Source organism: Notothenia rossii (genome assembly GCF_949606895.1).
Source record: "Notothenia rossii genome assembly, chromosome: 11".
Lineage (NCBI taxonomy): Eukaryota > Metazoa > Chordata > Actinopteri > Perciformes > Nototheniidae > Notothenia > Notothenia rossii.
The window spans coordinates 7852536-7913483 of NC_136910.1; the positions used below are offsets into that span (position 1 = coordinate 7852536).

The window sequence follows — 60948 nt, forward strand, 5'->3', positions numbered from 1 at the left end:
TGAAAATATACATATTTGCATCAGTATATTTAACTTATTAACCAATTCAGACTCCCATCGTCACTGTGATATTACAAGGCAGACAGAGCGAACGGTTGGTTGCTAATAAATAGTTTTAGCGAAGTTTAAGTGCATGTGCTTTAAAGGTGCAAGTAGGCCGATTTTTTAACATTAAGAGATAAAGCTAGGCTAGCTCTTCTTTGAGTCTCTATGCCAGGGGTGTCCAACACGTTGATCGCGAGCTACCAGTAGCTCGCAAGCCCTCAATAAGTAGCTCGCCAAGCAAATCCAAAATGTAAAAATTACACACAGAAAAAAAAGAAATGTAATTTAAAAGAATCTACCCTATGCATAAACGAAAAATCTATCGTAGCGAACTCTATCTACTTACTACAACTCTATATTATATCTAACACCCCTCCTCCACCCACCCCCAACAATGAATATCGACCGATCACGTTCTTGCTTGATTTGCGGGACCAGCGTTACAGTCTGGAAGAAAAGCAATGTGGAGCGGCACCTCACCGCTTCATAAGGAGTTTGACCTTTCCTTCTGGCAGAATCTACACAACACATCAGCCCCATTGAACACAGCCTATGATGCCAGCCTATACAACACATGAGGGGCAGAGCTTTTCTCTGTGTGTGTTGCAACTTCTATATATATATATTGCACTTGACGCACACACACGCGTGGCGTAATTTCCACTGGGGACAGGGGGGACATGTCCCCCCGCTCTTTTCGAAATCCCGTTTGTGCCCCCCCACTTTACAAATATGTTTAATTTATTTATTTTAACGCAAGCCGTCATCGCCACGGAGGAGCACACAGCCTCTGTGAGCGAGCGACCGAGACAGAGAGAGAGAGTGAGCGAGAAAGCTAGGGAGAGCACACCTTTATCTATTTAAATAAAAAGAAAGAATGCTAACTAGGTAACATAGTGTTGAGAGCTGTATCCATAAATTCATGTTGTGCTCAAAGTGCACCAGATTGATGCTTTTCACTTCAACATTTAAAAATAAACCTTCCCGGGGCTGCATGCCCCCGGACCCCCCTAGAGCATGTGAGGTCCAGCCCCCAAATAAAGCAGGTTAAAATAATTAATTGCATACATTTTCTTTTAGTAAACACTGAAAACGGGTCCCACAGAACCAAACAGCACACAAAGGTTAAAGGTAAGCATATAATAATGTTAAAATGTGTTAAATATAGGAGTAAAAGTAGCTCACAACTTGTTTTCTTTTTTGAAAGTAGCTCACATCCTAAAAAAGGTTGGAGACCCCTGCTCTATGCTAAGCTAAGCTAACAGTCACTTGCTTTCACTGTACAGACATGAGGTATTGATCTTCGCAACTAACTCTCCTGAACAAAACGTTTTTTTTAAGCTGTTAGAGCAATTACACCTCCCACCTTGTAAGCTGAACAAACATGTCTTGTGCTGCTGTCATGTCACGCAACATGAACACTTCCCAAACGATCTAGCCTACCTGGCAGCCCCTGTCCTGCACAGTGCTTTACCCACACATAATGTTATGTTATGTCACACCCCCCCTCCCTCTCACTGTGTCTTCCATTTTGGATCATTGGGGTGCCAGTCGCCAACATGTTCCCCTTCCCAGCATCTCATCAGGGGCAACCCAGAGAGTATGTCCCTTTAATTAGACCGCCCGTGAAAATAATGGCGCATTAATGACATTTCTATGGGGGCCAATGAGCTGGAACAACAGAGGAAAGACTAAATCACAAATCAATTCCAAGAAATGTAATTAAGGCTTAATTAGCCTCCAGGGTGTCACTGGAAAGCCACAGAGGGGATGATGTGAAGGAACAGAGGAAGAGAGGGGAAGTGAAAGAGAAATTCAGAGAAAGTGAGATCTTCATGGGTCATGATAACAATGTCCGCTCTTTCACCGGCGGCATGTATAACAATCATAAAAGACCAAATCCATTTATTGTGTGTCATGCTTTCATAAAATGAATTTATTGAATGCTCTCAAGGCTTTGATTAAAGTCGTAAGAAATGTTAGCTTCTGTATGCTAAATGTGTGGTTCTTGGCTCGTGCCGGGCGGTTTTAAAGGGGAGGGCTGATTTAAAGGCAACACTTCCAGTGTGGAGCCACACAGCCAGCGCTGGGTAGAGAAGTGCTAATTCTCTATAAAAACAGCAGCATGTACGGTTAAGCCCAGCAACATTTTGGTGTTAAAGAAAAGAAGGAGGGGAAGAGAAAAAAAACAACAGAGGGGGAAAAAAGAAATGCATAAACCGCAGGGAGGCTTGGAGAGGACCGGCCTGCCTCGCTGGATGCCAGATCACACAAACACACGCTCCCGCGCCAATAAATGAGCTTCATAAACTGCAATTAAAACCCTGGGCACTAATTTAGTGGAAATGGCAGCCTGTAAAAAGCGGAGAGTGTTAAGAGAAAGGAGGAGAGGATGATGAAAAGGGGAGAAGTTATTGCACTTCAACAGAGGTGTTTTTTTCTTCTTCTTCTTCTTCTTTCTCTTTTTTCATCCCACGCATTAATGCAAAACATACCATACTTTTACTTTTTCCATGCTTGTACCACACACATGGAGACAGGGAGTTATTCACTTTAAAGCTGGGAAGCATAGATGTCACACACTGACACACACAAACACACACACACACACACATGTCTTGCAACAGCCATGCAGGAAGGCAGGTCTGTCATCTCAGAGGTGTTGGGGGCAGCGCTCGACACGGCTGATGGAAGACATCTGCCCGAGTTGCGTATCTATCAGGGTCAAAATACTATAGAAAGAGGTGTGAGCATTGTGATAAAACAGCCCACACACACACACACAAACACACACACATGCACACACAAACATACAGGGTGCAGGTAGAGAAAGATCCCATTCCATAAACACATCTTACTCGCCGCTGACAGCCCCGTCCAAACCATCAGGCGATGCACTTGATATGCTCGTGGGGTACGTGTGTATGTATCAGTAACAGTAAACACGCTGTAATTTAGGATGAGTGGTCATGTCAAGCGAAGCAGTGCAATTCGGTTACATGGTGTCGTAAAGGCCTCGGGTTGCTGCGGTGGAGTGAAATATCTGGTGGATATTGTGACTGCATGGTGCAGCCGCTGCGTGTGAATTCCTCGTAAACCAGCAGCAGCGATTCCTTTCGCACAGGATGGGTGGTTTCAACATCTCTTCCTGGTTAAGATTACTGCCGAGTATCGTCTGACCTTGAGCTGGCTCGTCTTCCTCCTGCTTTTAAGACTGAGCATAAGCTGGTGCTTTAAATGTTATTTGTGGAACTTGCACGGTCAACTTCTTTACATGTTAGGGGAAAAGACGAATACCACAGCAAAGAAACTCTGTCATATCTGTGACAGTGGAAAGGCAGTACAGTTAGCTTTTATAAAAGCCATGTGCTCAAGCTTAAGTAATCTCATAGCTGTGTTTTCTTTTTTTGACAATGTGAGCTCAAAACTCAGTGGTCTCATCTCAGCTTGCTCCATTTCCCTGCAAACAGCTAAGTAAGCAATGCCCTCTGCCATGAGGCCTTTTTTAATTGCTTATTGATTACTATGTCGTGCTGTGACAAAAACAGGGGAAGTAACGGTGGAAAACCTGGAAGTGATGAGGGAATTTAGGGGCATAATGCATGGCTGAGCAGGAGACTGTCTCAGAGGGGGGCAAGCACAAAGTATAACTTGCTGGATATTAATACCTTTTTTTTAATAATAAAGCTTCCCGCACTGGGTCACAGGGGGTTCCAGTTTAAAAAGTTTGAAACAGCCACCATCCGGGCAACAAGTTTGTCTCGATGTGTGAAAGAGAAAAACAACATGAGCTTGGCGACGGAAGTTTGAGGTTTAGGCTTTTATCACCAACCGAATCCTCTGCTCTATCTCTTTTGGGTTTCCTGTGTAAAGTCACCATCACACCAAAGTGCCCCTGAGGACTTTCTGCATGAGCAGTCACACACCGTTTAAGGAGTAAAAGAGTTCAACTTCCTTTTAAGTAAAAAAAAAAAACTATTTGGAAATGATATGTAATATATGAATTGAGCAGAACTCTTCTATGTATAAGCAACACTGAATAACTCTGTCTCTATTATGGCAAGTTTGTAAGATGGTGTTTTGAGATCAAAGGCGTTATTGAGTAGATCACAAAGTCTTCTAAAAAAGAAACAACTCTCAGTTTGGCGGTGCTATATCACTGATCATTATTGATGTGTTAAAGATATGAATAGGACAAATATTTAAAAACAAGTAGGTCGGTCTCTGGCTCACTGTCACTATGAGTCATTGCATGCAGGCACGCAAATAGGAAATGATACCCACACATGATGATCAGTCGGGATCAGATGTTGCTCATCTGCGACTCTCGCTGCTTTTCCCAGGGCTACAAGTAGACGCACAGAGACTGACCATAATCCTCAAATGTCTCCCCGTGATCCTCAAGGAACCTGCTGCTGATATGTTCCAAATGAGGCGCAGAAGGAAAACTCTTTCCCCTTGATCTCTCTGCAAAAAAAAGAACAAACCAGAGAAACTAAGTTAAGGGAACCGCAGAAATACGATGGTAATCTTGCAAAGCCATGTCTCTGGCTTAATATAGCAGCAAGTAAAAAACATGTTCAGTTGTGCAGCACATGGTCAACTTTGTGGGTCATTTTTTACATCACAGAATATTAAAGAGGCCCTATTATGCTTTTTGGAGTTTTCCCTTTCCTTTAAATTGTTATATTGGGTTGTGTGTGCATTTAGATTGTCTTAAAAAGGGGCACAAACTACAAATATGAAATCCGAAAATTAGCATAATAGGGCCTCTTTAACTTTGCTTCTAAGCTGTGGGTTTACTTATTGGAGTTTTCATATCAATTAAAATGTAGATGGCATTTTTTTATTAAAAAACAACAACAATCCCACAGATGCCTTATGTTTTGAGTGCTGTAGGAACTTCAGATCATGATGTTTCCTATTGCAGACCCACATATGTTCATGAAAGACCTTTTGGGACGCTGCTGTGGGCTGTGGCTGAGCAATAATCTAAATTAGCTTCTAAATGAAGACTTCCCCTGCGGACAGTCCATTTCCTAATAGTTTGATTGCTAAGATAACAGTACTTAAAAGTGGTCTACCCAGTGAGGCTACCGGCATAAAGTGAATGATGGCAATGAGTTTTACATTGGTGGAAAAATAAACCAGAGGTGGTGTTTAAAGGGTCTCACACAAAGGTTCTCTGTCAAACTCAGCTCATTTTTGCCTCTGCAAATCCATTCATGGCTAAGTAAGAGGAGACGAGCAAAAAGAGAAAGTATCATCAGGTTGGAGCAGTGTCATGTGTCAATGTTAATCCACAACAAGTCCAAGCCACTCATTATGCCAGAGCTTATTAGGGAGTGTATTTTAATGAGGGCTAACCTTTAGTGATGTTAAGAGGAGCCTGTACAAACAGTCAGGGATTATCACGCCCACCGCAGGGCACACGGGAGCAGGAGAAGCAGGCGTTGCATTCAGAGGTGGCCAGATGTGCTGGGAGCTCAGTGACGGGCACAGATTAAGGTCGCACTGTCCTGGTTGGATTAGCGCCAGGCCCGCTACATGATGCTAATGGCCTGGCAGTGCCCGGCAGAGTGAAGGCAAAGGTAGGGTGGCAGATGCCGACACAAGGCTTTTATGTTTCGTGCCCAGCTCCACTCTCCGCTCTCTGCTCCCTCTGCAAGTCAACTTCCCTCCACTCTGGCAGATGATGGTGGCAGCAGCTGGGGCCGTGAAGGAGGCCACCACCCAAAGGTCCTAACCTTTAGATAGTGGCTAGTGAATTAGCTCATCTGACTTTAAAAGTAGGTTTTATTGTCAGACAGATACTTTGCATTGGATTACCTTATACTAAACTTTAGATGTGTTACATGTCAGTGTGTCGGCACCCTTTAGAAGCAGGTAGGCCCTGGAGCTGGATTGGAGTGTATAACTGTACTGTATGTACTGTTTTTGTAAGCCTCTTTGTTTGTTTTTTTTCACCCAGAGCTGGACAGAGGAAAAGCAAAAAAGATATAAGAGAATGCAACACAGTGAAACATGTAACTCAACTCAAAACAATGCAATGCAACCCACATGCAACGCTTCCCTGTTCCTGTTGTTTGCCAGGAACACTTTTCGGATCAAAATTCTCATTGTTTCTCAGATGAAACTGAATTAATCGACGCTACTTATCAAAACAGATGTTTTTGTCCTTGTTTATAAAATATAACATATGTCTCCATGTTAAGTTCCCATAGCCCTCAATGACTTGAAATTGCTTCCTTTCTCTGACTGGCCGAGAGATATTCAGTTTATGATGTAAAAAAGTGAGAAACAAGTTGAAGCCAGGAAAGAAGTGTTTTTGATGGGTAAATTACTCATTTCAATCTGCCTATTCTTGAAGAATTCGGTGAAAGGACCAAAACCAACAATACATTGGTTTTTATTGGACCACAAATATGTTTTTATGAAATGGTTTTTTCCCAGCTAGGCACAGTTTTTTCAAGAAAACCTCACTCAGACTGGAGTAAACAGTGCATGTATTGGGGACTAGTGTTAGCTGTGGATAAATACACATCTTATGCTTTACTTCTTATAGCAACAGGATGATGGGAGTGGGAGCGAATCAGAAAAAAGTATTCTCTTCCTGAAGGAAAATGCTTGTGTCGTGTGGTTCTTTTGACAGCATATCACCAGGGATATCCTTTAAACGGTTAATCGATTATCACATTTCCTATCGATTACATATCTATCAATGAATAGTTTTGGCACCATATTATATCACACCAGAGAAGAGCAGAAAAACTGATACCAGACGAGGACAGTGAAGGCAGCAAAGCGGACAGTGAACCTTCCGGGCAGTCAGGCGGCAGGCAGCTCCTCTGGGGAATGGTTGGAAACGGGAACATGAGTCCACATTTCTAGACAGTGACTGGCCTAGTTTCTGGAATACAGTCCGTGCTCTCGTTCCCTTTCTGTTCAGTCTCGCTTGCCAAACAAATCATGCAACGTTAACATCAAAGTTTGCTCTCAAAGGTCACTGGATCTCTCATAAAGCAGCCGACCTCTGTGCAGCAGGAGGAGGGAGGTGAGCTGATGAAGGCAGCAGTTTTCGAGGCTGGATATCATTAGGTTTTTTTCTTTTCAAATTTCATTCTCTCTTCCGTCATCCCCTGACCTACCACCCCTCCATCTACTCATCTCATTATTTTTACATATCCCCCTCCTTTCCCATCTCTCTATCCCATTCCTCTCACATCCTCGCTTGTCCCCTGTTTTAAGGACACAGGCTTGTTGGAGTGGAAACTGGGTCTGACAGTGGAGTGTGACACGAGGTCTGCTTGGCCCAAAAACCTCCACCCGGAAACAGACCAGGCGGCTGCATTAGCTCTCTCTTTCTTTCTTCTCTCATTCCTTTATGTCATGTAGGCAGGACAAGAACAACCAGAGACTCTTCGAACAAAAGGGGCAAAGAAAGGAAGTGTGGAAGAGTTGTTCGGAGGGAAAGATAAATGAATGCGCAGCCGGTAATAGAGAGAAGAAGGGGCACAACATGAGAGAAAGAAAGAGAGTCTCTGGAGCGACTGTAATCCAATAACAGGTCTTGTGAAAAGACAGGCTGACCATAAAAACTCTGGCGAGGTTACGTGGGGACAGGCGGATATATATAGAGCATGTCCAGTTGGCAGCAGAGGATGATGGGACAGAGGAGGGCAAGAGAGCGGGTGGACAACAGGTTTGTTCATTTGTTAAACCCCTAAAGCCCCCCCTACTTCCAACATGTTCATCCCAATCTTTTGCTCCAGTAGAAAGCCACCTCCCCCGACTACTCTGTGATAAGATTTCCCTGGAGAGAGTTAGGTGGTACCACCCCCCACCCCCACCTCTTTCTGTCTTAACCTTCCTCCGTCAATCGGCGGCGGCGAGTCTCTCTCTTCTCCTCTCCTGCCATCATATCACTCATTCCCACGGCACTGACGTGTGAAGAGCACTGGGGGAGAAACCTCCACCGAGGGGCCTCTTAAGCATTCAAGGTCACCGCTTGACAGAGTGAACGCTGCAGCGCGTGGAGTGTTTCACAAGGCATGTGATGTTTTGTAATATTTGATGCGCTTCCCTGAAAATCTGATAGTGAGTACGTGTGTGTGTGTGTGTGTGTGTGTGTGTGTGTGTGTGTGTGTGTGTGTGTGTGTGTGTGTGTGTGTGTGTGTGTGTGTGTGTGTGTGTGTGTGTGTGTGTGTGTGTGTGTGTGTGTGTGTGTGTGTGTGTGTGTGTGTGTGTTCTTGTAAGTGTGTGGAGTTTGCGAAACAGGATGACCTGTGAACAGGGTGTGCCCTACAGCAATGAAAGTGTTTTCACTCGTCAAGATTATCCGTTCCAACGTCAACAGTCTTTCTCAAGAGCCGTGTTGATTCACATGGGTTTATTTCTCATTTTTTCAAATCAATCAAGAAATCTTTGTATCTCCGGAGTGAGGACCTCTCAGAAAGGAAACTGTCAGAAGCTGTCAGCTTCATAACGACATAATTCTGAGTCTACATAAACCCAAATGATTAGAAGATATTTCTCAACCATAGACAAGACAGTGATCTCAAAACAGGGGTGAGAACATGGGGAGTTTTGATAGCTGCGATGTTTTCCCCTTGTTCCCTTTTTCGCAAAAGAACACAGAAAAAGTGCCCTCTTGGATTCCCCTGTAGTCGATAAAACATGAAAAAGTGCCCTCTAGGATGCCCTTCCAGGAGGGAAAATGTGATAAAGTGCCATCCTGAGTGCCCTTCTACTGTAGAAAACATGATGCACTGCAGAATAGTCGCCCTATACGTGCTAGAAAACTAACTTGTATGACACCACATGCAGCTGGTGGCACCCTCGACCTTTAGACAGCCTTGATACACCACTGGTGTCCGCTAATAACCTTTACTGTGAAATCAGTTTTGAAGTGACTTCAACCAGTGGCGGAAAGTAAATTGACTTAGGTAGCCTACTGCACTTTTTGGACATATGTGTACTTGAGTATTTCCATTTATTACTCAATTAAATTTCACACACATGCTGATATGGTAATATGCAGTACTGTACTGTTACTATACACAGTATTTCAAGCATTATTGTTAAAATTCTCTTACATTTGAATGATATCAACAGGATAATAGAAAAAAATATATAATATATTACTGTAATAATATCCATTTTGCATGACCAGCATTTTCTCTTTTCATGCTTGAAGTAAATGTAGCTGATACTTCTTAAAATCAGGACTTTTACTTGTAATGGAGTATTTTAAGACTGCAGTTTTTTCCCTTTTACTCAAGTCCAGGTTCTGACTACTTCTTGCAACAATATGAATTTAAATCTCCTCTACTTCTGGCTCAACGTGCATCCTGACAGCCAGATATAATGTGATGCATTAAGAAACGAACTACTATCCATCAAAACGTGATCAAAAGTGATAGAGGACTCAGTTACACTTATTTCGACACACATTTAGAAAGACAGTGATTTACGATCTGCGGCCATCAGCCAAGCTATTGATCAGCTCTGAGGCTGCCAGCGCGCCTTCAGATCAATCACGGCCATTGATCAAATCTCCATGGGAAAAATGTGTGTGTGAATTGGGAAGTGTTTGCCAACTCTAACAAATATGAAATTACTGTAACGTTAAAATCAGAGGGACATTATCGATGATTTACAAGGTTGAGCAGCCAAGGCGGTAAAAGATTAACGTCATCCACAATTGCAGACCAAAGCTAGATAACTATGTGCAGTGCTGTTTACATGTTTTATAATAAAAAAGTCATTCAATTACATTCCCATTCCTCTTTCAGCCCAAAGCAATGTCATCCAAATATTTATTTTGAGATCTGCTCCGAGGGGAAGAAAGAAAGCGGTTCGACGTCCCCGACATGCCTTATGACAAACAGCAGTAACTTGAAGATTTTATTAGAATAACTGCAAAAAAACTAGTTTGATGTGCTTTGGCTGGAGCTCGTGAATACTGATGATTTTGCCTCCCACCCCAGGAGCAGAGATCAGAGCAGATAAATAGAGCAATAAACGAGTGGGAGAAGGAGAGAGCGGGGAGGAACATGGCCCGCAGAACTGCGTGTGTGTTTTAAGAATCTCTTTTCTCTCCACAGCTTCTCCACAGTCTGCCCAGGTAGAGCTGAAGGTGTTTGTCACAGACATGGCGATAAAAGAGGGGTGAATAAAGAGAAATGACAGTTCCAGCGGGGGGGATGAGAGAAAGAGAAGGGAGGTGGGGGGTAGGCCTACACATGATGGCCTGCTGGTGGAATGAAGCATGCCCCTGCTCCTCTTATCTATCTCGGTGAAGGGGAGGAGACGAAAGCAGAGTGAGTATCACACTGGGACCAAAACATAAAAATCAGATGGAGGGAATAGAAGAAGGAGCCGGGGGCACAAAAACAAAAAAAGGAATCACCAGACCCCTGGCCTCTTCTGCGAGAACAGACTGGAACATGAAGAGCCAGCCTTTAAGGTTTAAGAACAATGTTCTGCATTATTTTTGTAAACCGCAAAACTGCACTTGCCCTTCTGCACACACACACACACACACACACACACACACACACACACACACACACACACACACACACACACACACACACACACACACACACACACACACACACACACACACACACACACACACAAGCAGGCATTCTCGTACACATGTTCACACACACACACACACACACACACACACACACACACACACACACACACACACACACACACACACACACACACACACACACACACACAAGCAGGCATTCTCGTACACATGTTCACACACAAAGGTGCACGGACTGACTTTCTGAGAAAAAAAAGAAAGAAGGGGGCACATTACACATGAAAGGATGTGGGGGCATTGCAGCGCGGCTGTTCAGAGAGTGTGTCTTTTTATCAGGTGAAGGAGAAGCAGGGGGGGGGGGGGGGGGGGGCGGGGGAGGGGGGCGGTGTAAGATTTATCTGCTGCCGTAGGAAAACTTTGACCCCGGAGTTGTAAATCTGTCAAAGGAGTCTAGCCAGCTCAACAGGAAACACAAAGAGGAAAAGGGGGGTGAGATGTTGGTGGGGGGCACACACCCATAAGCTCAACCATTTCAAAAGAGGCACTTTTCAGTTGGGGAGTGGAGGGGGGGGGGGGCGTCCCTGCCATGTTTACAGTTGTGAAACTGATCCCTCACAGCCGGCGGATCCCCTTCCAGCCACTATACACCATTACTCCCCAAAAGTAAAAAATGACTATTAACCAAAAGCTAAAAAGTACACACTATCCAGGAAATGACAATGTAAATATTTGTACTCTCATTATTTATGATGCTGCTTCCAGAGATTGACTCGAGTTGGTTTCATTTTATAATGAAATGCTGCAAGAATTCAGGGAAAGCACGAGTAGTATTAAGACTATGTCTCCACAAATCCATGAGAATAAATCAAAAGGCATCTTCTCTTTCTCTCGGCTTCCCTCAACAATAACTGGGCATTCTCCACCACCACAAAAGGAACAATTCAAAGACACATTGTTTTTGAAAATACTGACGCAAGATGACCATTCCTTGAAGTCATGGTGAAGTATTTCTAACTTTCGGTCACCTTCTACTTTCTCTTGAATAACTCATTATGTGTTCATCAAACAACCCATGTTTTTATATACATGTTTCCAGATAATAATAAGTATAGAATTGCTTTTTGATTAGGGTTCTAAATGAAGAGTTGTTGAAATAATTCAGTCTGACCCAAAGTGGTGGATTGACAGCCATTGTTGTCATATATCTAACCAGACTCCTTTTAAACAGTGGCAACAATGCACCAAAGGGGAAAGAGATTCTATTATAATTTTCTTTTGTTTCATTGTAGACAGAAAACCTTGGGAAAACAATCGTTTACCTCTGATAGTTGATACTAACCCTGTTTGACATGTAAGTGGCATTTCAAACTTAAACTTAAATCATTGTGAACATTGCCTTACAGCAGTTAGAAAACCAGTTTGACAATGAAAGGAAAAACATAAAATTGTTAAAAATGTTGTTTGTACTGCATGTGAATATTCACAAACTCAAGACAAAGCTTTTGTTGCTCTGTAAATTTACTTTGCGCCAGCCAGACACTTCCGCCTCTGTAGGAAGTGCAGCAGACCTTCATCTCTTTTATCAAATCAAATCAATATTTATTATAGCCCAAATCTATGCAAGCAAGCTTTATACAAACCATGAAACAGGACATCGCTATACTTGCCCTACAGCAAGCACAAACAATGGTTTTGTGAAGAACTGATTGAGAACGGGTGAAATTGGAGCACAGTATCGTTAAAACAAACATGTTTTCTTCATTTTCATGATCAGAGTGAAATATTCTGACTTAAACTGCCAAGACTAATTAGTCAGGAAAACATGCATTTTTCTCTATTTTGATATATTCACCCAAACACAGTTTCCAAAAAGAAGTTTGGATCTACATTGGGATCCACATGGGATAAATGTGACCGGTCTGTCCTCCTGTACTGTGAGCCCACTCTGTGCCAGCGGGGCAAGGCAATTGGACACACTTAACGGCGACTAAAATCATCTATTACTGAGCCCTGGGAAACCCCAACACCTTGGCACATGGCGGCACGCTGACACAGGCTGCCCTGGAAACAGCTCAATTAGCCACCTGGCCGCTGCCTCCCCATCACAAGACTGAGGCTTAAGAAGAGCTTCCTTTGCAATGGATAGTGTTGTTATTTCCCTAATCATGCATACACTGTCTCTATGTGCTGGTGGAGGTAATGGGATCATCCAAGAGCTTTTAACCACCAGCAGCGACCACCTTGGCATTCAATCCTGAGAGAAAACTAGGAAGGCTTTGGAGTCCTCAACCAACGCAAAACCCTTCTCACAATGATAGCAAAGTGGAAGGAAATGTGTGTATCCGCTGTCTGATTCCGATCCAATACAGACTAAATGTGTTCTTTCGTGTCCCCGCTTCCTTCTTTACCAAGTTTCTTGAAAACTGGGCCACAACAAGTTATTGTATAATCCTTCTGACAAACAAACAACTGAAAAATAACCTCCTTTTTGAAGGTAACAATGCTAGAAAATGAGAATGCTGAGCTATATCAGCAAGGTTATTCACAAATAGCTTGGAGCGATTTGTGAATGCAATACCAATATGTGGGAGCGGATCTAGACTGCATGTAAACAGAGCTGGGAAGTCGCAGACAAAGAAACATCATGAACATGTGAGGTGTTGATCTTAGTTTGATTAAAATATATGCTAAGAAACCTGGAGCCAGTGTGTGGGAGGGTTAGTCTGTGTGGATCCATGTAGTGAGACAGAGGCCAAAAAAGGGCATAGTCAGTCTGTGCCCCACATGGACACATACATGCACACACATCTCTCACATTACTGTGGGTGAGGGATTTTTTCATGCTTTCGTTGAGTGAAAGAGAGAAAGAGAGGTGTGAAGTCCCAGTCACGCAATGCTGCTGCTCTGTGAGGTTTTTTTGGGTGGCACCAGTAATATGCCAAATTATGTACGTGTGTTGAGGTTAGCTAGTGAGCCTACAAAAAGTGACAAATCTGACATTGCACACAGGAAGTCATAGTTCCTGACACCGCCCTACCATGTTCACAAACAAATCTGCTGCCTAAAAAAACTGCTTTCCAAAAAGCAACCGTTGCTTGTCTGTGAATATCATTAGTTTGCAACAATGGACGACCTTGCTAGAAACTAGCCGACTGCACTGCCTCACACAAAGCCTGTTGGCAGCAGGTTTCTATATATATACGTGAGCTAGCATGCCTGAAGGCACATGTGCTCATGTGCTGGCATGGGGGAGGTACAGGGGGCATCAGAGGCCACGTTTGGGGAACTTGTTGTGGTAACAGATACATGTGTGGTTTCATAGAAGGGGAAGTGAAAGCTGAGGGCTGCAGCTGTCCATGTCTAGAAGGCCTCATCTATGCTAACAATAAGAGAAAGGAAGTGAAGAGTAGAAATTGGCCCTGTGCCGCAGTTATCTGAGTGTAACAATCTGCCATGCATGTGAGTCCAACTGTGCGTATTATTGTTGTCTGTGCCAGAAAGACACAACAGCCCCAACTTCCGTTTTTTCAGCCCTTTCCCTCTTCCTTGGTTACCGCTGGTGAGATAAACAAAATAAACACATTTAAACACAAGAACCTGTTTCAGTATATTCACCTTTACAAAACAGAGGTGATTCATTCTAGTTTTGTACGCTGACTAATTGTGCTGCCTCAACCAGGAAAGGGCAAAGTAACATTATATCGAAACTGGCACTGTGAAGCCTCACCTAGACTATTTCCTCCTTTGACTATGCGTCATCTGTGCCCACAATTTTTGCTTGGATTTTATAAGGTCACACTGACTGGCACTCGAAATCTGATGATTAAAATGGAATCATATTTCATACTAATGTAGTGAATTAATTTTCTTGTATTCAGTTATTGTCAAATATTTGGTATGGTGGCAGGTGGCGGTCACAACGGCCCAAAACACACTTTCAAAAATGAAGCAAATATAAAAACATACATACAGTTCAACATGTGCCAAAACGCATGCAAAGGAAGAAACCTCTTCACCAACCTGACAAAACATGCCCAGCATTTAGAAGATATTGACCAACTAGACGAAACATGGGCAGAATTTAATAAAAGCGCTGCAAATATAACACATTTTAAAAAAGCTGCAAGAAGCTCAAAATACACCAGAAACTGTGTATTCTTTCCTTAATATTCAAGGATCATTGGCCAACTTTCACTTCTACATGTTACTACATTACTAGCTTCGACTTGGAAATTGGAAGCTAATTAAGCTAGCTTTTAAATGTATTTAATAAGGATACATTTACTGATTTCTTAGCTAAATAGATTTGACTTAAGTTTACTCTTCAGTTTGCCATTGACCATGATGGAGCAGAAGCTGTTATTTTTGCCAAGTCATGAAAGGCTAAATTGATATGTGTAGTCGCTTGTTCCCTTGATTTCACAATGAATGAAGAAGTAAATAGGCAAATTTGAGCCATTATCATACTTTTGACATGAGGACAAGCCTCCCTTCTGGAAAAGTTTCCACAGGGAGTGTGAATCATGCGCTCACCTCTTCTAAACTATTGTTGAGGTGCTGTTGAGCAAAATACCACACTTGCTGCCATAAAGGAGCATGTCTTTGACTGATATAAGGACTGTAGTTCTACTGTGGCCTCTCCCAGCTGTTGAGGGGTGTGTGTGATTGTAGGACGACTAAAGAAAACACGTCAACTAGCATGCTCACATTTTTTAAATCAGCACAGAGTAATTGAGAGAACTGGAGGTGAAAGTTGTTTTTGGCCCGAACTCAAATACCCCAACACTCCACCTCCCCATGTTCCCCCTTACCCATCTCACAGACTCCCACTCTAAGCCCTGAGCTCCAGTATGAAATCAACATTGGGCCTGCAGGAAATGAGAGATCTCCACAGGAGATAGAGGAGGGAGGGAAGGTGGAGGAGGAGACAAAAGAATAACAGCGGAAAAGAACCATAGATTTGACTTTTGGCATCCCAGTGTCCACTCTTCATGTCATGGTCCTGCTCCCTTTTCCTATATCACCTCCTCTCCTTGTCTATCCATCTTTCTGTCTCCGTCTCCGTGAACATCTGCTTGCTGTGTGTGTTCGTGCATGCAGCTGTGTCTGCGACTATATAGTGAGCTCGAAGAACTGGCCTTATGAAAGGCTCCGGGCTTGTTGTTTTTTCCTGGCACAGTAATTCGCTGGCTAAGCCAAGAAAGTGGACAAGCAGCGAGCTATTTCAGCGGGGCCTTGTTTTTGTTGTTCCACGCTCAAAGACAACATGACCTCATGTGACCCCCGTCCACAGCTACACACGGCTGGAACACAGCAAAGTCTTCAAGGTGTGGGAGGCAGAGCCATGCAGTGCACCAAACGCAGATGAGTGTGCGCTTTGCTCAAAATGTTTTACTTGAAAACAGTGATTCAACACGAGAGGCCGCTTTAAGAGACGCCGTCTCAAATGTACCGCGCAGGGCCGAGGGGGTATTTTGGCTTTCAACATGTACACACAAGTGAGCATGCTGTTTCTGTGTGTGCAGACACAGATAAGCAAGACAGACACACATATTCTCTCCTACACACGAAAGGGGTGGGGTAGCTAGGGGCTCGGTTAATGGCTTTTAAATTTCCACTGAGTGAGTGACTTACAACTGTGGAGGAGCACAGCTGTTCCTGATTTGGGGAACAAAGAGGGGGGAACGGCAGCGATCTGAGAGACTGGACTGGGCTGCTCTCATTTAATGGGCTAACATCTCCCAGGAATGACTCAGATGTGTGTGTGGGAGCGAGTACGTTTAGATTTGTGTGTGCCTACACTGGCCTATAAGTATATGTGGTCATCCTTCATGTACTTTCTTTGCTGTCTCTTGTGTGCGGGTTGGTGCATGTGTGGGAGGGCAACAGGATATATGCGTCTGACTCTACGGCCATAGATTATATCCTTAGAGCTATAGCGACAGAGCTTGGGATAGCGAAGGTCAACTCACTTGGGAATAAAGCCGAGTTTTAGAGGAGGGGAGAGAGGAAGATGAGGCTCAGATGCAGGAGATTTAATGCTGGACAGGGAGATGAAGAGAGAGAGAGATGGGATTAAAGCCAGAGCTCATCTAAGCATGTCAATAAGAGTCGAACAATTCTAACATCAGCCAGGTGGAAAAAAAATCCAACTTGCTTTGATCAAAGACTTTCCATCTCAAGCAGACAACAACACAGCACGTCTGAACGCGGCCTCGCATGAAAATCCTGTTCTTCTACATGTCAAACTTTTTATAGTTGAGTTCCATCTCTTGAAATACTGCTTCCTGACACCCCCCCCCCCCCCCCCCCCCCCCCGCCACCCACACAATTTCCCCTCACACACACCCCACTCCCCTCCAAGCTGTGCTTTGTTTCCGGCCGCTGGTGAACGCAGCCCTTTTCCTCAGAGGCCCCCTCGCTGCACTGAAGCCTTGTAAAACATAGCAGGTCAGCGTCACATGACTGAGCTCTAGGACACTGAAGGCTGGGCCCGGCCCTCTGCCTCGCCGAGCAGGGGTTGGGTGTCAAAGTACACATGGGTGGGGCAGTGTGGAGGGAGACTGACAGCTATAGGAGAGAGAGAAATATGGCGATGGCAGAAATACAGGGAGGAGGGAAAGAAAGTAAGGGAGGGAGGGACGAATGTAAACCAATAATTCTCCAGAGAAGCTGAAACACTGAAAGAATATTATTTCCATCCATCCCTCCATCCCCAAAGAACACTTTCCCTAGCTCTCATCTATCACCCCCTCCCAAAAAGAGTGTAACTCTTTTTCTCTCACCTCAGGTCTGAGATGCTCAGTCACCCGCAGACTGACGTGAATGGGAGTCTCCACACGCCTCCCCTTCTTCCTCTTCTTTCTCCCCCCCCCCCCCCCCCCCCGGTTTCACTGAGTGATCTGAGCTGACATACATATGGAACACACTCATCCTGGTAGCATTCAAAAGAAAGGGGGGAGGGGAACATGCATAGAAGTACAGAGATGCACATGCTTTACATGCAGGGCTATACATCTCACATGCATTAAGCAGGATGTCATGGATTCCTTCACCAGGCAGTCGTTTCCTAACCTGCATATGTCTATTTTCCTTCTGTCATCTTTCCGTCTGTTCCTTTAATTGTAGTCTCGTCTCATCTTGTACGTCTTCTTACCCAGTCTCCCTCCCTCGCCCTCTTATTATTGCGCTAAGCACTTGGAGTGTGTCCCCAGAGGTCTCTCGCTTTATGTGAGGCCTGTCACACTAATAGATTTCACCTTCTCTCATTTTCTCTCTTGCTGTCATTCGCTCTCTCACCCTCTTTTCTCATCTGCTGCCCATTACAGGCAGGAGTGTCTGCTCGCCACAAGCTACATTAGCTGAATGCTCTGAGGGAAATACCTTTCTGTTGCTTTTTTCATTCATTCCAATGGCATTGATGTTCACGTTGATCTTTTTGTAAACTAAGCACACAGTTCTTAAGAGGATGTTGCCTCTGGTACAAAAGAGTGAGTGTACGACAAAACACGCTTTCTATTGTGGTCAGTAAATGTGACAGAAAAAAGAATCTACAACCTCCCATAGCTGTGCAGTGCTAACTCTATCATGCTAACATGTTTACAATGAAAACGCTATAATGTTGGCCATGTTCGTGAGCATAGTTTGGCATGTAAGCTTGCTAGCGTTAACTAATCAGCACTCAACACAAAGTGGTAGCCATAGTTTTGAAGATATAAAATCATAAACAGAATTACCGGTCAAAAATAATAACATGATAATGTTGCAAATGGAAAGTTAATGGATCCGTTGTTGCAATGAATTACAAGGAGGACAGGATTGTGTTTGATTAGCATTAATACCAATACATAATAAGCCTAATATGCTTTCACCATTGTAAAATTGGAGTCAATGTAGTTCTTTAAAACCATTTCCTGTTTTGCATTTGAAAGCAATCCAGCGAAATTGAATGGTAGCCAGTCCAGTGCAGTGGAGTTCCATCTTTATTAAAGTGCACGCCATTATGTATAATGTATGTATGCCATTATATATGCCAGTATGTACAGTATATGCTAATAGTTGTATGGGTGATTTGCATTTTGGTGCAAATAGGTTTTTAAGTATTGGGCGAATGCTGTGTTTTTCTGTGCAGTCACTAAGCATATGGATTCAAATGTTGTGGTTTCCAGTCAATGCAAATGCTCCCTATATGTTTAGGTATGCAGGAGTTTGTCAGAAAGCAGTCTCTGTTTGACAGCCTGACTTTGTGCATCCCTCAGATGTCATGTGTCCTCTATAAACTACCTCACCTATCCCTCTCCCTCCCCCGCCATCCTCTCCTCCTCCCACTTTGCTCCATCTTGCTCATCCCACATGTCACATCACATTTCGCAGGCAGCCGTAGGAAAAGGGCAGAGGCCTTTTGAATTGATGTGGGTCGCTTACAAGAGCATGGCCAGGACAAGGACAAGGCACACACACACACAAATATACACATAAAGGTGAACCAGGAGGTTAAGGTGACACTGTGCACACACACATTGTCCTCCACCTGTCACCTGCTTTCATCTGCAGCATGTCCGTGCACTCTCTGAACCACATTTCCAGCTTCGCAAACAAAATATTAGTTTAAGCATACATCTGTGGACATGAAATTCATTGCAAAGAACTCACACAAAGAATTCCTCCCCTTTGTCACACTTTACTGACAGAGCAATGGCAACAATACAGTGTTACGCCACATCTCACCACGGTAGTTTTGACTGCCAGACTGCTCTCTCCACTGTTACCCGACACTGACAGACAAACTGGGCAATGACGACACCTATTGGTGAAGTCGAGGCGTTGTTCTGCACTGGGAGCCGTTGCAGAGAATATATGAGATGAATAACCAGTGATATTGAGTGCATACATCATCCACTGACAGTAATTTCACAGAAGAAAATTGACATTAGCTCAAAAACATCTATCACAGGCCTGTGTGTTCGGCAGCACAGTGTGGAATGCACGGCGGATGAATCAGATGCAATGGAGCGGGAAGGAGGGCTACGTTATGATATTTTCTGTCTTTTACATTAGCACTCCACGGTTTGCAAACACATGCTTTCTTCCCTCTGCTGTCGTCTCACGTGCTCCTGTGTGACTCCCGTTACACCTGATTTATTCCCACTCCCCACAGGTTTTTATATGTCCAGTTAAGCAATGCTCTCCTCTTAATTGGTTAATATAGGGCACAGAGGTTTGGTGTGCAGGAAAATCCCAGGAGTGTCTAAGGCCTGCTTCATGCCCACTAGGCTGGAAGGAAGCCAGAATGTAGTCTCCACCAGTCCCCCCCCCCCCCCCCTCGTCTCCATTGGACTGGAGGAGATCCAATATGGATGCCTACTGTGAAACTTACACTGTTGTAAATGTAACCTGATGGGGAGGAACTTTTGCATCCATCAAACTTCATAACTTAATCAAATTGATGTTGGAAGGAATGTACATCTCATGGTCTTAAGACCCCAAACACAGAGAAAGCATTTGACATCAATAATGCATCAAAGCCTGATCCATGAGCTCGCAGAACAAATTCCAAGACAGAAATGGCAGCATCATATCAAACCGCCGGTCCTCTCTCGGTGCTTTGGGAAAAACGTGGAAGAAAAGAAAAAGAAAAGTGATTTTTAGAGACGGTGCCTTGAAGCTCGGTGATCCACAATGCTTCTGCATGCAGCCGTCTCCCTGAGGATAGAGAAAAACACATGATGGAGAGAGGGGAGGAGAGAGGGAGGAGGAGGGGGGGGGTGGGAGAAAGTGCACATAAGCCTACAGAGAGGAGGGGAGGTGAGAGGGAGAGTGATGCAGAAAGAGAATGGAGACAGGGTGTTCAGTCTTAATATAGATTTTTTTTGGTATAAAAGGTCAAATTGGTGAGAAGAGGGGAGTAGTATCGTCCCTTACTGGCCTTCATCTCCTCTTTCTCCTCTGCCTGAGTGATGGAAACATACCAGATAAGAAAAGCTATGCATTTGAAATCCTACTAAAAAAGGCTACATAAGTTTAATCAAGTATTGAATCCTTAAATGGTGGAACTACTAACAACTCATACATGTCTCAAACATAAGGGCTGCACTTTTGAATCCATTGTTTTAACTGTATAGGTACTAGGCTAATTTACAGATCCACATTTTAGTGTTTTTATAAGAAAATGCATGTAATAATCTAACCAAATATAGTTCAAATTAACTCCACCTTGTCCAACTACTACAAATACAACTGACACTCACACAATGCCATAATAACAACCCAAAAACATGGAGGAGCTATTTTTCTTACTCATACTTGTAATCTGAGTATTGGTGCATTGCAGTTTCACCACTGAAGTTAAAGTACCTGGGCCATGGTTTTAAATAGTCAACGTTTCTCATGAAACACCGATTGCCAATTGGTGCATCATAAATATGTTTGTATGACATACAGTATTCTAGACAAAGGATGTTATATCAAATAAGGTTGTTGGCTATGTGTATGTGTGATAGTGAAAGATTGAGTGGCAGATATAAAATATTTTATTCTTGTGAGCCTTCTCCTCACTATAAGCAATACAGCACACATGTACTTGAGCAAGGCACTGGAAACACAACTGCACCAGTGTTGTTGCTCAGTAGAAAAAGATCAGGCTTTATCCAGCCACATTCAGCTGAGAGAACATGGTATACTTATGTGGAGCAAGGTGTTGTATGGTGAGTCGACTTTCCCTACATATTGTCGCTGAAGGTTATATAAAAAGGTGCCTTGTTGCTCTTCACCATATTTGGGTATGAACATAGTGTGGTATTTAAATTTCTCCTTGTCATATCAGTTTGAACTCGCCAGCTGTGAAGGAACAGAGGCCAAGGTTCAACTGTGACAACCGCAAATGTCAAATGAGTGGTCCCCTGCTGTGACTGTCACCTTTGTTCATCGTTTAGGAAGCCGACCAACCAGTAGGAAGGGTTTGGAAGAGAAAGGGAAAGCAACGTAGAGGAGGAAATAACTGGTCTCACGAGGCTGGGTGGATGCACTATGAAAATGTGCTTTTGCGTAATAGGATATTGCATAATCTGTCCCATTTGACGTCACTCACTGATGCACATCAGAACTCCAACGTAATGCTGATGGTAAGCAGGCAACCAGGGGGAAGGATTTTGGGAGAGTCATACAAAAAGATGAGGGACAACATGGAGGCTTATGGTTCTGTCTCCAAGCAGAAGACGTGGAGTGACGGAAGTAGACAGCCAATGGGGTGTGGGCGCGGTGCAGTGGAGTGTGGGGGGGGGGGGGGGGGTAATGGGGGAGGGGGTGACGGGAGCTGTGGCGGGTGGAGTTGGTGTGTGTGACGGTGGGTGGGCAAGAGCGTGGTCGGTACTGGTATTTCTACCCTGTCACATCGCGTTAGTGTTCAACCGAGCACAACTGCTGAGCACACCACTCTGGACAGCTCTGCACACACGGGGTGAAACACACACACACACAGGTTTAAATTCACAAGGACTCACACTTGGGTGCGCGCACACACACACACACACACACACACACACACACACACACACACACACACACACACACACACACACACACACACACACACACTGTAACCTCCCATGAGGACCACAAGGACATCCAAAACAAGTGAGCACCGGTGGAGGTTTGACAGAAACAAGGGGAGAGTGCTCAACCTCCCAACTTTACTTCCATCCATCCTTCCATTTATCCAACATTACAGCACTGGATGCATGCCATCAGCCATCAGTGGGTACAATCATCACAGACAAATATGGATTTCCCTTTGCAATTCCCTGCACTCTAAATGGAAAGAGAATATATTGGATAAGGATAAATCAGAACCACATGAAGTCTGTCATTCCCAAAACATTGTGTATTCATGTTGGGAAAATATTGCAACCTGATGTGCTTGGCTCTGCGGTTCAGTAATAACGGATGTATCTTGTTTTGGAAAGAAGCTTTTCAAACCCAGATGTCCAGACTGCACAGAGCTACAAATAAACCATAACAATTTACTTTACCGCCGCCGAACTCATCGCCGCACTGGGGCGAAGAGAGCAGCCAAGAAGCATCATCGTCATCAAACAAAGCTATTGTGTCAGCGGGGGCAGAGCAGTCAGCTCATCCACTCTGTATCACTATATGCAACATGCTTAAGTGGGCCGAGCCCAGGGGCTTTTTGCACAATATCTTCCTCGAGAACATAAGAGAAGAAGGGGGGATGAAAGATAAAGTGAGTTTAGATGACGATGCCCCATTCATTTTACGCCCTCGTCCTCCCCCTCCAGGCACGGAATAAGGAAAGATGAGAAAAAGGAATAGAGAAAGCAAGAATATTTGACTGTAAAATGCTGCACTCACACTGTGCCCCCTGTGGCAAGGGAACGAGAGAGAGATGGGGGAGGGTAAAAATGGATGGATCGAGGAGGAGGGGGAGATAGAGTGAGGTGTGATGTGCGGTGACCCGAGCTTTTCGGTGACGCCATAAAGTTGAGGGCACGCTTCATCGGCTTTGAGCGAGGAGAGAGATGTAAGCGGTGTTTGGCCACCGGCTAGTGGCGGGCCAGAGGTCAGCAAATACACATAACGTATCGTCAGCACTATGGGTCACGCAGGTCACGGTTACATAACTGGGTCTTGATCACACAGCACACTTCTGTTTACATTCATATTCTGGTGTGTGTTATCACTATAAGAGTGCATTCACACCAAAGCAGGAATGTTAATGTAATTCTGTATTCTGTTTACACCAATGTTGTTGCGTGATTTCTTTTCATTGTGAGCCTATAGCTCATACAGACTGGGGAAACAGCTAGCTTGAAGCAATGGAGTTAACACAGGGTAACAGGGTTAGAAATGAAATGCACAAAATATAGTTCATTGCATTTTTTGGAAGTTATATGTGATTACCTGCAGGTACAAGCAGGCAGGCTACATATCAAGGTACAAGGGGAGTATCAGTAGTTCCAAAGCAAAACAAACAAACAGCAAGGTTATCCTAGCTGCTATGCTGCTTTGATGGTATGACAGAGAATGGATGGTGCTGGTATATGAACTGAGAGGCTGATAAGGGAATGAGACGCAGATGAGCAGGGCATATTCAGGGCTAATGAGGAAAGACAAGACAGCTGTGCAGATTGGTGGTGCAGTAGGAAAAAAAGGAGGGAAAGTACGATGGCACCTAGTGGATGGATGGAAAATGGCAGAAAAGAGGCTGGCAGACTTTGGTGTGGCCTGGCTCTGTCCAAAAGTAACACATCTGCCTGCTTTCACATCTAATACTAAACACTGATCAATAGAGTTATAGTGTGTTCAGCTAAGCTGATTGTAGCTTCATATTTAATGTTCCTTGGGACCCTGACCCAATTAAATGTAACCCATTATTAAGCTAATTTGTTTTTGGCGATATGCACCACTAAAGGACAGTAATCTACAATGAAAAAGACTGCAATTAAAAAAAATTATGCAGTAGAAACGAGGTCAGAACAAAACATTGACATAGATATGGTCACCTTTTTAAATGATGGATTGCATACATGTTAGCAAACAGTTGTTTGTGTACGCATCCGGCAGAAACATTGTAATTTATTTAGATGTTTCTGTTCACATGGAGAATGAAAATCTAAGGGAGATATCTCGCTCTTTAGCTGCTCAAAGCTTCACTGTGTTCACAAGATTATTACTAACTGTCTGCTGTTTGGTGCAGCTGATGGGTGCCTAAAGGTTGAAGGATAAATAATAAGATAAGATAAGGAGAAACTGGAAGATCGACACGAGCCTGCACCTCGTATTTGTGATTATGTGGGTAAAATGGACACAGTGTTCAGACCCCCATCACCCCAACCACAAACTGTTCTGTCTGCTGCCGTCTGGTAGGCGGTACCGCAGCATCCGGACTAAAACCACCAGACTCAGGGACAGTTTCATCCCACAGGCCATAAGACTATTAAACACCTGAACTTTTGAAACAACATCCATAACATTCATCTGGCTGCAATTTACAAATTATGTATCATATATATCATATTCCAATCTTATATTACTTTTTTGTTTTTATTGTGTTTATTGGAGGAGCCCGTGACCTAAGATTTCCATCGTCATAATTACACTGTAGCTATGTACGTATGACTAATAAAAGCCTTGAACCTTGAACCTTGAATAATGCAACTGTATTGCAGCATAATCTAATTTCAATGTTTCCAGGCAGCTGATGCTAAAAGTGGTGAAGAGGTTATTTCCAGGCAAGCATACTAATAATAAAACCTTTCTCAATAAGTATTTCAATCTTTCAAGGGAATTCATCTGGAAATCAGCTAACACTTTTATTGTTGTTGTATAATTTCCAGTTTTTTTTTTGAACTTTAAATATGAGTCTGCATTTACCTTGTATACTTCGACAGGAAATTGTATCTGTTATTTGAAATGATGAGTCACACATTCATATTTCCAGGAAACTGTCTTTGAAATGATGAAAACATCAAGAGAAAGTCAGTTGTGTTGCTCCTAACTTAATCTTGAATCATCTTTATTGAGTCACAAGATTATCCAGGCCAGTAAACAAGCAGATTTATTTGCTAAGAGTCTGGCACTGTGCCGCAAGTAAACCAAATCAAACAGTAATTCACGGGAGTGAGCTGCTAATGTTTGGAGCAAGAAAGCTAAAGTTGTCAGGTATCATCCCTGCATGACTTAGCAGAAAGTGAGATGTAGAGACTTTGTGGAGCTGTCAGTCAGCTAGGTGTGTACAGAGAGGGCCTCAAAGGCACAAAGTGGGGACACAGGTGGAGCACAGGGAGCCCCTGAAGTGTCTCATTGAAGGTGAAGGGGAAATTGAAAAAGGAGGAGGAGGAGGGATAGACGCAAATAAAGATGTTATCACTTCCATCTCCTCCTCCGAATTGGTGTGAAGGGAGTCGGTGAAAACAGATGGCCTACATTTTCTTTGAGATAGACTCCAGCAGCGAGGCCTCCCCTGATCCAGAAGACACAGATTGATGCATGTAAAAAGGAAAAAACACAAAGAGATTCTGATGGAGATGACATAGGAAGTCAGAAACAGGAATACTTCCAGTTTGACAGGGAAACGTGGCGACGCAGGCAGACAAAAGGAAACAGGGAAAGATTGACGGTAATCCTCTTCCTTCCTTTCCCTCTTGAGTAATTATATAAAACACATCTATAATTCTGTACCACGCACATCAAAGAGCCTGAACCGCTTTGCAATCTGCATATATGATGCGTCCAGGGAACAGCGGGAGGTGCGTGTTTCTGGGAGGACCTTTTGAGTCAAAAATAAGCTTCTTTGGAGAGTATTTAGATAGCTTTGTGTGTAGATGAGCCTCTTGGATCTGTCTTCAAACAACAATTGCATTTTTTCCTGACTACATTAATCATTAAAAACAAAGAACTTCAATTGTTTTTTTCAATTGGCTTGATAATGTACATTAAATAGAGTGGTGTCATGCAGAGGTCTTAAGAAAAAAGATCTGCCTCTGGTGAGTCAAACTTGGCAATGCTGTCAGTGAGATATTTTGGCTGTAAATGAAGTCATCTTACTGGAAATGAAAGCCTAATAGTTCAAATAATTCAGACATCATTTTCTGATCCACCGCCGCCACCTGCTGGAGACAAAATGCACCTCAGAGGAGAATGATGGGGGGTGCTGCTAATGCAAGATTATTTGCTTAATACTGTGTTATCTCAACATTTTCTTACAAAACATTTTCCAGTCAGATAATAGATAATCAGAGTGTAAGATGGATTGTCCTCATAATTTTGTACTGCAAAGGTTTAAGATATTTTAGTTAAATGTCTAAAAGCCTATGTTGTGGCTGAAACATTTCCATTGAAAGTGAAAACCACCTCATAGTGTGAAACTCTTTCCAAACAGCAAAGTGAAGCAAAGATAGGAAAACACATTTTTGACTGAAGGGGAACTTTAATATTCATGTATTGCAGGTGAAACGTGATAATATGAGGCAGGTTTGATTGAAGTCTTTTTCATCATAGGTAGGACAACATTTACAATGCAATGGAATTAACGTTGTGCAGAAGGAACAAAGCAACAATGCCATTCAGCTTGTTTCTGACATGAAGCAACAACAGTCTTATATAATAATAATAATAATAATAATAATCAGAAACAAGCTGTGTGAAAGTCACCATAGCCTACTTCATCACATGCATTGCACTCATATAGTACCAATAAACTATCCAGCCATGTGAAAAGTAAATTAGTGTAGGCCTATAAGGTGTAGCATTACAAGAAATATAACCCATGAATTATGGTCATGTTAAAGATACATGGGGTAATGTCAAACCTGAGCAACCACTGCTGCTAAACTTATAATTCCTTAACTGATATGTTAATGCCTCATTATATAATATAATGTGGTCACACCATCTAACCACACTTAAAGAGAAAGTTTCACATTTTGGGAAATAATCGAATTTGTTTTCTTCTTGAGATATATTAATATGACTCTCCAATGTAGCTTAGCTTTGCACAAAACCGAAAGGGCTAACAGCTAGCTGCAGATAGCAGAGATTGGCTAGAAACCGTAACATAGTTTTTACACACTTTTGTTTTTTTTCTGTGGGTAACACAAGTGAAAAGATAGCCTTTATGTATAAAGTGTTGATAGGTAGCTATCGATCAAATTAAAGTAGCTGTTTGTTGCCCTGTTTCCAGTGTTTCAGTCTAAGCTAAGCTACTAAGCTACTTGGCTACAGAGTGCCCTTGAGCCGCAGATAATTTAACCCATAAGAATCCGGACCCATTTCTACTTTTGGAAAAATGAAGGGGAACATAATGTAGACTAAATGGACCACCTAGAACACATTTCTGACAAGTTGAGAGGGGGGGGGGGGGGGGGGGGGCTTATGGATACAGAGTTGAAGAGGTGGGTTTTGAGGCGGGACTGTCACATGTGTTATTCTGGCACATGGACATCTTGGACATGTTGTTTTGGGAACACGAAATCAAATGACCTGGACCATGACCCACCAGACTGTTCAGGGTGTGTCACTTAGGGACTATAAGGAACTTTCCTGAACATTTAAAGGTCATGTGACACCTGTGTCCGTGGGTCCTTATGGGTTAAATCTAATATGTCAAAAAGATTTTTCACAATATTAAAGAAAATATAAAATGCTACCATGTTTAGCCTTCAATCATTGTGCGTTTAAATCTCTTTTCTCGAAAGTGTAGAGAGGTGGAAAGAAAGTCTTTAAACCTAACTGTACAAAAGCATACACAATGAGTTTGGATATCAAACATTATTTGTGTATTTAAATATCAGGCTTGTCAATACGGTATATTGTGACATCCTTAATCCATTTAAATTTTCCTTAGTGTACAGATTTTGACTTCAATCAAGGGTGTGTCTGATGGAAGTACAATCAGTTCTCTTTCAAACAAAGAGCAATCAGTGTTAAACAACTCAATCAAGTTTAATCCTGTTGTTTCCCCTCCTGAAGCATTTACGGTCTGTAATGATTCATGAGACCAAACAAGTCATCAAGTGTTCAACGTGCAATCAGTTCTCTCTCGTCTTTGCTCATTTCCTTCTCTTATGACTGTCTCCTAAACACTTTATCATGATGTCTCCTTCTACCATTAACAGTGAGATGCATACAGTATTACTTATATAATAATAACATTGAGTAAAAAACAAGTGATTGCACCATAACGAATCAAGTTTGTCTCACACCATGAATGCCTTGCTGCTCAAATATCTTCCACCCCTGGTTTTGTGTCCAATGCTGGAGCTTTTCCTACTCGTGTTGCTCCTCACCGTTCCTCCTTTATGCCTCATGCTGCCGCGCAGGCTCTCCGACACAGTCTTTTCTTCTTTCTCAAAGTTGTCAAGGTTCTGGTGCTCCGGGGTCGGGGGAGGCGGGCTTGAGCAGCAGAACCACTTGATGGAGCCGTAGAAAAGTTCCGCACAGCTGGAAATCGCCGATATCAACCCTATGGCAAAGTAGAAGCGGAGGAAGATGGTTTTCTCTGCAGGGCGGGAGGTGAAGCAGTCCACAGTGTAAGGGCAGGGGAAGCGGCTACATGGGAACTGGGCCTCCACCTTGAATCCATACAGCATCCACTGGCCCACGAGAAAGCCGATTTCTGCCAACATGCGGAAGGCCACGTTGATCATGTAAAGCCCCCTTAGACGGAGCTCTTCTCTGTAGACTTGGGTCTTATTTTGGCTGGTCCTCTTGTTGTTGTGATGCATGGCATACATGAGGAAAACCAGGGAAGGGGTGGCGATGAGGACGATGTGAAACACCCAGAATCTGTACTGGGAGATGGGGAAGGCCATGTCGTAACACACCTGTTTGCAGCCCGGTTGGAGCGTGTTGCAGGCAAACTCCTCTTGCTCGTCGTCAAACAGGTCACTGGCTACAGTTCCCAGGATCAGAATCCGAAAAACAAGCATCAACAAGAGCCAGAAACGTCCAAGCATCGGCGAGTGGACCTGGAGGCTATCAAAGAGACCACCGAGGAAGCCCCACTCCCCCATGATTGCAGCGCTGTCTCGGGTATGGCTTCTTGAAAGTCTGGAGGATTTATCCAACAGTCCTTCTCGGAGCAAAAGCTGTGTGGTTAAAGAAAGAAACTGAAGAGTATCTTATTACCTCCAATTTAAAGCTCATTATGAAACTAATCCAACCAATCTAAAGGTCGGTCTAGGGTGCAAAAAGCTGTGATAGGATTCAACGTTGAATAACCTGAAACCATAAAATAAACATGATTATACCTCTTGAAATGACAGCAATTTAGGCAGTTATTATAAGAAATAAAACAATAAAATAGGTTTCAGGTAAACTCTTTCGGTTTTTGTTTCACACCTTATCTTAAAGACATTGTACAAGAGTTGAAACCACATGACATCAGTGAAGTACAATTAGTACTTTCCACACATTTTACCTTTACTTTTAGACAACAGTTAAGACAAGTCGAACATTTTACCTTTACTTTTAGACAACAGTTAAGACAAGTCGAACATTTTACCCAGAAGAAGCATTAAGAACAAAGCTAATGGATGACAACGTATTAAGTCTAATGGATTTCATTAACCTAATGCAGAGATATGAGAAACCTACCCTTTCTGATAATCCTTTAAAATCCCATTTAGTTTTTTTCTTGATTGTCTTGTCCCACTTGGATATGTCCTCAGATAAAAAGGGATTTAAAAAAATTCAATTGGTGTCCAAACACGCGTTATGCTCTCGCGAACACAGGCACAAATTCCTCACTTGCCTCAAATGGCCTGTTGTTGGAGTATGCCGGTATAATAATTGAGAGGGCGGTTACAGTTAAGGAAATGCCTGCTACGTTCTAATCTGTGCCCATCAAGAAGTGATGTTTACCCAAGAAAGGAAAAGTCTTGATGAGCATTTCAAAGAGCTTCCTAAATGGCAGGAAGAACTGTACCAAGTTTCCCCGGACAAATTTGACAACATGAACTTGAAAAGCAACCTTTTGATTCATTTTACATGGACTTCATCCAGTTAGCAGTACATACACATGCCAATCTATATTGAGCTTAAAGATCAAGATTGAAACTCTAATGTATTAAATACAATTATTGTTTCCTATTGTTTGTATGACTTTATTTTACTAGATAAGAAAAAAATACAACTGTAAATGAAGTTTTTTTAAAAAGCTAATTCCTATAGATTTGGAAAGAATGGTTCCTACCTATCCAAATATTTCAATAACCTGAAACCTGTTGTTCTCTTTAAAGGACAGAGGTGCTAACAAAGGCCCAAGTGTATAACAGTGTAGCAAGATGTATGATTACCTAGAAGAGAACCATGACACACTGTTTTAGGCATTTGATAAACTAGAAGACTTAAGATGATGATTCAGCCTCTAGGGAGAAAGGCATAGGACGAGCATGATCATTTCTGACGTGGGCCTTAGCTAATCTGAACAAAACACTGTAAACTGATTTAAATCGGTACTCCTCCATCTTGTGTCGGTGTAACTCCCTCTCTTGTATATCAGCATGTGAAGGACACTGTGCAGGAACTAGTTGTACCAAATGCTTTGTGTCGACTACTTCCATTCTTGCAAGAATAATAAATATATGTATCCCATTTTGAGGCTCAGCCACTTCACTCTATGCATTACATTACATTAATACACACAATGTTTTTTATTTTATTACTGCCGATTTTTTTATTCCAAATTTTATTTCTATGTAAATACTGATATATTTGTTATTATCTGTTATATTTTTTTAACGTTATGTTTTTTTTGGTGTTTTTTTTAATAATGGCATTTTACTTTTATTTACATGCAACATGACATCAAGTCAAATTCCTCATACGCGTCAATCTACCTGGTAATAAACCTGTTTCTGATGCCGGTTAGAAGTGAGATTTTTCTAATACGGGGTATATGCAGGAATCCTGAAGTCAGATGTAATCCCTTTTTGAAGACCCTTTCCATACGTTTTAAGACCTCATCGTCACTTGGAGTTTTAACCGGTTACCTTGGCGACACACTTTACCTCACATTGACTATATACAGCAGGCCTATTCAACTGGCGGCCCGCGGGCCAGATGCGGCCCAGAACCAACTCCCGAGTGGCCCAGCCTCCCGTAGCCAAATTCCTACACTAGTACAGACCTTGAACGCAACACTCCGCTTTTCATAGAAACCACCAAACCACAACGTAGCACGTTTTTTGAAAGTGCATCTAGTGGTGCTAGTAACGGTGGTACTATGATAGCAACTCAAAAACATATCTGTCTCAACTCTGAAGCGTAAACAGAGACAAAACGGTCATTGATCTTGTGGAGCAGATCCAAGTCAAGCTGGACCTTTTCGCGACCGACTTGAGCACGGGTCGGATGCTGCATTTTCCGACGCTCCCCAAACACATCACATCTCCGGCACAAATCACGGATGTTATGAAAGATTTCATTGCGAGGTTGAAAGAGAACTTTGCCGGTCGATTGGATGGACTTGCTCTGCCCACAGAGGTGATGATGGGCTTTGCCAGAGACCCCTTCACTGTTGCAATAGAGGGGGACGTATCAACCAGAGCAAAGGAAGTGGTCCCCTGCATCGACAAGGGGAAATATACACTGGAACTTATTGACATGCAGCGCACTAACGGGCCAGCGAAGTTTTGGAGTGATGTCAAAAAACAGCAGTTCCCTAACGTTCAGAAAGTAGCGATCTGTGTGCTCAGTATGTTTGGATCAACATACACATGTGAATCAAGCTTTTCACACATTAACTCAATCAAAAGTAGCACTCGCTGCTCCCTGACTGACAGCACTCTTCAGCAATGTCTTAGGATTGCATTGACATCCTATGAGCCAAAAATCACTGCTCTTGTTCAAAACAAAAAATGTCCCTTCTCCCATTGAGTAAGTCAGCGATGACAAATCACAAATGAGGTGATAGTAAGCACCTAGTTTACTATAGTAGGCGTGTAGTATAGTATTCATTCATATAGTTAGCCGTATCTCTTGTTATGGGTTTGTGCACTGAAGGGTTTGACAGTTCTTTCTGTATTCATTTAAATGCACTTTGTAATGTGTCTGGGTCAAATGTGACCAAAACGTATGATTTTTTTGCTATTACTTGAAAAGTAAAAAAAAAGTATTGCTACAGTACTACCTCTTTGTGTTGCATTGGAACTCTTTAGCTGTGTTTTTTGTATGTGAGGACATTCATTAAGACTGCTATTATTGTATTCAGTAAATGCACTTTGGGATGTGCCTGGTTCAAAAAACATAACCTGAATATTTGACTTCTAAAGCAAACAAATGTAATGCTACAACAGTTCACTTTTTTTTCAGATTCTGTTAAATTAATGCTAATTTGTTGTGTTTTTATGCACTTTTTGACCTACCTTTTGTTAGATGAACAATGAATAAAAATTGCATGTTTTTCATCGCAGTAATATGTGTTGGTTTAAAATGTGTCACTACCCGCTTTTTACAGGCCGCTGAATGTCTGGCCCAGCCGAATTTTGTAGTTATAAAATCTGGCCCAACTGAATGTTTAGTTGAATAGCCCTGATATACAGTATTGATTGTCCTTCCTCCTTATCTTCCAACCATTTGGACGCAGATTTGCATTTCCCCATAACGATGTTGTTTAACAACCGGCGTAAACGGACCTTCGCGCGCTATCAAGCAGTGAGCGTGCGATGTCCTGTTCAGATGACGTCAAATCCAACGGGATGCCATAATTAAAGTACACAGAATCACACTACACACCTACGCAATGATTACATTCAGGCAGACTGTAGAATACAACCTCTTTGGACCATTTATATACTTATTGAAAACAAGCTACAAAATGTAATACCTTGGAAAATGCCGTTTAATAGCCTTCATTTTCGCTAAATTGATTTATGAACTTTGTGGGGTCAACACCATCCCACTAAATATACCCTTCTATCCTCCTTTCACTTCCTTATGACATTCCAACATAGAACACCTCATTTGTACAGACAAATGATAAGTCTGTTAGCCGCAAAGAAGAAACAACACCAAGCAAAATGAATAATCAATACAAACAACAAGTCAACTTTATTTTTCTAAATGTTAAAAGAACAGCCATTGAAATATTTACAGGACAAGACAACACACAAAGGACTGGATTACAAAATACATACAAAAATGCCATTAAAAAAAGACTTTCATACAAGTTAAATGCAGTCATACGAGTAAGCTTTTTTTTTGTTTCTTTTTAAAAACATTTTTTTGACAGGATGAACATTTTTTGCTACAATAAACGAGATATATGTTTTAGGGAATGCAGGAATGCAGGCCTTTTTAAGCTAAAAGCAATCCTTCAAGTGATAAAAGATATTGTCATATTAATCACACGGCATAAACAGTTTAACTAAGAACCTGTCTTTAATACAAAATCTAAAACTAACTTGAGTCCGAGTCCGAGTCCAGATTGTAGACCACAGCTTTGCGAGCACGTGCGGGCACCTCTCGCACTGCCGTGGCAACGGGAGCCACTGCTTCCTGGTCTGAAATATTGAAGCTCTCGTCCTCGTCCCACCTTTTGGTTTTCTGCAAGGAAAGACAAAATATTCAGCTTTAATTCAAATATACCATTCGGGTACCCAATCCCAACTCCACCAGTCTAACATTAAAGGGGCCCTATTATGCTCACTTTGTGGTTAATCTCTGTATTTAATGCCTCCGCTCTGACATGTCTTCATGCTTTTATGTTCAAAAAGCTCTTTATTTGTCTCATACTGCAGCAGCTCTTTTCACCCTCTGTCTAAAACCAGAGCCAAGTCTGCTCTGATTGGTTAGCTGGCCGGCTCTGTTGTGATTGGTTAGCGATGTACCGCGCCTTTGCCTATCACGTACAATGTGTTGGAGCACTAGCCAATAGAAGCTAAAGTATTACATAGTGATGTCACAATGTTACGGAAGAAGTAAAGGAGTCCACTGGAGAAAATGTTTAACTATTAAATAAAACAAATCAATGAATAGTTCGAAAAGTGTCAAAGAACACCTAAAAGAACTAATGAATGAATCCTCAGGACTTATGATCAATTAACCCCGAATGACCTTTCAGAGTAGGGACTTACCTTGCCGGCCGTTTTTTTAATCTTCAGACGTGACATGAGGTCGCCCGAGCTGTCGGAGGAGTCGGAGTCGTCGTCGCTAAGGACCTGTTTCCTCTTGACAACGGGCTTGGGTTTGGGCTTGGCCTTGGCCTTTGCAGCTTTGGCTTCAGCCTCCGAGTCACTGGAGTCAAACGACGGGAAGTTCTCGGCAGCGGCTGTCGATACCGGTTTGGATTTGGTGAGAGAATCCATGATGGATGGCTGCCTCACATCGAGCACTATATCAACAGAAGAAATAACATAGCAGGTCGGTTAAAAAGCATTTTACTTCTCTTTTAGGCATCATGCACTTTAAGGATCCAATCCATCCAAATGTGCATACCAGAAATATGACACATGAGGAAAACTAGTGTTGCATAACTAATTAGTACCATTTAATGAAAAATGTAATAATTATTTTATTGCCATTACACATTTGTACTTAACTTTTGTTTATACAAATATTATTATTCCATTTATTTTATACTTTGAATGCACTTTGACCTTTAACATTTTTGATTAAAATATTTTATTCTATTTTCTCGTAGCCTCGTATTGCACATTTTTCTTAAAATATTGTTTATTTTAACATTTTTTTCTATTTCAAAATGGAGTAACCGTCCACCAAACTCAACAAATGAAGTATTCGGATTCTGAAAACAGCGTGGATAAAACATTCAAAAGTTCACCATGAACCTGTCTTTAAATCTGTGGGACATAAACCACACTGAGCTGTTCCTAATTCGGCTGACTCCAAAATACCTGGAGACTTCTTTGCGGCCGGCTTCCTGGCAGCAGCAGGTTTCTTCGGGGCGGCTGCTTTGGGTTTAGGTTGAACTGGAGCTTTGGGAGCAGGCACCGCATCACCCGATTGAGCTGCAGAGCATCGCAAAGAGAAATAATTAAAACTCTGGACTGGGGCCCGACAGTTCTCCAGCTCACGTGTCGTTAATATACTCACGGCTCGACTTGGCCTGAGCTGCTTTAGCTGCCGGTTTGCTTATTGCCGTCTTCTTCCTGCATCGAAGGGATAAATCAGAGTTAAAGGTAAATATTGTGACTGAAACTCATACATCAAGTTATTTGTGGTTTATACTCACGCTTTTGGGGGAGGGACTGGAGAGTCCACTTCCCTGTCGGATATTGGCTCCGGGAGAAAGCTATCATCATCATCACTGACAACGGCTTTACGTTTAGGAGCACTCTCCTTTCCCACGTCATCAAACTCATCTTCACTGTCGGATATGCTGTACTTCACCGGAGCTTGACAAACAAAAAACAGAAAGGTTTGATTTAGCAATCCTGCTTTGTGAATTTAGGTTAGAAGAAACAACATAACAGTTTGAACTGAAACAGGACAGCTCATTAGTCTCAGGAAATGCCTTTGATTTAAATAGGATGGAAAAGTGACGCGCAGGGTAATCGCAGTAATATTTGACATTCACCTTTAGATGCGCGACTGACCCTGGGGGCGATCTCTTCCTCTGAATCCATTTCATCGTCGGACATATTGTCAAACATGTCGTCCGACGTCTCGTCCGAGTCCGACTCCTCGTCCGACTCCTCGTCCGACGCACGCTTCTTGGGCTTCTTCCCCACAGCCTTGAACTGAAGAGTGCTCTGCTTGCCGGTCTTTGAAGCACCTGAAGAAAAAGGTTTTTATATATATTTTTAATATAATAAATTGCAACTCTTCAAAAATAGTTTCAGATATTTAGGGGAAATCTAATAATTCACAGTCGATTGTTTTTGTTAATGCTCAGATATTCCAGCCTCCCCTCTTGCTAATCTATTGATTGTGGGCTATCCAAAGAAAATAAAACATATTCAAATACAGCATTGAAGTCTGTTCAGAGTATGTGCAGGAACCCTGAATTCAAATGTAATTCATTTTAAGACCTTTTTTAAGAGCCTTTCCACACATTTGAGACCTCATCGCCACTTGGAGTTTTAACCGGTTACCTTGACGACACACTTTACCTCATATATATATATATTGATTGTCTTTCGTCCTTATCTTCCAACCATTTGGACGCAGACTTGCATTTCCCCATAACGATGTTTTTTAACTACCGGCGTAAACGGACCTTCGCGCGCTATCAAGCAGTGAGCGTGCGATGTCCTGTTCAGATGACGTCAAATCCAACGGGATGCCATAAATAAACTCCACAGAATCACACTACACACCTACGCAATGATTACATTCAGGCCGACTGTAGAACACAACCTCTTTGGACCATTTATATACTTATTGAAAACAAGCTACAACATGTGATACCTTGGAAAATGCCGTTTGTCATTGTCTCGTAAAAAATGTAACTTGATATTATTATGCTAGCTCAAGGAGTATGGCACGTAATTACAGCCGTAAAATAGAGAGATTATCTGTATTTCACAGCACCTGCTTGTAAATCTAAAATCAAAAGCAGGTGATAAGATTGAAATGCATTAAACTAAAGATTTCCCTACATTTAAAAAAAACTTGAGGTCTGTGGAAATACAAATGCTGTTCTCCAGGGGAACCACTAGGTGTCACTAAACAGCCACTGTTACAACTTCAAAATCATACAGTATCCTTCAAAATGTTGTTTTGGTCATCAATTGTTTATTATAACAAGTTGCAAAGAGTTTAAATATAATTTTACTTTTACACAACAGTCTGACAGAAAAGTAACTTTGGGTAGGTATATCGGTCTGTTTTTCTCTGCTGTGTCTTCAATATCAGGGTTCAAACACGTTTTCACCAATGATTTTCAATTACTTTTCCATGACCTTTACCAAAAGACGTCATTTTCATTGCGAAACACAAAAACAACATCAGCTGTTAGCCCTCAGAGCTCACAGCTCCTCATATCTGTTCAGAAACTAGACAAAAGTTAAACAAGTCCAAACCACAGACTGTCTGTGTCATGGAGAATACAGTCGCTGCTTTATTTATGTCTGTAGGCCGTTGTTGTGAGTGTGGACGGTCGGAGCACATACTGCGTTAGCTTAGCCGATCTCCATTCAGAAGACACGCATTTTAAAAAAGGTTCTTCGCCTGCCGTCTGTCTGCAGACTAGTCAAAGCATTAATTCATGGTCTTTACTAACCGGTGTCAGTATGTTGTTACTTCGGCATCATTTTGAAACGTGTATTACAATTCAATCACGGTAAAATATGTTCATCTTGTTGTAGTTGCCAGCATACTCAGCCCGACTCAGCCCGGTTGTTGGCCCGGAAAGAACCTCGATTTTGGAGAGCCAGAAAAACTGTGAAAAAGTACCCGCTAGCCGGAACTACGCCGAGTGGAAACGCAACAAAAAACGGGCAGGGCACGCTTAAACCGCGCTGTAGTGGAAATGCGTCATAAAATCTCACCAGCAAAACACCTCGACAGTTAAATGCCATTTTACGTTTCATTACTATACAGTATTTATTATCATTATAGTATTACTATTTCGGCAATTAGATCAAATATAAATTATATTTGATGCAACTTTAGTTACATTTCCATGACTTTTCCAAAACCTTGGGGAAAATATTGTTTTCCAGAACTTTTCCAGGGCCTGGAATTAGCATTTAGAATTTCCATGACTTTTCCAGGTTTGGAATGACCGTAAGAACCCTGTAATATACAAACTGACTGAATTATAAAATAAAGTGATCAGTGCTACCTTTCTCACCCTTTTCCTTTGGCTGGGTTTTAGTTCTCCTCTTCACTGGTGCAGCCGAGCCGTTGTCCCCGCTTGGGTCTGTGTTCTCTGCATCTTCTCCAAACTCCATCTTCATCACGACGCCGCTCTGAGTTGGGAAGGTAAACGCTACCATCATTCAAAGACACACTTGTATCCTGTGATGTATTTTAAGTCAAAAATACATACTGTGTCTGAGACATGCGAGGAAAACATTTGAAAAGTACTGGAGGAACTGGAAATGTTATGTGAAACCAAACTGATGTCCCATCACCTACTTGCTGTGTTTTGAAAATGTGCTTTACTTAACCCTGTACTAAGACCAAACTTCATCTGTAAATGGAAGAATCATAGACCCAGGACAGAGAATTTAAAAAAGGTCAATCATGGACAAAGTGGCCTAAAGACCCTGATAGTGTGATGTAACCCTGCCTTTGTTAGCCCTACATGCCTAAATATGTATACACGTATGCACATACTGTTGGAGCATCTAAATAGCATGTGTCAAACTCAAGGCCCGGGGGCCAAATCAGGCCCTTGGTGGATTCAATTTCGGCCCACAGGATAATTTTGAATTACTATTAGATCTGGCCCGCCGGTATATTGCACGCACACCTTCACTCCATCCTGAGGGTCTCCTCAGCTCAGAGCCTTAGCCCAAACATTGATGACCTTGCACCCGAGATCAGATGCCAAGTATCTGAACTAGCATCACAGAGCAGCACACTGAGTTTAATGGATGTTTCCTTTTGCACTTTCTTTCTTGAGACAACAGGGCATGTTTGGTCTTTTCTTTGAGGGAAATTGTTTTTTTGAAGCTGTTGGGCCTGTGGATAAATGTAATGATAAGAAATGACTCTGCAGATAGAGCCATAAGAAATTAATGCAACTGATTATTTAATGTTGTTTTTATAAGCAATAGTTTAAGCTTCGTTAGTTCCAGGTTTAATATGTGCAATAAGTTCATTTCAATACGTTTTGCAATAAACATTGAACCAGTCAGGCCCTCGACTATTACCCATTTTTATGATTTTGGTCCACTGTGTATTTGAGTTTGACACCCCTGGTTTAAGGAGATAAATGTGTATAGTATACGATTGTAATGTGTTTGCAAGTACGTATTGTATTATGTATAATATTTTCGATGACATAGTAAGCTTTCCTTTTTACCCAGGATGACCCTGTCTGCTTTCATATTGTTTGTCTGTTCATTATTGTAAAAAAAAAAAAAAAAAAAAACACACACCTTGACTTTTTTGCGCCCTTTCCTCAGAACGGCCTTCTTGTTAGCGTCAGCCTTCATGGCGCTGGTGATGCGCGGGACGACGCGGCGGCCCTGCGGCGTGGGCAGCGTCTCCTGCTTCACCTTCACCACCTTCGTTCTTCCACCCCCCTTTTTAACAATGGGCATGTCAGCATCCTCCTTCTCCTTCTTCTCAACCCTCTGAACAAAAAAAACATAATCAGTGGTTTAATCTGGACAGGAATGATTGACAGAGACTAGAATCAATGTTTAATATGCAAATGTATGAACATGTTTTGGCAATATGTCAAAAAGGCAAGTATTTGACCATATTTGACAGAGGAGGTGCGTCTGGACGTATAGAGTCCCTCCCTTTCCGGTGGAGCTCCATGGGACCTTATTTCGGAAAAATTATGTATTTAAAATCAATAGAGAGAAAAGTTATCTTTCGATCCCGTTTCAATTGTGCCACGAATCACACATATGATGTTTGTCAATTTAAAAGATAATTTTGCAAGTAAAAAAAAAATGTTTTGCCGTGAAACTGTGAAGTAAGACTTTTTTTGTGTGAAACCGCTGAATGAACTACATGTATGGTCTCGAGCAACAACACGCGTCACCAAGATGGCCGTCACTACTGTCTTGTCAAAAAAGGGATTGACTACCCTCACTATCACCACAATGAAACACATCCAGAAGAACGTCATGCAAAGCTGCCTGCCTTTGATTCTCCCTGAACTGCCTGATCTTTTTAATGTTCAATGTTAACCATTTGTGCAGATAGCATGAAGTAGAAAAGATCGCCGATGCTAATGTAGCGTTTGCATGTCTTCCCCGGGCTTAAACGGAGTATTATAGAATGATCACACCGGTGACGGTACTCTTCAAAGGGTTCACGAAATATGACTACTACTCTTACTTTAAGATGTTGGGTTACTTAATGTTACTTCATGTTAAGGCTAATAAAAATGACAAGGCTGTAATGCTAACTAACGTGCTTGCTACTAGCTAGGTAGCTAACTTGATCCAGCCACTCCTGGTCCTTTCATCAGACGGGAAGCGAAAGAACGACCAAGACCCATTGCTGGTATGATAACAACCTGGTACTAAGCACACAGGCCTCTTGTTAAAGTTATCTTAGCCGTCTCTTATATTCAGTGGAGGAAAACAATGATGACATCACTTACGCGACTCTTTTCATGGTCTTATATTTCAACAGTTTTCTTTTTTACATGGAAATGATTTTTTTAAGATTGACAAACATCATATGTGTAATTCATGGCACAATTCAAACGGGATCGAAAGATACGTTTTCTCTCCCCATTGACTTCAATACATAATTTTCCCGAAATAAGGTCCCATGGTGGTCACCGGAAATGTAGGGACTTCGCCTCTCTGCTAAAAAAAAAAGTGTATACGAGCCGTTACCTCCAGTTCCTCGCAGAAAGCAGCCAGGTCTTCGTTCCACAGGTCTGATGGACTCTTTTTCTTCAGGGTGTTCAGCTCTGTCAACTATAAGACAGCAAGTTCAGAAATGAACAACAGTCACACATTTAAGTGAAAGAAATCAGCAAAACACAGCACAGAATATCACACCTTGTTGTCCCTCTGTTTGCAAAGCTCATCTTTCTTCTCTTTGCTCAGGTACCACATGGGCATGCTCAGCAGGTAGTTGAAGTCCGGCCCGCTGGCGTCCACCACCTCCACTCCTTCCTCGGGCGTCTCTTCCTCCACAATATCAACATTCTGATAACATGAAAAAATAGTTATTGTATCACGTAGAAGCCAATGACATAATTATGTATATTTGTTTTATTTCACATTTAAATAAAGCAATGTTAATTCGGTTAACAATTTATTTCGTTTTCCCCTTAGCATAACAAAAAGTACCTACAAGAACACTGTTAAAGTACCGGATCGATAAGAAGTATCGATAAGAATAGTAGTACCGTTAAAAACCTTAGCGATACCCATCCCTATATATTACACAAGTAAAGTGTTAAGAGAGTGAAATGTTGCTTTACAAATTTCAACACTTGATACCGTCACCTTTATTCCAATTTCAGATACCTGTGTTTGCCTAACTGAATTAGTTTGAAGAGAGAAAACATTTTGATTAAAATTAAATTTTTCATCGGCTAAAAGTTGACTAAAACGTTTTGAGTTTTCGTCGACTAAAACTACGAAGGATAGAAATGACTAAAATGTGACAAAAACTAATAACCATTTTTCGTCTAAAGACTAAATCAAAATGAACACTGGTAGAAGCAGATTATAATCTAGCATCCATGAGTCAGACCTACCTTCTCCTGTGCCTGTTTCCAAGCCTTCACTGGGTCGGAGTCGAAGCCCATCTCCTGCAGCATGCGGATCAGCTCCTTCTTTGGCTTGTTCTCTGTAAATACATCAGCAGTATTCATTATTTTGATCAAGATAAATCAAAAGCATTTTTAAGTCTGCACAAGTTTGGCTGAACTGATCATGTAAAACGCCATGAATATTAGAATCTCAAAGCAGCAGTGGCTTTCAAAGAATAACTTCACAAGCTACTGACCAATGACCAAGGTGCCCTGGATTTTCTCCAGGATGAAGCGGGCCTGGTTGCTGAGTTTAGCGCCTTCAGCTCCCAGCATGCCAACCAACCAGTCCTTTCTCAGCAAATAATACTTCATCCTCAACTCGAAGAAGTCTCGGAGGATTTCCAGTACAGACTCGTACTTCTTCAGGCTGCCCATGGAGTCAAACAGAACCTTAAGAAAAAGAAGTTTGGAAACAGTTTTATTGGAAAGTAGGAATACACATACAAGGAATGTACCTTAAAAAAGGACCTATCATGCAAAATGCACTTTTTGATGTCTTTTATACATAAATATGTCCCCCCGGTGTGTCAGGGAACTCACGCAGCGTGAGGGGGGGGGGGGGGGGGGGGGGGGGGGGGGGCATTCATTTAGTTATTCTACAGTATTTGGCTTGGCATGCTTTTATTTTGAAGGAGAGGTAGCGCTGTTGACAGGAAGTTGTTGCTTTGGAAACAACGTGACGGAGATTAACGGAGAAAAGTAATGTCTACATATAAAGACGGAGAAAGTAAATCCATTTTCCTCCATACCCAAATCTCTTAAAAAGGCGCTGCAACGGATCTGATACAGACTGATCCAGATTTGAACACTTCTATGACGTCACAGAAGTGGCGCTACGGCTATTGGGCCAACTCCACCAATCAGGAGGAGACAGCCACGGACATTGTAGTTCGAAAGCGCTGGAGTAGTACATATGCCAGGCCTGTAGATGGTGCTGTTCTCACAGAATCAGCCCATGCAAAGACAGTGTTAAATTGAGCGATATGAGGAATGGCTAAAATGCATGATCTGTTTGGTATTTTGAAAAATAAAACGTATAAATATGCCTTATATAGGTATGGTCCTATACTATACTATATTATTCAAATATAGCATGATAGGTCCACTTTCAGTATAATTCAACTGAAAAACCAATACAAAAATGTAATTATACATTTAAATAAATAATATCAAAATAATAAATACCAATAAAGAGGATCATCAAATATTTGAGCGCACTTCCACAACCTACTAAACATATCTAAATATGATAACTAATGTCACTCACAACCTGTAATGTTTCATTATAATGCTACACGCAGTACTCTTATTTTGGTAACCTGAGGCTCCGGCTTGACGGTTGAAGGTTAGTGAAAGTTGACGGGCAGGATGTATAACGCAAGACAAATTGAGAGCATCATTAAGAAAGCAAATGCAGCAAAATAATCTTTTTATTTCGATTACATCGTTTTCATAATCGTTGCAAGACAAAATCGTAATCGAGATTAACATATGATTAATTGCACAGCCTTAGTCTAAAGAGCGGCTGAAGGCAAGTGTCAGTGGGGGTCCGGGCAAGTAGAAGAAAGAGTATATACATCCTTGCTTGTGTAAATCTTACCATAGAATTGCAGGTGAGGCTGGTCTGGAGCTTGAACACTTTGTGGAGGCCGGCAGCCTCGGCTTCGATCAGCTTCTCGGGGGTCATCTTGACCAGAAAGCGCACGGTGGTGTCGGTGTGGTACTCCTTGTAGTCAGTGATCAGAGGAGGGACTTTCTCTGTGCCGTTCATCATGGGCTCCAGAACGTTCTCCTTGTAGCTCTACACAACACAGGAGGCAGAGAAATCACAAAGTGGTCTCAAAGCGTTTCCGTTGCAAAACGCAAGTGGGAGGGCTGCTCGATTATGGCAAAAATCATAATCACGATTATTTTGGTCAACAATTGATATCACGATTATTAAAAACGATTATCCATTTACTTTGAAAACATCAGTTTTTGAACTTTAATTCAACTGAAAACACAATAAAAATATTTTAAAAAATCGTTTTTATTTCGATTACGTTGTTTCCGTAATCGTTGCCCGCCAAAATGGTAATCGAGATTAAAATACGATTAATTGCAAAGCCCTAGCAAGTGGTGATAAAAGTATTCAGATACTTTACTTCAGTAAAAGTCCTGAATTGAAAATGTTACCATAAGCTAAATGTTGTTAAATGTAATACCAATGCAGAACACTTTTATAAAATTCTAAAATGTTTTAAATAAACATCCTTAAAAAAAACATGTAAGTTACTCAAATAATTAGAAAAGTTCTTAAAGGTTTATAAAAAAAGGCCAATTAATTGTCGGTTAATCTCATATAGAACAAAACATAATTTTAACATTTTAAACGTTGATGTTTTTATCCGGAAATTACAATTAGAAAAAAGTAACTAATCTTAATCTGTAAAATGAAAGCAGGAAAAAAGTACAACATGTCACTTTGAATTGCAGCGATATCATTTGCCCTTGAACAAATGAACTGAATTTCCTTCCACCACTGTGAACAGCATCAATGCACATGATTGAACATCCTGAACACACTCCTGACAGAAAGGACAAAGCTTTGTGGACTAACCTGAGTCCATGTTTTGATAGGAAGTTCAGAGATCTCGATGGTGGTGGAGTCGATGATGGCCACCTCTCCACTCACGAAGTACGAGTTGTCCACCACGTTGTCGATTGTGCCTTTGAAGCCTTTGTAGTTTGGAAGCTATGGGAGAAAAGAAGCACCCTCATCATCAAAATCAGAAACGTTATACAATGAATATAAGATGATAAATGACATCTGGTGTCCTCGGATTTGATCAGATAAGACAGTGGGGGTCCGGGCAAGTAGGAAGTCATTTGTGTTTCCTCACCATGGGCTGAGGCTCTTCTCCAGCAATCATACGGCGGATGTTGTTGACGATCTCTCGGACGTCGAAGTTGGGGATCTTGCTGGCCCAACCGGTGCCGATGCCCTCCGCGCCGTTCACCAGCACCATGGGGATGATGGGAATGTACCAATCGGGCTCTACGCGCTGGTTGTCGTCAATGTTGTACTTGAGAAGGTTGTCGTCCATATTTGGGAAGATGAGGCGAGCCAGAGGGCTGAAAGGACCGAGAGGGGGGGGAGAATCTTTGAGTTTTCTTTTTCGGTATATTGAATTTGTTACAAGCTGACTCTTTTTGTAAAAAACGGAAAGAATCTTTAAACAAAAGTTGCCAAAAACAATAGAAAAAACGGTACAAAACATCTGAGAAACTGAGTTTGTTTACATCTCAGAAATTCAAAGATGTAGGCAAACTGAAAAATGACACGGACTGGATAAACCTTTGAGTTAACTCCATATTCTCAAATGTGTAGCTTCAGACATTTGGTAGTTTGTAGCGAGGATGCTGACCTGAGCATGGTGAAGATGTATCGAGGGCTGGCAGAGTCCTTGCCTCCGTGCAACCTGGTTCCAAACTGACCCATCGGCTGCAGCATGTTCAAGTTGTTGCTTCCCACAAAGTTCTGAGCCAACCCAACAATGGTCATCATCAGAGAGACCTGAAAAATGGAAAGTAAATCAACAATATTATGCAAAATGCTTAACATAGCTCCACAAGTTGGTACAATATTAATTTGCTATCAAGGAAGTGCCTTTGCATTTATTTCACTGCAAATGAATAACATGTATTCAACCAGAAACCATAAATCTGGTTAAGTCTTGCCTTAAGTTAGACTGAAGCACGCTTTTGTGCATCAGTCAACAAAGTTAAAAACAAGTTCATTCCCAGATCAAATGTACTTTAATGGGTCGTATACATATTGTTTTCAGTGATTGAAACGTTGTGTTAAATGTTTCTTTACTTGTAACTTGTTTTAAAATGTGTCCTTGCTGATGTTGCAAATGGAGCTGCTCCAATGCAAAACAAATAAAGTGTCATCATATGGTTGATGAGAAATTTGAAGGCAATAGACATACAAAGCTCAATAGAACAATTCATTTAAAGATTATATCTTTTAAAAAAGGGGGAAAATATTGTTTTAACAACATAATAAGCAGTAGGTTTACATGAAATGAACAGGCTCATCCAGAAACTGGAAGGACAAATAGAGAAAGCTTCATGGAAAGTGAGAAGAAATGATGATCGTTGTAGGCTTATGTGGGAAATAAACGTATCAAGTGTAGTTTAATCTCACCTCTCCATGGTGATAGGCTGACATCTCAGCCACCGATCCGGCCAGCTGCGCCACCTTCACTTCACGCTTGTCGTTCCTCTTGAAGCAGCAGAATAGCACCTTCCTCTGGCCGGGTTTCAGACCTGACACCCAAATGGAAACACACTTATTAAACCCCTCTCACAGCTTGTCTTAAGATTTACAAAATGTTCTCGGTGACGGCGGTTCACGCACCGTCCACCAAGCACGGGAGGGACCTCTCATTGTCAGAGTTGGAGAACAGCACCAGCTCCTTGTTGACAAAGTCGTTGTAAGAGAGGGACTTGGTGTTCTGACCGTACAGGAAGTCCTGTGAAAAAATAATAATAAAAAGGTTGTAGAAATTTGATAGAAAAATGGGATCATTTCCAAATCAAGTTCACTGCATTGTGGGACGGTACCTCAGGCAGGTCGTGAGCTCTGCGCTGGCGCCGGTCCAACATGAAGTTGGTCAGCCACACTTTCCTCTCCTCAATTTTCTTCTTGCTAAAGGCCTGGAAAAGAAAAAAGGGAAAAGAACGGTTATTACCACTCCAAGTGATAAATAAGTCAAATGCTCTAAACCAGCGTTTCCGACAGGGGGGGGCATCTAGCCGTCATTTGACGCCATTATTCAGCTCGGAACGCCCTGAACTCGAGCCGAGGGCGTCCAAAAAAGAAATAATTAGAGAGAAGATCCAAGTTTTTATCGCTTGTAGTATAAGGTCTATATTTCTGCTGCTGCAGTATGTTAGTCTTTTATAGAACATGTTCATTTATCCAGAATATTTTCTATCGTGTATTATTGTTGATATACGTCTATTCTACTGTGGATATGTTTATATTTGCCGGGTGGCATCTTACAAGGGTGATAGCTTCATCGTCTGCAGGTCCGCCGTACTTGAACGGGATGCGATGTTTCTGCATATCCGAGAAGTACTCCTTGGCTTCCTGCGATGTGCTGGTACCCAAACCTGGAGCGACAAAGGCCAAAAAAAGGTTAGATTATGGAAAAACACAAGGCTGTATCCGAGACATTTCCCAGGTATGAAGGGTTGCTTACTTGGGTTTCTGAACTACCAACCAGGTGCTTTATAACAAACCTTTGTAGTATTTTGTTCTCCAAGATTTGATGTTGGTCTGCGTGTCCTTCCATGCATTGTATTCAGGGATACTGTAGAAAGAGATGTGCTCCTTCTTGTGCGACACCTGAAAAGGGGGAAATAAAATAAATCCACAAACATATCTCTTATTCTTCTTCTTGTTGTTAAAATGGTCAAATGTCTTTGACAAAGAAATAATAAAAGAAGGATTGAACATGACAGATTCTGTGGCTTTGACACCAGATGGCAGTGTTGTTTTAAATTCAGGGAGACAAGAGAACAAGTAGAGACCTCTCAGGGCCTAGAAATGACATTTGCTTTGATATTGTATGCTTGGTCCCGAAATGTTGTAGCTAGCTTCCATAGTAAATAAAATAACTCCGCCTAAATATCGTGTGTTTTAGAGTGAGACTGTGTACCTTGATGATGGGGGTGATGAACTCTTCCAGGAAGTTGTGGCGCAGCAGAGACGGCCAGTTGTGGTGGATGAAGTTGATCAAAAGGCCCTTGATGTGGGAGCCATCTTGATCCTGCCAAAGCAACAGAGTCGTTAATGTGACCAGTAGAGCTGAAGATACATACCATTTGAGCTTGGCACTGTATCTAAATTGAAACGTTGAAAAGCAACATGATTAAAAAAATGAATACAAACCTGATCTGTCATGATCATGATCTTGCCATAGCGCAGAGTCTTGAGGGATTCTGGGTCGCTGTAGTTCTTCTTGTACTGAAGGCCGAGGATCTTAATGACGCTGTTGATCTCATTGTTCTCCATGATCTGAGGAGGAAAACCAAAAAAAGGAAGGTCAACACAACATACAGATTCATACATTAAACATTCATTAGGGCTGCACCAATAGTCAAAGATTGTATTAATGTGTTAAAATTAGGGATGGGTACCGAGCCCCGGTATTAAAGGGGCCCCGGGGCTGAATTATTAAAGACCGTGGTACCGCTAAGCTCCGACGTTATCGGTCTTTTTATCGGTACTGGAGACATGTCAAAAATATATGTATTGTGTATTATTGCTACACAAAAATTATATTGCAGTTTTAGTGTCGCCAACTCCGTTTCTAATATGCTGAAAGACTGCAAAATGCATCTATGATTATTTTTAGTATTTTCGATCTTTCCAGTCCAGACGAGAGATCTCTCTCTCTCCCCCGCCTGCTTGCGAGGGGGCGGGGCAGTTTACACACACACGCAGCTGCTACATGCAGCAACCGACACACACGGAGGAGATGGCAGAGAGAACGTGCTCCGAGGTGTGGTTAAACTTTACCCGTCTCGATGGTAACGAGCATTTGGTAACAATGCTCGTTACCAAAAGTGACGGAGAAATGCACATTTTTCGACTGTCTAAGTAGCTCTGTAGACCCATCCACGAGTAGCGTTTCCACGTCAGGTGTTATGTATGCTAGCAGCAACACACGGAGTTAACTCAATGATACAAACATGGGTTAATCAATAGAGGTAACTGAGTTATTTAATTTGTTAAAGTTTCAGCTATTCTGTTTACAGTTCTGTCATCAGATTATTTAATATGATTTGTTAAAACATTGTTGTTTCTTTTGATGTGAAATATTATGTATTTAAATTTAAATAAAAAGCAATGTTAGTTTTTTTCACAATTTGTTTAGTTAGTTTACCTTCTTTTTTTCTCCAAAAGAACTGATAAGAGTACCGTTAAAAGACCGGTCCGATAAAAGTTAAAACCTTAACGATACCCATCCCTAGTTAAAATATCCTTTCGTTTGAAATACTGTCAAGACGCTAAGGCAGGGGGGTCAAACTCAAGGCCCGTGACTTCACTCCATGTGGCTCCGCAAGAGCTTGCAAAGAATATTATACGGTTACATGCCGCTTTACAGAAGCACGTTGTCCACAAACTACATGTCCCACAATGCATCTCATTTTGTGACATGCCACTGAAGAGACTTGGAATTATTTGTCCTAGTCTTTAGTTTGGCACAGGCTTTTAATACTAATTGAACACAACATTTTGATATTTGTATGTTTCTAGTTATTGTGCTCTTTATATTGTTTTTAATTATTGTTTTATTATTTTACTCCTATTGTGTTGTTTTATATTTGTTCCCTGCACAGCACTTTGGTCAACTGAGGCGGTTTTAAATGTGCAATATAGATAAATAAAGATTGCAAGTTACAACCGGCCCTTTGAGTGCAACCATAATGCTGATGTGGCCCGAGATGAAATTGAGTTTGACACCCCTGCGGTATCCTGGCCAACAAATCATATTCTAGACTCAAAAAAAGGAGAAAGGTTGGTAAAGGTCCTTTAAAAACATAAGAAAAATAATTGCAATTATTTGTGTTCCTCCAAATGGTGCAGCCCCATCTTCAAAACGACATGGCATGTCATGATCAGAATGATGGTGGGTGTACCTGTTTGAGCGTGGCCTCCCGGACGTTGAGCATTTTTCCTCTGAGAGGGAAGACGCCATATCGGTCCCTGCCGACAACCCCCAGCCCGGACACAGCCAACGTCTTGGCCGAGTCTCCCTCAGTGAGGATCAGCGTGCAGCCGATGGAGTTCTTCCCACCTGCAAGACAACATGGTTACTGCAGGATGAGGGCAGCTCAGTTAGGAAGTACCTGATAGATTAAAGCTTAATTGATAACGTGGACATTCAAAATCAACATTTGCATACTGAACAGCCCTTTCTTGGCATATCTATTTATTCTGTTAAAACCAGGCTGGTATGGACAGATTCAGGTTAAGTTAAGGGTACAATAATATTATATTAGTTATACTTTTTGTATAAGATTCCAGTGGTAGTGGTAAACAGTAGGGCTGCACGATATATCGTGGGCTTGGACTGTGAGCCGTAGGGTCGCCGGTTCAATCCCTGAACAGATCTAAATATGGAGTGTGGACTTCTACTTGGATAGGTCCCAGTTCACCTCCTGCCCTGCCGTGGTGCCCTTGAGCAAGGCACCGGACACCCCCATTCCCATTGCTCCCCGGGCGCTGTACAATAGCTGCCCACTGTGGCTTCTAGTACTAGACTCCTGATACTAGGATGGGTTAAAAGCAGAGAACACATTTCACTGTGTGTGCTGTGCATGTGTGACCATCAAAGAGGGTTTCATCCCTCCCATTCTATTACTTGTGAGGTTATTCTGTGTAGAAAAAAGATTTGTGCTATAAAATACCTGCGTCGTTGGCGTCGTCCAGTTTAGGCACCCCTTTGATTTTGTTGTGTTTAACACTCGAGCATTTCTTGTTGAGCTGAATCTGAGCCTTGAACTTCACCCAGTTCATGATACTCTCCACAATCCCACAGGAAGTTGCCTGTGGATAACAGAAGATGAAGAGGAAATTGTGATGTTGGAATGATTACACTTGTCTGAGTAAGAATGCAATGTCAGTGGTTCTTCATTGGCACCTCTTTAATGAAGTGTGCGCTGAGAGGACAGACGGATCCAAAGGTCTTCTGCTGCAGTGTCATGTTCTCTTTGGTCTGAGAGTCAAAGGTGGGGTTCTCAATCAGGCAATTGACAAACAGCCATATGTGGTTCTTCACCTGGATGGAGAGAAGTAGGGTAAATTCAGTATCAGAGAATATTTCTAATATTTTCTACTCTATTGTTTTTTTATTACTGCTCCAACAACTTTACCTGGAAAGGCTTGACGGCCACCCCGGCTTTATTCTTCTTCTTCACCACTTCAATGAGCTTCGCGACCACCTGGTCAGCCACATAGTCAACGTGCCTCCCTCCCTGAGGTCCAAACGACAAACACAAGATCCCATTTTCAGAATAAATGACATCAATCTTAATCTTAGTGACACAAAGTGGACTGGGAGAGAAGCCAAACATGTACTTTGCTGCCAAAGAGCCTGGTCTCCTGGTTCAGTCAGCCTTCAAATGCCTCATAGCTGCTTCAAGATGTTCATTTAATCAGGGCTAACTAATCAAGATGATGAATGATCAAAAGTCAAGTTGATTTTTCAATGTAGTAAATCCCGGGGAATCACAAGTAGTGATTTGAGCGTCCCTGATAAAAACGTGTTACATACATTATAGTGTTAAACATGTATTGGGTGTTATGCATTACATTTAAACAAGAATAAGAAAATCAACCTTTCTATCAACTATTTATGATTAAATCAATATTTTGAAATACAACTATCTTTTTAAGATCCTTAAAAATGTAAATGCTTGTGGTTACTTCGGGTGTATTGCAGGCCGTACGGCATTTCTCCACATTGTATTTTTAAGTTGGTTAAACAATTTGCAGGGGTTTCTTTTCCAATACTTAACTTGTGTTCAAAGAGTATCTGAATACATCACCGAACTACTTCAAACAATTGTAATATTGGATTCACAACTCACACTTCATCAATCACTCTGTTACATAGATACTTGTACAATAAATGCACAATTAAAGATCTAATATTCTCTGATGTTACCTTGGTGGTGGCAATGCTGTTGGTGAAGCTGACTTGCTGGAAACCTTTCTCACTCATGGTGAGGCAGACCTCCCAGCGGTCATTGACGATTTCGTGGACCACGGCGAGGGGATTGCCAACCTCGTCCAGCTTGTCCTTCAGATACATGTTCACGTAGCTACGGAAGCCTGTAAGCTAAAGTCAAAGAAAGTTTTGATCACAAGATGTATTCCGTAAAGGGTTATACAATAATCACTTAAATAGTTATTGTATGGTGTACTTTTCTCATTATTAAACGTAACATTTTGTGCTATGGATTGAGCTTCAAAGTAATTAGTACAGCCTTAACTAGCACACTAACTTACTGGGATCCTCTTGCCGTTGAGGACAACACGGACACCTTTGGAGGCTCCAGCGATGTCGTACGCCCTCCTGGTCATCAGAGCCACTGTGTCTTTGTCCAGGGTGCTCATTTTAAACTTGGACAGGTCTGGCGTGAAGGTGATGCAAGTGAACTCATCTCCCCCAAAGGGTGTGATGTTAGAATCCCCTGTCCTGCTCATGTTGTCATACCAAGTCTGTGGGAAGCATTACCATCATGTAAACATTTTCCTTTACATGTTACAGTGATTACACAACTGTAAAAGGTGCTCAGCATGCCCCATACCTGCTTGAAATTCTTCTTCGACTCTTTACAGGCAGTCTCCACAGTGAACTTGGTGCTAAAAATGTTGCAAAGCTTAGCACCATATCCGTTGCGTCCACCTAAAGAAATATAATTGGTATGAAGATGTGGGTTAGGACAAAAAAAAGGATGTAGCTTGATTTTACATCACCATACATGTGGCATTAAAATTACCTTTCTGTTTGAGGTGCATACTTGGTCAAACCTCTGTTATGAAATATTGTTGATGAAACGGTGTTGTGCAAACTATTCTCTTACAATAGAGTCGAAATAATACATATTTTTTAGGGGTGTAACGGTACACGTGCCGAAATTATTCGGTACGGGCCTTTCGGTTCGGTACACGTGTGTACAAATGTAGTTACAGGGTATATGCAGGAATCCTGAAGTCAAATTTAATACCTTTTAAGACCTTTTTTAAGACCCTTTCCATACATTTTAAGACCTCATCGCAACTTTGAGTTCTAACCGGTTACATTGGCTACACACTTTACCTCACATTTACTATATTGATTGTAAGATAGCAAAACTAAACAGAGTGCAGACAGACTACTGAAGCCTCCTTTCCACATGAACTTCAACCTCTCTGTGAAGGTCAGGTTTAATGCAGTATGCTGCTTTGTTGCTTCTGTACTCTGTGCTCTTTCATTCCAGTAAAACTCCTCAGAAACCATTAGAAACCAGTATTTGACCAATAAACAAAATAATAGACAAAACTTTGAACTATGAAATATGTTAAACTTTGGTGAGCTTCAGCGGGGTAATGCCATATAGGAGCTCCCTCACAAATACCCAGGGGTTAAATTGGGCTGGGGCTGTCCGGGGCTAAGCCCTGGCACATAAGACGATGCTCTGACTTCATCACCCTCACACATTTGTCATATGTTTACAAAAAAGGATATATATGTTAAGACTTTTCTCGTTCTTAATATAGATTATATTTAAGGTCTATATGTGTTGACTTTACTTTAAAATAGCAGATCTCTGTGACCGTATATAGTTTGGCTTAGACCCCGGCCCCACACGGTAAAACGCATACGCAATCGCAAAAAAGGCTTCCGTTCACACGCATTCGATTCATTAACGTGTCCGTTCACACTAGACCGCTGGAAATGCTGGAAACGATGTAGTACATATGTCAGGCCTGTAAGTGGCGCTGCTGCCGCCCGAAATACACCAAAAGCAGCGAAGAAGACCCCGGAGCATGGTTGCCCTTCTGTTTATTCTCCGCGGTGGACGGCGTGTTCTCCTGCTGTATCTCTCAGGTAGTCCACCAGCAGATGAAAAACACCCACCTCTCCGCCTCTTCCAAGGAACGAGGGGACCGTGCGGCAGTTTCCGTAAAAAATGTTCCACCGGTCAACATGTCCGTTAAAGTTTAAATCTTTCGTACAAAATTAGGAAAGTGCCGGTCAGAGGTCTTCTTTGTTATTTATTGAGCTTTAAAACAAATTGATAACGACTCTGTTCTCTGTATAATAATATAATAATATTTAATAAACGGTGACTGCCTCTCTTTTCCTCCCCCTCTTCTGACAGCCCAGCAGCAGCAGGAGACGTGGGGAGAGGGAGGCGGGCTCTTTCATCGTTATCAGAAAATGATCATATAGGGCACACACGGAGCCGTTGGACCCCCAGAGCGTTGCGTATGCCGGTCTAGCCACCTTGGGACCCGTTACCGTAGTCGTTTATTCCCCCCCCCCCCCCCCCCCACACACAGAGCGGAGCAAGGCAACGAAACATAAAATAATAAGCAGCATTTTACGGCGCGCGATGCATGGGGCCGCCTTGTGGGGTTTCCCGACATGTCGTTTCAGTAAATTAAAGGGTGTTTCATGTTGTCGTTGCTGTGAACCTTCTTAATACCTTGGAAAATGCCGTTTAATACTTTTTAATACTTTTTAATAGCCTTAATCTTCGCTAAATTGATTTATCAACTTTTAATACTTTTTAAGACCCCGCGGACACCCTGAGTTAGTAATTTGAGGAACTGTCGAAATGGCGGACGCAGATAAAGTTGAGCTTGAAAATCCTCCAACATCATTGAAGTCTCCGATTTGGGAACATTTTGGTTTCGCAGTTACGTACAAGGATGACGGCCAAAGACAGGTGGACCGAACCAAAGCTGTTTGTCGGCATTGTTCAACTAAAATTGGTTACGCGGCCGGCAATCCATCAAACTTGCACACTCATTTGAAAAGGCATCACCCGAACGTGAATATCACCGGTACCAAAAGAAAAAAGACTGAAGTGCAAACCCAACTCCCGCTAGCATTTAAGCCTCCACCACTCGCAAAAAGTTCAGACCGAGCCAAAGCTATTTCAAACGCCAAATATCCTTATGTTGCCATGTTAGCAAAGTGCTACCTCTGTCCCTAGCGAGAGGGTGTTCTCCACAGCAGGAGTCATTGTTAGTGCCAGCAGATCTGCCCTTTCGGCAAGCAATGTGGACAAGTGAATTTTTCTTTAAAAAAACATGAAAATACAATGACCAGCAAGTCCTAATGTCAAACTGGCTGCTTAGGTACTAGTACAGTAAAGTTCAAATACAGATTATTTCAGTTTATCGAAATGCTGCACCTTAATGTTTATTTTATTTTGTATTTATTTGAGTGAATACATTATTCACAGTTTAATAATAAAAAACAAAACAAAAAATAGTTTATGTTTTGTGATAATTGCTTCTGCCGTACCGAAAACGTACCGAAACGTAAAAACCGAGTTACGTACCGAACCGAAATGTTTGTGAGCCGTTACACCCCTAATATTTTTAAAACAAATTGTTTATCCTAAAGACTCATGATTAGACAAGCCTTTTAGGGGATTTTGTTTCATTATCAGTTCCAAATGAATAGTTTAACTATTAAAGTTAAAGTTTTGTTAAAAACATGTTTTATCATTTAACTGCGTCTTGATAACTGCTTGTCGGACTCAAATGCATGGTTGAATGTAGAACTGTTCACAACAACAATAGATCTCTGCAATTTAATTGGTGAGATCGATGTTATTGTAAACAAAAGTAAGGGCCACAACTAGAGACATTAAACCCAGGTTGATCAAACTCACCAGTGACTTTCTTCTCGTCGTCATCATAGTTACTGGAGGTGAGGAGCTGTCCAAAGATGAGAGCCGGCACAAAGACCTTCTCCACCTTGTGCTGCACCACAGGAATACCCTTCCCATTATTCCACACACTGATGCTGTTGTTTTCACTATAAAAAGGAAAAACATACATAAACATTTGATCATGTTCTTTAGTGATACCAATGAAGGCAATATAGCTGGATATGAGCAGTGCTATTTGACAATGGTTGATCAATATCATATATATTACTCACACATCAATGTTGATCTTGATACAGTTCATACTCTTGTCCCTCTGCTTGTTGTCAGCTGCGTTTACTGGAGAAATAATTGGGGGGGAAAACATGCTTATACAAGCGTTGCTAATGATAATTGACATTGTACCTCATCTAAAGTTTTAATGGCTTTTTACTCACCAAGGATCTCGTCAAAAATCTTGTAAAGCCCAGGCACAAATGTCACATCACGGGAGTTCAGTCCCAGCACCTCATCATACACCCACAATTGCTAAAGAAGGAAGTCAAATAGTAAAAATAAAAAACAATTCAATCCATTTCAAAAGACAGACATTTGTGTGTGACCTCTTACTTGGGTGACGGGCTCCACAGAGCCGATGTAGGAGTCCGGTCGAAGCAAAATGTGCTCCAACTGGGTCTTCTTCTGATAGATCCTCTCCACTGACATCCGCTTAGGATCTTTTTTTGTCTTGTCAAGCGGCTTGTTTTCAAGGAAGTTCTATAGAGGAAGAAACAAAAGTTATCTCTTACATGAATTTCTTGCAATGCAGTAAAGACAGCAGGAAGAGTTGGTTGCAAAAAATAACGAACATCTGCAATATCACTTGATCAAACAGTTGTCCAAACACTTGAATATCGAGTTTATTCCAAGACAGAAGAAAACATAAAACAATTTTGGTAAGATATTTTCTACTGACAAAATGTAAATAGGAAGTGCAGTCTACAAAAACTCCTAGAAATGACTAGGGTCTGATTTCAATGACCAAGTCCGGCAGTGGCTCAGTCAGTAGGGGATTGGACTGAGAGCCATAGGGTCGCCGGTTCAAGTCCCCAACCAGACCTAAAAGTGGAGTGTGGACTGCTACTTGGAGAGTTCCCAGTTCACCTCCTGCCCTGCCGTGGTGCCCTTGAGCCAGGCACCGGACAACCCCCTTCCCCCCTCACTCACATTGCTCCTAGTACTAGGTTGTGGTCGGATAATTAAAAAAAATCAGCTCCTAGCGCCTATCTCTATCGTCTATTCCTTGACCTCTGAGTGAAACGTCACAGGGTTAAGGGATAGTGGATAGTAGAATTCAAAAGGACTTAGGAGAAGAGACTGCACTGTACTTTAGAGAATCCGACTGCACTTTCACTATCCGAGGCAGGAATGTGCGTCTGCTGCTGCTGTGGGGAAACTATGGAAACTACAGTTTTCTATACAGCGGATTACAACATGGATGTACAGTGTTTCCCCTATATACAAATAGTGGCGGATAAGCGCCGCTGCTAGGGGGCGCCAGCCAGGTACCCAAAAATAATAATAATAAATAAATCACTTTTTTAAACTTTTTTTTTTCTTCCTTAAAATAATAATAGGTGGCGACCATTTTTCATTTTTGATTGTTTGTTATGTAGATTTGTAGTATTTGTTTTACTGGCATAGGCGACACAGGCGGTCGCCTAGGGCGTCAGATCTGGGGGGCGCTGCGCTGGTAGCTCTGGGAGGGAAAAAACATTTTTGACTGTTGGCGGTCATGCAAATGTTCGGCCTTGATGTAACAACATTCATAATTAAGTAAATGTAACACCCTTTTGACCCTGGTTACACGTTTAATTTGCCCTGTACGGTGGGTGATGCAAGTGATGAAAGTGGGGGATGTTGGCTTATCAGGCGCCCGCAGCTCACAGCCAAAGTGCGAGCGTGGTAGCGAGAGAGCGAGCAAGGGAGAGGGCGCACCGGTACCGGCGCTGTTGTTATTAGAATCTGGTGCTAGATGCGCTAACGGATATAAGAAGTAGATGTTTCTACAACCAGGGTGGAGGAGAGCTCTCCTGTCAGACTGAGAGGCTCAGTGAGGTTAAGGACTCTGAGTATTTAGATAGTTAATTTTAGTCTAAGTTATCTCAGTGGGTCTCAAACGTTTTGACCACAAATGATGTAAACACATATTTCCAAGGCACTCCTTTATAATTATTAGGATAAATGAAAACAGGTTTGAAATCATTCCAATGTATACTTAACCAAAAATATTGTTTAAAGTTGGAGAGATACAAAAATATGCATAAATAAATAAATGAATGATATGAATGAACAACAAAAATAAAATAAGCTACATTTATTTGTTATTGGCTATGGTAGGTTATTGGTTGTGTTCACATACTTATTTGATTATTAAAATGCAAACCGATCTTTTTCATATGGGCGTTTTAGAGTTGTACCCCCTAGATCAGGTCTCTTGTAATTGTGTGCTTCAAAGTGCACCAGATTGAAGCATTTTACTGTAAAATGTTGGTTTTTTTTAAATCCGAGAGGATGTGATGTCCACCCCACAATTCAAACATGTTCATACAATACTGAATACATTTGAAGCCATTTTGAAGTCTATTACCTATGTCAAGTTTTTTTGTGCAGTGTATTTGTCTTTTGTAGAGATTTTTCATTTATTCTTCCCACATAAAATGCCACCTAAAATCTCACCTAGGACAGCAAATTGTCTAGAACCGGCCTGGTACTAGGCCTCAAGAGCCTTTCTTGTACTGACACATAGAAACAAATTGGCGGGGCGCACTTCGCACGCACTAAAAAATTCCACGCGCACGTGCCTTAGCACCGCTGCTATGACTCCATCCTAGGGGAAACACTGATGTATAAGAAGAAGGAGGGACTACTGTAAACTCATCTAGAGACTCTGCACCGTCCTCTGATGCTGTTGTTTTATGCTTTATGAACAACAGAGAAACATATTCTTCATGACCAAAGTTGGAATTATGCTCTTCAGAGTCGTCACCCTCTCCCTACGGTCCCAAATGATCCCAATACGTATGATTGTATGAAAAGATCTTAAAATACAAATGTATTTATTATAAACGTTAGTCCTTAACATCTATCTCTGTCACCATTCAAACATCTTTTAAAAGTTGAACAACCCCCACACAGCTCAGTAAAGACTGAAATGTTGACTTTATTTGATCATTTCAGTAAAAACTAACGTTCATATTTCTCGTTTTGATTATAATACTGATGAACGTTCAAAACAAAGCACTTTGGCAAGTTACCACATGCTTAATAAGCACCGTGACTTTCATGATATCATTTCTCGGTCATAATCGGTTGTTTCCGTGAACGGCCGACTGTTGTGTGATGGCAAATGCTGCGGCTGCAAGGCAGCATTTTCTCCAGTCCAGTTGTTCCTAAACTAAAGGAGGTTATAAAGGAAGTTTGAAACCTCCTTTCCTATCTTATTGCTGTGTCCCAGCCTCGCAGCCCGCGGAGGACCCAAGCGAAAGGAGACGGTCTACGGAGCATGTCCTAGTACGTCACCGGCAGTTACCCCTACATTTTGCCGCCCACGTCACCTAGCAACCAGCTGCAGTCACAAGTGCCGGTAATAATTTGAGACTAGGCAAAATATTTTTAAACTGTTCAATATGGAGTCAGATCTAGCTGTACTTATTTTGGTGTTATATAATATGTTTAAATTATTTTCCCGAGGTCGCAACAGGCCCCTGTGAAGAGGGCTTCATTCTCCCCGCGCATCTGGATAAATTGCGCAGTCTCCTCCTTGCTCCCTATCAAAACAAAATTGTTGCAGTAAGATTTGTATAACAAAAGCAGTTAAATAAATAAATTTGCTTTATAATGAATCCCAACAATATGAAAACCAAACAGGGTTTAGAAATATTTTCACTTCATATTATTTTACATGTAATATAAAGAATACATCTCCAATTGCCCGTATATTTAAATACACAAATTAAATAGGTTTACTTTTCTTTCATGTCATTTACTATTTGGGTGAGTACATTTAAAAACGAATCCAGCTGAAACCGTTGTAGCCGTTGATGGGACGTAAGCCATATATATATATTTTAAAACTCATTCGTCACCGTCACATCCTGGGATATGGTACACCGCGGAGTATACATCAGATGTATCCTCTAAATCTGGGGAAAGAAGGCTCCATTTGCGGGCCGCATTCGGAGGAGTCTTGTCTTTTTTTTTTATAATTGGGACAGCCTTCGTTTGGCGGAAGTGACGTATGCGGTCTCCGAATGCATCCTCAGGAGGATGTGGCCGCTGAATTGGGACACAGCTATTTTCTTGAGAATTCGAGCGGCACTTATCATGGCTCCCACTGAGGGACTTTTGGTTAATTTCACTCGGTTAGGAATATTCCTATACTAAATGGACTATTCGACTTCAGCCCTAGACTCCTGGTACTAGGATTAAAAGCAGAGAACAAATTTCACTGCGAGTGCTGTGTGCTCTGCATGTGTGACCATTAAAGAGGGTTTCATCCCTCCCAATATTATTATATAATGTGCCGACTTTGAAAGAGGGCAGATAGAGATTATTGGTTCCATACACTTTTCATTTATTCCAAAAACAAAAATGAAGCCCTCAACATGTAATATCATTTAAAACCATATTGTCACATTCTACGTCACATTACCCGGGGACTTTCGAGCAGATTAACGGTCTTCTACATATGTGTCAACATCTAGATTAAAGTTTAAAGTATCGCTTGTGCACCGCCTGTTTTAGCTATAGTTAAGAGATGCATTGTTAGCATTACACTAAATTAAACCTGACCGCATGCTAAATGTTATAATGTATTTGCCAACATCACATTTGATGTCGTGCCATGCGTTTTGGAGGGTGTTACTATGTTCTCACAGGGGCACGTCGACAATTATTATTTTGTTGAATGATATCAAAGATGATAATGCTAAACAAGGTTAGCTAGCTTACTGTAACCGTTGCAAAGAAGTTTCACTGAGCTAACGTTAGCTTAGCAGCTAACTAGTTTCAAAGCCAATAAATAATTTAGTACATTTACCTTCAGTGGTTGAGCCATTCTTCCTTTTTTTACTGATACCCCGTCGTACGCAGAATAACTTTTAAAACCTTGTCAATAAGTAACTACTGAGTCCTGGAACTAACTGCCTCCTGGCTTCAGCACAAACACATATCCTTGTTGAATGAAGACTGCAGTTTGAAAATTGGTGGAAACCTTTGCCGCCAGCTACATTAGCCAATCAAAAGGAAGGGCCGCCTGACGTCCCCCTCCAATAAGAAGAGCACAATCCTCTTTTTCAAGGAACAACCAATCACCGCCAGATGAAGAGGCTTAAGCCCGCCTTCGTTGTGTCTCACGGCGAATCAGCTTCCTAAAACATAGAAGAATATAATGTTTGCTGAGAACACATTTGCAGAACAGTTGTATGTATTTTACAATCACAAAATGTAATCTAAAAACTGGATCATGATTAAATAACAACAGAAACATCAACCCAACAAAGTGGGCTAAAGAATGCTTTTATCAAAAATAATAAAGATGAACCTTTTCCTCAAAAAAATGCCACTTTAATGACATTCACATATTTATTTAAAGATGATCACTCAGTGTATGAACAGTGATTTGTTATTTATTCTTGTTGTTGTAGGCTACTGCGACACACTAAAAATAGACCATGATATTAGAGTGCTGACTGTGAACTTTAAAGGTGTTAGGGGATGATTATTGGGTGAGCTGTGTTGGAATCAGAGCCCATCTACCCTTGGGGGGTATTTGTAAAGGGCTACACTTCACTGGATATTGATTTAAATTAAACCTGAAAGTCTGCACTATTGCCTCATAAACCTGGTTTCAGTTGTGCACACTGCACACATGTGCTTAACATATAATGTAGCCTCATATCTTAAACAAATATTTTTTGTGGCAAAACTGACCCTTTTTTCTTTTAAAAGTTTTAAT

The 60948-nt window shown here is 41.8% G+C and overlaps 2 protein-coding genes across 3 annotated transcripts; both read right to left on the minus strand.

The window, feature by feature from the left end:
- Positions 1-26532: 26532 nt before the first annotated feature.
- On the minus strand, positions 26533-29296 carry LOC307025368 (gap junction delta-3 protein-like). Its single transcript, XM_079660000.1, has one exon. It carries the CDS (start codon positions 29134-29136, stop codon positions 28321-28323), a length of 816 nt encoding a protein of 271 aa, XP_079516126.1. The 5' UTR covers positions 29137-29296; the 3' UTR covers positions 26533-28320.
- Positions 29297-33145: 3849 nt separating this feature from the next.
- On the minus strand, positions 33146-60189 carry top2a (DNA topoisomerase II alpha). 2 transcript variants are annotated; one of them, XM_079660310.1, is made up of 35 exons: positions 60031-60189; positions 55560-55706; positions 55388-55478; positions 55226-55289; positions 54954-55099; positions 51870-51967; positions 51568-51780; positions 51224-51397; positions 50430-50531; positions 50198-50335; positions 49965-50103; positions 49194-49351; positions 47440-47565; positions 47207-47317; positions 46788-46893; positions 46549-46658; positions 46107-46199; positions 45901-46015; positions 45688-45809; positions 44903-45051; positions 44378-44609; positions 44095-44229; positions 43096-43296; positions 41690-41885; positions 41439-41530; positions 40732-40881; positions 40564-40647; positions 39139-39336; positions 37884-38001; positions 35664-35861; positions 35319-35481; positions 35180-35235; positions 34981-35094; positions 34201-34457; positions 33146-33670 (listed from the first exon to the last, which is right to left on the minus strand). In XM_079660310.1, the coding sequence occupies exons 1-35, from the start codon at positions 60046-60048 to the stop codon at positions 33524-33526; spliced, it is 4761 nt and encodes a 1586-aa protein (XP_079516436.1). In that variant the 5' UTR covers positions 60049-60189; the 3' UTR covers positions 33146-33523. The 2 variants fall into 2 exon arrangements, with proteins under 2 accessions (XP_079516436.1, XP_079516435.1); XM_079660309.1 differs by having other exon boundaries at positions 37875-38001.
- Between the last annotated feature and the right edge of the window lie 759 nt (positions 60190-60948).

Coding starts and splice junctions, on each gene's coding strand:
- LOC307025368 (XM_079660000.1), bottom strand. CDS start 29,136: ATGGGGGAGTGGGGCTTCCTCGGTGGTCTCTTTGATAGCCTCCAGGTC.
- top2a (XM_079660309.1), bottom strand. Junction 51,781..51,869: donor CGAAGAAGAATTTCAAGCAG/GTATGGGGCATG, acceptor TGCTTCCCACAG/ACTTGGTATGACAACATGAG. Junction 46,200..46,548: donor ACGATGAAGCTATCACCCTT/GTAAGATGCCAC, acceptor TTTCTTTTCCAG/GCCTTTAGCAAGAAGAAAAT.